Here is a 55,453-nt window from a genome sequence, read left to right on the forward strand (position 1 = left end):
TAGGTGGATAGAGGGGCAGAGAGGGAGGGGAAAGAGAGGAGAGTGGGGGAAAGAAGGGGAGAGAGGGGGAGAGGGGGGAGAGACACGAAAGTGGGAGAGTAAAGGGGAGAGAGGGGAGAGTCGGGGAAGGGGGAAGAGAGGTGGAGAAAGGGGGAGGAGGGGTGGAAAGTGGGGGGAGAGAGAGAGAGAGGGAGAGAAGGGAGAGAGAAAGGTGGGAGAAGGGGGAGTGAGAGGGGAAGAGAGAGGGGGAGAAAGGGGAGAAGGGGAGAGAGAGGGAGAGAGGGGGAGTGAGGGTGGAGAGTGTGTAGAGATGTGAGTGGTGAGTAGGAGGGGTGTGTGAGGTGGAGTGAGGGGAGAGGGGGGAGAGAAGGGAGATAGGTGGATAGAGGGGAGAGAGTGGGGAAAGAGAGGAGTGAGGGGGATAGAGGGGGGTCAAGAGAGGGTAGAGAGGGGGGAAAGAGGGAAGAGAGGGGAGGGAGGCGATAGAGGGGAGAGTGAGGGGGAGAGAGGGGAGAAGGGGAAAGATTGGGGAGAGAGGAGTGGGAGAGAAGGGGGAGAAAATGAGGAGAGAAGGGGAGGGGGAGAGACAAAAGAGGGGCAGTAAAGGGGAGATAGGGGAGAGAGGGGGAAGGGGAAAAGAGGGGGAGAAAGGGGGAGAAAGGGGGAGGAAGGGGGAGAAAGGGGGAGGTGGAGAGTGGGGAGAGAGGGGAGAGAGAGGGAGAGAAGGGAGAGAGAAAGGGGGAGAAGGGTGAGTAAGGGGAGAGGGCATAAGCGGGAGGGAGAGGGGGCGAGAGGGGAGAGAGAGTGAGAGAGAGGGGGAGTGAGAGTGGAGAGGATGTAGAGATGCAAGAGAGAGGGAGAGAAGGATAGAGGTGGAGAGGGGAGAGAGAGGGGTGAAAAGGAGAGAGAGAGGTGTAGAGAGAGGGGGTATAAGGGAGGGGAAGGGAGAGGGGGGAAGATTAACAGGGGATCGAGAATGGAGAGAGAGATCGGGGAGATAGTGGTGAGTAGGAGGGCGAGAGTGGAGAGAAGGGGGATAGAGGTGGATAGAGGGGGGGGAGAGAGGGGATAGAGAGGAGAGGGGGAAAGAAGGGGAGAGAGGGGAAGAGGGGGGAGAGACGAAAGAGGGGGAGTAAAGGGGAGAGAGGGGAGAGAGGGGGAAAAGGGGAAGAGAGGGGGAGAAAGGGGGAGGAGGGGTGGAGAGTGGGGGGAGAGAGAGGAAGAGAAGGGAGAGAGAAAGGGTGGTGAAGGGGGAGTGAGAGGGTAAGAGAGAGGGGGAGAAAGGGGAGAGGGGGTAAGCAGGAGAGAGAGGGGGAGAGAGAGGGAGAGAGGGGGAGTGAGGGTGGTTAGTGTGTAGAGATGCGAGTGGTGAGTAGGAGGGGTGTGTGAGGTGGAGTGAGGGCGAGAGGAGGAGAGAAGGGAGATAGGTGGATAGAGGGGAGAGAGAGGGGAAAGAGAGGAGTGAGGGGGAGAGAGGGGGTCAAGAGAGGGTAGAGAGGGGGAAAGAGGGGAGTGAGAGGTGAGAGGCGATAGAGGGGAGAGTGAGGGGGAGAGAGGGGAAAGATTGGGGAGAGAGAGGAGAGGGAGAGAAGGGTGTAGAGAGGAGAGAGTGAGGGAGATGGAGAGAGAGGGGAGAAGGGGAAAGATGGGGAGAGGGAAGAGTGGGAGAGAAGGGGAGAAAATGGGGAGAGAGGGGAAAAGGGGGAGAGACACAAAAGAGGGGGAGTAAAGGGGAGAGAGGGGAGAGGGGGAAAGGGGAAGAGAGGGGGAGAAAGGGGGGAAGAGGGGGAAGAGGGGGGGAGAAAGGGTGAGAAAGGGTGAAGAGGGGTAGAGAGTGGGGAGGAGAGAGGGGAGAGAGAGGGAGAGGAGAGAGAAAGGGGGGAAGGGGAGAGGGGGTAAGCGGGAGAGAGAGGGGGAGAGAGGGGAGAGAGAGTGAGAGAGAGGGGGAGTGAGGGTGGAGAGGGTGTAGAGATGCAAGAGAGGGGGAGAGAAGGATAGAGGTGGAGAGGGGAGAGAGAGGGGTGAAAAAGAGAGAGAGAGGTGTAGAGAGAGGGGTATAAGGGAGGGGAAGGCAGAGGCGGAAGATTAACGGGATCGAAAAAGGAGAGAGAGCGGGGAGATAGAGCAGGGAGGGGGAGAGATAGAGTGGTGAGTAGAAGGGGAGTGTGAGGTGGAGAGAGGGGCAAGGGAGGGGAGAGAAGGGAGAGAGGTGGATAGAGGGGGGAGAGAGGGGAAAGGGAAGAGAGATGGGAAAGAAGGGAGAGAGGGGGAGAAGGGGAAGAGACACGAAAGAGGGGGAGTGAAGGGGAGAGAGAGGGGGAGAGAGAGGGGGAGGGGGAGAGAGGAGGAAAAAGGGAGAGAGGGGGAGGGGGGTAGATAGAGTGGAAGGGGAGAATGAGTGGGGAAAGGAGGAGAGAGATAGGGGAGAGAGAGGGGAGGAAGGGGAGGGAGAGGGGAGGAAGGGGAGGGAGAGGGGAGAGAAGGGGAGAGAGAGGGGAGAGAGAGGGGAGAGAATTGGGGAGAGAGGGGAGAGAATGGGGAGAGCGAGGTGAGAGAGAGAGGGGGGAGATTAACAGGGGATCGAGAAAGGAGAGAGAGCGGGGAGATAGAGCAGGGAGGGGGGAGATAGAGTGGTGAGTAGGAGTGGAGTGTGAGGTGGAGAGAGGGAGAGAAGGGGATAGAGGGGGAGAGAAGGGGATAGAGGGGGAGAGAGAGGGGAAAGAGAGGAAAGAGAAGGGGAGAGAGGGGGAGAGGGGGAGAGACACGAAAGAGGGGGAGTGAAGGGGAGAGTGAGGGGGAAAGGGGAGTGAGAGAGGGGGAGGGAGAAGGGGAAGGGAGAGGGGGAAGAAGGGGTGAATGATGGGGATGAGGAGAGTGAGAGGCGAAAAGTGAGGGAGAGAGAGGGGGAGAGAGAAGGGGGTGGGAGAGAGGGGAGAAAGGGGGAGACATGGGGAGAAAGGGGGAGAGAAAGAGGGCGGAGACAGAGGAAAAAGAGGGGGAGAGAGGAGAGGGGGAAAGAAGGGGAGAGTGAGGGGCGAAAAGGGAGGGAGAAGAGAGAGGGAGAGAGAAGGGAGAGAAGGGGGGGAGGGAGAGGGGAGAGAAGGGGAGAAGGGGAGAGAGAGGGAGAGAGGGGGAGTGAGGGTGGAGAGTGTGTAGAGATGTGAGTGGTGAGTAGGAGGGGTGTGTGAGGTGGAGTGAGGGGGAGAGGGGGAGAGAAGGGAGATAGGTGGATAGAGGGGAGAGAGTGGGGGAAAGAGAGGAGTGAGGGGGATAGAGGGGGGTCAAGAGAGGGTAGAGAGGGGGGAAAGAGGGAAGAGAGGGGAGGGAGGCGAAAGAGGGGAGAGTGAGGGGAAGAGAGGGGAGAAGGGGAAAGATTGGGGAGAGAGGAGTGGGAGAGAAGGGGGAGAAAATGAGGAGAGAAGGGGAGGGGGAGAGACAAAAGAGGGGCAGTAAAGGGGAGATAGGGGAGAGAGGGGGAAGGGGAAAAGAGGGGGAGAAAGGGGGAGAAAGGGGGAGGAAGGGGGAGAAAGGGGGAGGTGGAGAGTGGGGAGAGAGGGGAGAGAGAGGGAGAGAAGGGAGAGAGAAAGGGGAGAAGGGTGAGTAAGGGGAGAGGGCGTAAGCGGGAGGGAGAGGGGGCGAGAGGGGAGAGAGAGTGAGAGAGAGGGGGAGTGAGAGTGGAGAGGATGTAGAGATGCAAGAGAGAGGGAGAGAAGGATAGAGGTGGAGAGGGGAGAGAGAGGGGTGAAAAGGAGAGAGAGAGGTGTAGAGAGAGGGGGTATAAGGGAGGGGAAGGGAGAGGGGGGAAGATTAACAGGGGATCGAGAATGGAGAGAGAGAACGGGGAGATAGTGGTGAGTAGGAGGGCGAGAGTGGAGAGAAGGGGGATAGAGGTGGATAGAGGGGGGGGAGAGAGGGGATAGAGAGGAGAGGGGGAAAGAAGGGGAGAGAGGGGAAGAGGGGGGAGAGACGAAAGAGGGGGAGTAAAGGGGAGAGAGGGGAGAGAGGGGGAAAAGGGGAAGAGAGGGGGAGAAAGGGGGAGGAGGGGTGGAGAGTGGGGGGAGAGAGAGGAAGAGAAGGGAGAGAGAAAGGGTGGTGAAGGGGGAGTGAGAGGGTAAGAGAGAGGGGGAGAAAGGGGAGAGGGGGTAAGCAGGAGAGAGAGGGGGAGAGAGAGGGAGAGAGGGGGAGTGAGGGTGGTTAGTGTGTAGAGATGCGAGTGGTGAGTAGGAGGGGTGTGTGAGGTGGAGTGAGGGCGAGAGGGGGAGAGAAGGGAGATAGGTGGATAGAGGGGAGAGAGAGGGGAAAGAGAGGAGTGAGGGGGAGAGAGGGGGTCAAGAGAGGGTAGAGAGGGGGAAAGAGGGGAGTGAGAGGTGAGAGGCGATAGAGGGGAGAGTGAGGGGGAGAGAGGGGAAAGATTGGGGAGAGAGAGGAGAGGGAGAGAAGGGTGTAGAGAGGAGAGAGTGAGGGAGATGGAGAGAGAGGGGAGAAGGGGAAAGATGGGGAGAGGGAAGAGTGGGAGAGAAGGGGAGAAAATGGGGAGAGAGGGGAAAAGGGGGAGAGACACAAAAGAGGGGGAGTAAAGGGGAGAGAGGGGAGAGGGGGAAACGGGGAAGAGAGGGGGAGAAAGGGGGGAAGAGGGGAAGAGGGGGGGAGAAAGGGTGAGAAAGGGTGAAGAGGGGTAGAGAGTGGGGAGGAGAGAGGGGAGAGAGAGGGAGAGGAGAGAGAAAGGGGGGAGGGGGAGAGGGGGTAAGCGGGAGAGAGAGGGGGAGAGAGGGGAGAGAGAGTGAGAGAGAGGGGGAGTGAGGGTGGAGAGGGTGTAGAGATGCAAGAGAGGGGGAGAGAAGGATAGAGGTGGAGAGGGGAGAGAGAGGGGTGAAAAAGAGAGAGAGAGGTGTAGAGAGAGGGGGTATAAGGGAGGGGAAGGCAGAGGCGGAAGATTAACGGGATCGAAAAAGGAGAGAGAGCGGGGAGATAGAGCAGGGAGGGGGAGAGATAGAGTGGTGAGTAGAAGGGGAGTGTGAGGTGGAGAGAGGGGCAAGGGAGGGGAGAGAAGGGAGAGAGGTGGATAGAGGGGGGAGAGAGGGGAAAGGGAGGAGAGATGGGAAAGAAGGGAGAGAGGGGGAGAAGGGGAAGAGACACGAAAGAGGGGAGTGAAGGGGAGAGAGAGGGGGAGAGAGAGGGGGAGGGGGAGAGAGGAGGAAAAAGGGAGAGAGGGGGAGGGGGGTAGATAGAGTGGAAGGGGAGAATGAGTGGGGAAAGGAGGAGAGAGATAGGGGAGAGAGAGGGGAGGAAGGGGAGGGAGAGGGGAGGAAGGGGAGGGAGAGGGGAGAGAAGGGGAGAGAGAGGGGAGAGAGAGGGGAGAGAATTGGGGAGAGAGGGGAGAGAATGGGGAGAGCGAGGTGAGAGAGAGAGGGGGGAGATTAACAGGGGATCGAGAAAGGAGAGAGAGCGGGGAGATAGAGCAGGGAGGGGGGAGATAGAGTGGTGAGTAGGAGTGGAGTGTGAGGTGGAGAGAGGGGAGAGAAGGGGATAGAGGGGGAGAGAAGGGGATAGAGGGGGAGAGAGAGGGGAAAGAGAGGAAAGAGAAGGGGAGAGAGGGGGAGAGGAGGAGAGACACGAAAGAGGGGGAGTGAAGGGGAGAGTGAGGGGGAAAGGGGAGAGAGAGAGGGGGAGGGAGAAGGGGAAGGGAGAGGGGAAGAAGGGGTGAATGATGGGGATGAGGAGAGTGAGAGGCGAAAAGTGAGGGAGAGAGAGGGGGAGAGAGAAGGGGGTGGGAGAGAGGGGAGAAAGGGGGAGACATGGGGAGAAAGGGGGAGAGAAAGAGGCGGAGACAGAGGAAAAAGAGGGGGAGAGAGGAGAGGGGGAAAGAAGGGGAGAGTGAGGGGCGAAAAGGGAGGGAGAAGAGAGAGGGAGAGAGAAGGGAGAGAAGGGGAGGGAGAGGGGAGAGAAGGGGAGGGAGATGGGAGAGGAAGGGGAGAGATGGGGAGTGATAGGGGTGAGACAGAGGGCGAGACAGAGGGGCGAGACAGGGGGAGGGGGCGAGACAGAGGGGCGAGACAGAGGGGCGAGACAGAGGGGCGAGACAGAGGGGCTGAGACAGAGAGAGGGAGGAGAGGGTGAGGACAGGGGAGAGAGGGTGGGGGAGAGAGTGGGGAGAGAGAGAGGGGGGAGAGAGAGGGGGGAGAGGAGGAGGGGGAGAGGGGGAGGAGAGGGGGGAGAAGGAGAGAGAGAGGGGGAGGAGAGAAGGGGGAGAGAGGACGGAGGGGAACGAGGGGGAGGGGGGAGGTGGGGGAGAGAGAGGGGGAGAGGGGAGAGAGAGGGGGAGAAGGAGAAAAGGGGAGAGAAAGGGGAAGAGAGGACGGGGAACGAGGGGAGTGAGGAGAGAGTGGGAGAGAAGGAGAGAAAAGCTGAAAGAGAGGGGTGAGTGAGGGTGGAGAGGGTGTAGAGAGGCGAGAGAGAAGGATAGGGAGAGAGATGGAAAGAAGGGGAGAGAGGGGGAGCAGGAGATATGGGGAGAAAGAGAGAGCAATGAGAGTGGGAGAGAAGGGGGAGAGAGGGGGAGAGAAGTGGATAGGGGGAGAGAAGGGGAGAGGTGGATAGAGGGGGAGAGAAGTGGATAGAGGGGGGAGATAAGGGGAGAGATAGGGAAGAGAGGGAGGAGAGAGGAGAGATATATGAGAAAGGGGGTGGAAGAGAAGTGGTGAGAGTGGGAGAGAAGGGGAGAGAGAGGGAAGAGTGGGGGAGAGAAAGGAAAGAGAGGGGGAGAGAGGGGAGACGGGGAGAGAGAGGGGAGAGAGGGGGAGAGAGAGGGGAGAGATGGGGGGAGCGAGAGAGCGATGAGAATGGGAGAGAAGTGGAGAGAAGGGGGAGAGAGGGGGGAGAGAAGTGGATAGAGGGGGGAGAGAAGGGGAGAGGTGGATAGAGGGGGAGAGAAGTGGATAGAGGGGGAGAGAAGTGGATAGAGGGGGGGAGAGATAGGGAAGAGAGGAGAGAGCGAGGAGAGATATATGAGAAAGGGGGTGGAAGAGAAGTGGTGAATGGGAGAGAAGGGGAGAGAGGGGGAGAGAAGTGGATAGAGGGGGAGAGAAGTGGATAGAAGGGGAGAGAAGTGGATAGAGGGGGGAGAGAAGGGGAGAGATAGGGAAGAGAGGGGGAGAGAGGAGAGATATATGAGAAAGGGGATGGAAGAGAAGTGGTGAGAGTGGGAGAGGGGGAGAGAGAGGGAAGAGAGGGGGAGAGAAAGGGAAGAGAGGGGGAGAGAGAGGGGAGAGAGTGGTAAGAGAGGGGAGAGAGAGGGGAGAGAGGGAGAGAGAGGGGGGAGAGATAGGGGAGAGAGAGGGGAGAGAGAGGGGAGAGAGGGAGAGAGAGTGGGGAGAGAGAGGGCGAGAGGGGGAGAAAGGGGAAGAGAAAGGGGAGAGAGGGCAGAGACAGAGGGAAAAGGGGGAGTGAGAGAAGAGAGTGGGAGAGAAGGGGAGAGAAAAGGAGAAAGAGGGGGGAGTGAGGGTGGAGAAGGGGAGAGAGGGGGGAGAGGTGGATCGAGGGGGAAGAGAGAGGGAGGAGAAGGGGAGTGCGAGGGGGAGAATAGAGAGAGAGGGGAGAGAGAGAGGGAAGGGGAGGAGAGAGAAGGGGAGAGAGGGGAGATAAGGGGAGTGAGAGGGGAGGGAGAGGGGAGATAGGGGGAAAGAGAGGGGGAAAGAGAGGGGGAAAGAGAGGGGGGGAAAGAGAGGGGGGAAAGAGAGGGGGGAAAGGGGGGGGAAGAGGGGGGGAAGAGAGGGGGAGAGAGGGGAGAGAGAGGGGAGAGAAGGGGAGAGAGATGGGAGAAGGGGAGAGAGGGGGAGAAGGGGGAGAGTGAGGGGGGAAAGGAGAGAGAGAGGGGGGGGAGAGAGAAGGGGACAGAAGAGGGAGACAGGGGAGAGGAGGGGAAAGATGGGGAGAGGGGAGAGAGGGGAGAGAAGGGGAATAGAGGTGAATAAAGGTGGAGAGAGAGGGGAGCAAGAAGGGAGAAAGAGAGGGGGAGATAGAGCAGGGAGGGGGGAGATAGAGGAGTGAGTAGGAGGGGGAGAGTGAGGTGGAGAGAGGGGTAGAGAGAGGGCAGAAAAAGGGTATGGAGGGGAAGAGTGAGGTGGAGAGAGGGGTGAGAGAAGGAGATAGAGGGGAGAGAAGAGGGATAGAGGGGAGAGAAGGGGGATAGAGGGGAGAGAGAGGGGTGAGAGAGGAGAGAGAGGGGAGAGAGGGAGGAGGGAGGGTGGGGAGGGGCAAAGGAGGGGCAAGGGAGGGGCGAGAGAGGGGTGAGAGAGGGGCGAGAGAGGGGCGAGAGAGGGGCGAGATAGGGGGAGAGAGGGGGAGAGAGGGAGAGCAAAGAGAGACGGGGAGAGAGAGAGGGGAGAGGGGCAAAGAATGGGAGAAGGTGAAGAGTGGGGGGAGAGAATGGGGTGAGGGGGAGAGATGTGGAGATAGAGGGGAGAGAGAGGGAGAAGGGAGAGAATGGGAAAGATGGGGAGAGAGAGAATGTGAGCAGGCAAGAAGGGGAGAGATAGGAGTGAGGGGGAGAGATAGGGACGGGGAGAGAGAGGGAGAGAGAAGGGGAGAGTGAAAGAGAGGGAGAGAAGAGGAAGAGAAGGGGAGAGAGACGGGGAAGAGAAGGGGAGAGAGACGGGAAGAGAAGGGGAGAGAGACGGGGAAGAGAAGGGGGAGAGAGGAGAGGGGGAAAAGAGAGAGGGGGAGAGAAGGGTTGAGTGTGAGAGAGGGAGAGAGAGGGGTTGAGTGTGAGAGAGAGCAGGGAGAGAATGCAGGAGGAGAGAGAGAGGGGGAGAGAGGGGAAGAGTCATGAGTGACAATGATCTCTGTCCTTCCAACCTCCCCTCTTCATTCCTCCCCTGTTACTTGCCCTTTCTCTCCCCTCTCAGGGTCTCAGGGGTCGGCAAGATGGTCAGCGCAGGTGTCAGTGGTCGGCATAGTTGGTCTGGGGCTAGTGGGAGAGGTCAGGGGTCGGCAGATGTGGTGATGGGTCATTGGGGAGGTGAAGAGTTGGCTGGTGAGGTCAGGCAGATACCAGGGAAGGTCGGGGGTTGTTGGGAGAGGTCAGGGGTAAGTGGGAGAGGACAGAGTCGGTGAGAGGGATCAGGGTCAGTGAGAGATATTGGGGTCCATGGGACAGGTCGGAATCGGTGGGAGAGGACTGGGGTCAGTAGGAAAGCTGGGAAACGGTGGGAGAGGTTGGGGATCGGTGCGAGAGGTCGGGGGTCACCAGGTGGTTGGGGAGATGTGGTCCCTCACCCAGTACAGCACGTCGGTCCAGCCCTCCATGGTGACGCACTGGAAGACGGTAAGCATGGCGAAAAAGAAGTTGTCGAAATTGGTGATGCCACCGTTCGGCCCGTCCCACCGGCCCCGGCACTCTGTCCCGTTCATCGTGCACTGCCGGCCATTACCGGCGAAGGCACAGGGCAGGGGTTCCTCTTCTGCAATCATGTCTGTAACCAGCAAGGATCAACGGGAAATCGGCAAACCCTCCTGACTCTCTCCCCTCTTCTCACGCCCTCCCCCTCCTCACCCCCTCCCCTCACCTCACCCCCTACCTCCTCACCCCCTCCCCTCCACACCCCTCTCCTCACACCCTCCCCTCTCCTCACCCCCTCCCCCCTCACCCCCTCCCCCCTCACCTCCTCCCTTCTCACCCTCCCTATTCTCCCTCCCTCTACTCACCTTCTCCTCAACCCCTCACTCCCTCATCCCTCCTCACCCTCCCCACCCCCCCTCCCTCACACTCTCCCCTCCTTGCCCCTCCCTCCCCTCCCCCCCTCCCCTCCCCCCTCCCCTCCCCATCCCCTCCCCCCTACCCTGGCCAATATAGAAGCAGGTTTTGTGAAGCCGCCCAAGGAAGAGTTCGAGGCCGATCACCGCATAGATGATGATGACAAAGAGGACCAGGAGGGCGATGTGCAGCAGGGGCACCAGGGCCTTCATGATGGAGTTCAGCACGATCTGCAAACCTGAGGGGGAAGTCCACTCAGCCTATCTGGATGCTAGCCCCTTCAGTCCGTCCAGGATTCTAGTCCTTCCAGCCCTACTAGGAGATGCGAGCCCCTCCAGCCTGCCAAGGGGAACGATGGCCCGTCCAGGAGATGCTAGCCCCTCCAGCACATCACAAACTCACACACACACAGACAGGCACACACACACACACACACACACACACACACACACACACACACACACACACACACACACACACACACACACACACACACACACAGAGTATGAACGGTGGTGTGAGGGTCCAACAGGGACTTACTTGGGACCCCTGAAACGAGGCGCAGGGGTCGCAGGACTCGGAAAGCTCGCAGCGCCTTGACGTCGAAGCCTCCGGCCTTCCCCGTCTGTTGGTGGTTCTGTCCAGGGACCTGGGTCATCGTCTCCAGGGTCACGCTGAACAGTCTGGGTTTGGGCAGGGGTGAAGAAGGGGGTGAGGATGTGGGAGGGGATGGGGAGGGGGAGAAGGAGGGGAGGGGGTTGGAGTTAACGGGAGGAAAGGTGTAGGAGGGAGTGGAACAGAGTGGAGCGGGAGAGATGGAGGGAGGAGAGAGGGAGGGAGGGAAAGGGAGAGATGGAGGGAGGGAAAGGGAGAGGGAGGGAGGAGGGAGGAGAAGGAGAGAGGAGAGAGAGAAAGGGAGAGAGGGAGGTGGGAGGCAGAGGGAGGGAGGGAAAGAACAGAGGGAGGAGAAAGTGAAAGGGAGAGATGGAGGGAGGGAAAGGGAGAGAGAGGAAGGGAGGGAGAGGACGGAGGGAGGGAGAGGAGGGAGGGAGGAGGAAGTAGAGGTATGGTGGGGATTGGTATTGAGAGGAAAGGTGGGGAATTGAGGGGGGAGGAGGGGAAGAGGGAGCGACAGGAGAAAGAGGAGAATGAGGTGTGAGAGAGGGAGGAAGGGACAGGTGGGGGCAGGAGGAGTGGGTGAGAGGGTTGTAGCAGAGAGGAGGAGGAGAGGGGAGGCAGAGGAGGGAGATGAGAAGGAGTGAGGAAGGCAGTGGAGGTGAGGTAGGGTTGCAGGAGGAGAGGAGAGGGAAAGGGAGAGGTGCAAGAGGGAAATGGAAGTCAAAGGGCAAGAAAAACAGAAATTAGGCTATTCATCCTAATGCCTTTCCTAGCCCATGAAATGGCTGTCAATCCCCCTTCACTTCCAGATTCCCAGCATTAGGTGGGGGGAGGTGGGAATAGACAGAAGATTCTACACACTGACCACCCATAGGTTCCGGTTCAACCTCCCTCCAACCGCTCCCGACACCAAGACTCTGGTTACCGATTCTCCGGCATCAGGCAAAAGACTTGCCCAATCTATCACCCAGATCCCTCTGCCCCACAACACTCCCCCAGAACCCTCTACTCTACAACACTCCTCCAGATCCCTCTGTCCCACAACATTGCCCCAGATCCTTCTGCCCCACAACACTCCCCCAGAACCCTCTACTCTACAACACTCCTCCAGATCCCTCTGTCCCACAACACACCCCCAGATCCCTCTGCCCCACAACATTCCCCCCAGTCCATCTGCTCTCAAACACTCCCCCAGATCCCTCTGTCTCACAACACTCCCCCAGACCCTGCTGTTCCAAAACACTCCCCCAGATCCCTCTGCCCCACAACACTCCCCCAGACCCTTCTGCTCTACAACACTTCCCAGATCCCCCAAGAGGGTGAGAGGAGGGGATGGAATCTCGGGGAGGATATATGAAGCAGACCACAGGGTAGGTGAGTCCAGTAAAGCGGTAGGTTGTATAGAGAGGCCAGGAACGGTGACATGGCCCGTACCCCACAATCACGATAATAAAGTCCAGTAGATTCCAGCCATTGCGGACGTAGGAGCTGGGGTGCATGACGAGGCCGTAGGCGATGATCTTCAACATGGTCTCCACGGTGAAGACAATGAGGAATATGTACTCCACCTTCTCCTGGAGATGGGATCATACAGCTGATGAAGATCCTCCCTCCTCACCGTCCCCTTCCTCCTCACCGTCTCCTCCCTCCCTCCTCACCATCCCCTCCCTCCTCACTGACCCCTCCCTCCTCACTGACCCCTCCCTCCTCACTGACCCCTTCCTCCTCACTGATCCCTCTCTCCTCACTGACCCCTCCCTCCTCACTGACCCCTCCCTCCCTCCTAACCGTCCCCTCCCTCCCTTCTCACTGTCCCCTCCCTCCTTCCCTCCTCACCTTCTCTCCCTCCTTGCTGTCCACTCCCCCCCTCCTCACTGTCCCCTCCCTCAGTGAGTCCAGGCCCCTGACATAGTGGGGAGGGGGGAGGGGGGAAAACTGTATGGATCTGGGTCAGGGATGGGAGGTTCAGCTGAAGATCTGCCTCTTCATCCTGGGACAGATGGTTAATCCGACTGACCCACTTACAGGCACCGGCTCCTCAAGCCAGCCTCCCCCCTCCCCATGACAGCTCACCGAGGAAGGTGACAGTAAGGAAGGGAGGGGTCAGTGAGGAGGGAGGGGACAGTAAGGGTGGGAGGGGCCAGTGAGGCAGGAGGGGATTGTGAGGAGGGAGGGAAAGGACTGGAGGGAGGGGATGGAGGAAGGAGGGGACAGTAAGCGAGAGAGTGGACAGTGAGGTGGGAGGGGATAGTGAGGAGGGAGGGAAGGGATGGTGAGGAAGGAGGGGACAGTGAGGAAGGAGGAGACTGAGGAGGGAGGGAGGGGATGGTGAGGAGGGAGGATGAGGATGATGAGATTAGGAGAGGTGATGAGAAGGGAGGGAGGGGACAGTGAGGAGGGTGGGATGTGTGAACCATGATGTTCAAGGTTGAGCAGAGGTGACCAGAGGGTTAAAGGTCAATGAAGAAGAGACCCTGGGGTGAGAGGTCGAGGATTGGGGGTCACTGGGGTAAGAGGTCGTATTGGGAACTCACCAGGATGTGGTTTATGTTGTTGGAATCGTCTTCAGGGAAGGGAATGTGAACAGCCAAGGCAACGCAGTTGGCAAAGATGGTCAGCAGGATGAGGACATCGAAGGGTCTGTAGGCCGTCAAGGAGAAGATCCAACCAATCCCCTTCTCTCGGGGAGTTAGTGATTGGACAGTGCAGAGGGAGCTTCACTCTGTGTCCCACCCCCCCACCGGGGGTGTGTGACGGGACAGTGCGGAGGGAGCTTCACTAATTGTCCCACCCCCCACCGGGGGAGTGTGTGACAGGACGGTGCGGAGGGAGCTTCACTGATTGTCCCACCCCCCACCAGGGGAGTGTGTGATGGGACGGTACAGAGGGAGCTTCACTCTGTGTCCCACCCACCGGGGGAGTGTGTGATGGGACGGTGCAGAGGGAGCTTCACTCTGTGTCCCACCCACCGGGGGAGTGTGTGACAGGATGGTGTAGAGGGAGCTTCACTTATTGTCCCACCCCCCACAAGGGGATTGTGTGACGGGATGGTGCAGAGGGAGCTTCGTTCTGTGTCCCATCCATCGGGAGAATGTGTGATGGGACGGTGCAGAGGGAGCTTCATTCTGTGTCCCACCCACTGGGGGAGTGTGTGACGGGACGGTGCAGAGGGAGCTTCACTGATTGTCCCACCCCACACCGGGAGAGTGTGTGACAGGATGGTCCCATCTCTGTGAGGAAGGATACTTCCACTCGACGAAACTGATGCAGGCTTGGCGAAAGGGGTTGTTGAGGGTCAGGCAGTAGAGAGCCCGCGGTGCACGGATACCCCCCGAGCCCCCCTGCACCTTGCTGCGGGCATGCTGTTGGCGCCTCCGGTGAGTGGCGGCACTGACGGGTGACCCCAGGGGATCCGACATCCCCTCTCTCATTGGCCAGTCCTCGATGGGGTCAGGGCACGGAGACTGTCTTTCTGCAGGGAGACGCGGGAGAGAGATGGCAGAGACAGACAGTAAGTAAATCTCGATCCCCCTCCTCGTCTCTGTAACCCCCTCAGGTCTCCTCCACCCCTCCCTGTCTCTGTAAACCCCTCCTGTCCCTTAAACCCCGCCCTGTCTCTGTAAACACCTCCAGTCCCCTCCACCCCTCCCTAAGCCCCCCTCCGGTCCCCTACACCTGCCCATCTGTAACCCCCCCACCCCCACCAGTCCTCTCCACCCCTCCCTGTCTCTGTAACCCCCTCCAGTCCCCAACACCCATCCCTGTCTCTGTAACCCCCTCCGGTCCCCTCCACCCCTCCACATCTCTGTAACCCCCTCCGGTCCCCTTCACCCCCCTGTCTCTGTAACGCACCCCCCCCCCCCACACCTTGGGTCCCCGACACCCCTGAACCTGGTCTAGTTTGGACTGTGTCCGATCCCTGGCGTTGTTCTCCGTGAGTGACCGGTTCATCTCTACTGATCCTGGGCTAATTCCTGCAGCTCCTGCACATTTCAGGGGGGAGGGCGTTGGGGACAGCGATGGGGGAAACTCTTTACCTCACCAGATGGGAGGAACGGTGGTTCTGGAGGAGGGAAGGGAGAGTAGGGATTGGAGGGAGGGAGGTAGGGAGGGGTGGGGAGAGTGGGAAGGAGTGGTGGAAAATGGGGAGAGAAAGAGAAGGTCCGAAGGAGAGATGGAGGGAGGGAGGGAGGAGGGAGGTGTGGGGAGATGTTCTCAATGGTGGGAAGTGCTTTGCCCTTGATGTCCTGGGCTGCGTCCACTACCTTTTGGAGGTGTTTACATTAAGGGGGATTGATGTCCTCTCCTCTTCCTTATCTCCCACCCCAACACCCCTCCCTCCCTCCCTCTCTCCCCACCCTCTCTGTCTCCACACCCCTACCTCTCCCCACCCCTCCCTTCTCTCTCTCTCTCCCTCTCTCCACACTCCTCTCTCTTCCTCTCTCCACACCCCTCACTCCACACCCCTCCCTCCCTTCACACCCCTCCTCACCCCCTCCCTCCCCCCACCCCTCCCCTCCCTCCCTCTCTCCCACACCCTCTCTCCCTCTCTCTCGCACTCTCCCTCCCTCTCTCCTCTCCCCTCCCTCTCTCTCCTCTCCCCTCCCTCTCTCTCCCCATCCCTCCCTCCCTCCCTCCAATCCCCACTCTCCCCACCCCTCCCTCTGTCCCCCTACATTCCACCTACCCGGACACCTTCTCTGTCCCCACTTTCCCAGCCCCTCAAACCCGCATCTTCTGGTGGCCACCATTTCAGCCCCCAGAGGCGGGGGAGTGGGGGGGATGAGGAGATCAGAGCCGAGTTTGCTCACCCTGTTTTCATGAGGCCTGCTGACTCTACCAGGCCACACCCTAGTCAATCTCCTCTCTGTTGCCTCCATGTCCGTCTGAGGGCAGCTAGACCGGAACCAGAGTCTGGACCAGAGACCTGCAGCTTGACCTCCCGGTTTCTGAATCATTCCACGGTGAATGAAGGTCCATCCATCGTGCAGCCTCTCAATCGTGGAGACATAGCCCTTTCTTTACCTGTTTGCGCATGAACGTGGGGGCCTGTTGTGATTTTTAGCCCCGTCAATAAGTGATCACTTTACCGCAGCCAGCCGCAGCGGGAGGAACCGCGGGGTCCAACGAGGAAGTGTACAGGAGCGAGGTCGACCAGGTCGCTGTCCATGACCTGGCGCTCAGCAGAACTAAGGAGATGAGCGTGGACTTCAGGAGGGGTATCCCAGTCCTCCTCCACCCGCATACAAGGTCCAGATCGCCAAAGTCCCAGGTAGTCAACATTGCCTGGGCATCCGTCCTGGATCCTCTGCGTTCAAGCCTGAAGCCAGCATGAAGCGGGCTTGGCTTTGCAAGGAACCAGAGGAGATTTGGCCTGTCACCGAAGGCTCTCGTAATAGGCGGAGAGCATTCTGGCCAATTCCAACCCTTTCACCAGAGTATATACAGCGACGGTTGGCACAGCGGTCAGCACCGTGCCTCTGAGTAATTGGACAGACCAGGGCCGTCAGCATGGCTTTGTGCATGGGAGGACATGTTTAACGTATCTTGTAGAGTTTTTCAAGGAGGTTACCTGGAACGTTGATGAAGGAAAGGCCATAGATGTTGTCGACATGGACTTTAGTCAGGCCTTTGACAAGGTCCCACATGGGAGGTTAGTTCAGCAGGTTCTAACACCAGGTATCCATGGAGAGGTTGTAAACTGGATTTAATATTGATTGTATGGGAGAAGCCAGAGAGTAGTGGTGGACTGTCGCTTCTCAGACTGGAGGCCTGTGTCTAGTGGTGGTGCCTCAGGGATTGGTGTTTGTCATCTAGATCATACAGCTGATGAAGATCTGGATGATCATGTGGTAAATTGGATCAGCACTTTTGCAGATGACACTAAGATTGGGGGCACTGTGGACAGTGAGGGAGGTTTTCGAAGCTTACAGAGGGATCTGGACCACCTGGGAAAATGGGCCAGAAAATGGCAGATGGAATTTAATGCATACAAGGGTGAGGTGTTGGATTTTGGAAGGACAAACCAAGAAAGGACGAACATGGTAAATGATTGCGCACTGAGGAGTGTGGTAGAACAGAAGGATCCGGGAATAAGGAATCATAATTCCCTGAAAGTGGCATCACAGGTGGACAGGGCTGTAAAGAACTTTTGGCATATTGGCCTTCAGAAATCAAAGTATTAAGTCCAGGAGTTGGGATGTGATGGTAAAGTTGTACAAGACATTGGTGAGGCCAAATTTGGAGAATTGTGTGTAGTGTTGGTCACCGAACTACAGGAGAGGTATCAATAAGATAGAAAGAGTGCAGAGAAGATTTACTGGGATGTTGCTCAGACTTCAGGAACTGAGTTACACTGAAAGGTTAAATAGGTTCGAACTTTATTCCCTGGAGTGCAGAAGAATGAGGGGAGATTTGATTGAAGTGTTTAAAATTATGAGGGGTGACAGAGGAGACTTTTTCCACAGATCGGGGGAGATCAATACAAGGGGTTGTAGTTTTAAGATGAAGGGGGAAAGGTTTAGGAGGAAGTTCTTCACTCAGAGGGCGGTAGGAGTGTGGAACGAGGGTGGTGAACATAGGCTCAATCATGTGGATCGATACATGGATGGGAGAGGCCTGGAGGGTGATGGAGTGGGAGCAGGTCAGTGGAACGTGCAGTATAATGTTTTCGGAAGATTAGAGGGGCGAATGATTTATGATTGTAGGTTAATTGGGTGGCATGAGGATGGGGCTGAATGGCCTGTTACTGTGCTGTACATCTAAATGTAAACTTAATTTAAAGGACACTGTTTGACCTGCTGAGTTTTTACTTCAACCCCTGGTGCCTTCAGACGTCCTCTGGTGTTTGCTGCTCCAGCCGTGGGAAACAGGCGATCGGTGCCTCTCAGAATCTTGCAGACCTGTATTGAAGTCTCTGCTCACCCAACCTGATCAGCCTCGATGACCCCCTCTAGCACTAACTCCTACGGGGATAAAATGCTTCAAGAGGCTGTGCGTGGTCAGAATGACCTCAGCAGTCTGGACCCGTTGCAGTTTGCCAATCGTCGCCATCAGTCCATAGCGGATGCAATATAATCGGCTCTCCTCTCAGCTCTGGATCACCTTGCATGCAGCAGCTTGTGCACATGGCTGCTCTTCATCAACTACAGCTCGGCCTTCGACACCAGGGCTGGTCGAGAACCTACAGACTCTTGGCCTCTGCACCCCCCTCTGCAACGGGACCCTTGACTTTCTCATCGGAAGAGCCCATGGTCAGTATGGATGGGAAACAACGTCTCCTCTTCACTGATCATCCACACAGGCGCTCCCCAAGGATGCGTGCTCAGCCCATTGCCCTACTCATTATACTCCCTCGACTGTGTGGCCAGGTACAGTTCCAATACCATCCACACAGTTTCCCACCGCGGTCATCGGCAGAATCCCAGACGGCAACGAGGAGGAATCCAGGAGGGAGATCGATCAGCTCTTTGAATGGTGTAAGGACAACAAACTTGTGCTCAATGTCAGCAAAACCAAAGAGATGATTGTGGACTTCAGGAGAGAGTCGGGGGAACATGACCCAGCCCTCATTGAGGGCTCAGTAGTGGAGAGGGTCAGGAACTTCAAATTCCTGCGGGGGAGTTGACATCTCAGAGCATCGGTCTTGGAGCCTCCACGTCAATGCCATCATGGAGAAGGCTCGCCAGCGGCTAGACTTTGTGAGGAGATTCGATACGACACCGAAAACTCCTGTAAACTTCTACAGGTGGGGACGAGGGAGTGTTCCTACTGGTTGGAACGGAGGTGCCAACTCTCAGGTCAAGAATAAACTCCAGAGGGTTGTTCACTCATCCTGTGACATGACGGGCCCCAGACTCCACCCCATTTAGAACAGCAACATGAGGCGGGGTCTTAAAAAAGCAGCCTCTCTCCTTGTAATGGTATGGATTGTATGTACTTATTGGTCGGTAAAGGCTCAGACTGGCCCGCCCCCTGATGACACTCTCCCCCGGACTCCTCCCCTGCGACCCAGGCCATAAAGGTCGAGCCACCACTCCCTTCCCTAGCTTGGATCCAGGCCAGCTCAAGTCTTCTGTACAATAAAGCTTATCATTCCCCTCAATCTTTGCCCTTGTAATTATTGGGGCAACTGGAAGTGCCCAACAATTTATTGTACAGAAATTTTAACGTCTCCAATAATGGAGAAGTTGCTGCGCCCCAATCGGCTAAAGGTGGATCTCAAGTCCCGGGAGCATGGGAACTCTTCGAGCAGTGGGTCAACTGCTTCAACAACTTCCTGGAGGCTGCTGCTGGAGTGGTCGACTTGGATGAGAAGAGGTTGAAGGTCCTACAGGCAAGAGTCGGCCAGAGGGCTTTCCAGGCCATCTGAAGCTGCACAATGGCTGAGCTACGGGCGCTATACAAGCCCAAGATCAATGAGGTCTACTCCCTCATGGCATCCAGAAAGCAGCAGGCTGGTGAATCGGTGGAAGAGTTCGTTCGAGCCCTGATCACACTGGGAAAACACTGTTTGGGGAACCCCACGGTCCCTGTGCTGGGGGAACAGCGCGTGGAGGAACTAGTCTGGGATGCTTGCGTGTCGGGGTTGAGGTCAGATTATATCCGAAAATGTCTCCTTGAGGAGGATCAACTCCCACTGAAACGGGTGATCCAACTGGCCAGAACCTTAGGCTCGGCCCAGCACCACAGAGTCGATCGTGGGCACAAGTGGGCCTACCCAGTACGTATCGCCACAAGGGCCGCCATCCTGGGTGTCAGCATTAGGGATGACCGACCTGCAGTGGCGCTGGGATAATCGAGGTGTAACTTCTATGGGCAGGCAAGACATCTGCGATGTTTCTGCCCCGCGAAAGGAGCTAACTGCTCGGGGTGCGGGAAAAAGGGCCACTATCAACGTGTTTGCAGGTCCAGAGCCCCATCTCAGAGCAGTGTATCTGTCTTATGGCCCCTCCAGTGCTGGCCGCATGCAAGGTAAGGTGAGCGCCATTTTACCCACTCCCGGTGCCATACTCTACGCAGCGGCAACTCTCACCAACGACGTCACTTCAGCCCTTGACAATGTCACTTCCACCTTCTTCATCAATGTTGGCAGTGTGGTCAACCTGGAGGCCACCATCTTGGACATTGGGCCTCCCCACTGACAATGAAGACAACGCACCTATCCTGTCATCGATCACCTTCAATCAAGTCAGCTCTCACCCAATCACAAACTCCATGATGCAGATCGAGGTGAATGGGCACAAATTGAACTGCCTCTTTGATTGTGGCAGTACCGAAAGTTTTATCCACCCTGAGGTGGCCCGTAGATTCTCTTTGTCTTTTATTTTTATCCCTTTTATATTATTTTCTGTTCTTATCAATTCTGCTAGTGGTTCGATAGCTAACGCAAACAATAAAGGTGATAGTGAGCATTCCTGTCGTGTTGACCTACTTAAGTTAAATTGCTTTGATACATGTCCATTTACTGTCACTTTCGCTAATGGTCCCTTATATAATGCTTTAATCCAATTAATATACTTCTCCGGTAAACTGAATTTTTGCAATACTTTGAACAAATAATTCCATTCTACTCTGTCAAAGGCCTTCTCTGCGTCTAAAGCAACTGCTACTGTTGGTGCTTTATTCCCTTCTACTGCATGAATTAAGTTAATAAATTTACAAATATTGTCTGTTGTGCGTCTTTTTTTGATAAATCCAGTTTGGTCTAGATTTACCATTTTCGATACATACTCTGCTAATCTGTTTGCTAATAATTTAGCTATTATATTATAATCTGTGTTAAGTAAAGATATTGGTCTATATGACGCTGGTGTGAGTGGATCTTTCCCTTGCTTTAGTATTACTGTAATTATTGCTGTTTTACATGAATCTGGTAAGCTTTGCGTTTTATCAATCTGGTTGATTACTTCCAGGAGGGGCGGAATTAATAAGTCTTTAAATGTTTTATAGAATTCTATTGGGAATCCATCCTCTCCTGGTGTCTTATTATTTGGTAATTTTTTTATTATCTCTTGTATTTCTACTATTCCAAATGGCTCTGTTAATTTATTTTGTTCCTCTATTTGTAGTTTTGGTAGTTCAATTTTAGTTAGAAATTCATCTATTTTCCCTTCTTTCCCTTCGTTTTCAGTTCGGTATAATTGTTCATAGAATTCTCTAAAGTTTTCCTTAATTTCTTTTGGATTATATGTAATTTGTTTGTCTTTTTTCCTTGATGCCAATACCATTTTCTGAGCTTGTTCTGTCTTAAGCTGCCATGCTAGGATTTTGTGCGTTTTTTCACCTAGTTCATAATATTTATGTTTTGTCTTCATTATATTTTTCTCCACCTTATATGTTTGTAGTGTTTCATATTTTATTTTTTTATCCACCAATTCTCTTCTTATAGTGATATCTTCCTTCATTACTAATTCTTTTTCTATATTTACTATTTCCCTTTCCAACTGCTCTGTTTCCTGATTATAGTCCTTCTTCATCTTGGTTACATAACTTATTATTTGCCCTCTAATGAATGCTTTCATTGCATCCCATAATATAAACTTATCTTCCACTGATTCCGTATTTATTTCAAAATTCATTTTAATTTGTTTTTCAATAAATTCTCTAAAATCCTGCCTTTTAAGTAACATGGGGTTTAATCTCCATCTATACATTCTTGGAGGGATGTCCTCTAGCTTTACTGTCAATATTAAGGGTGAATGGTCCGATAGTATTCTAGCTTTATATTCTGTTTTTCTTACTCTATCTTGCATACGAGCTGATAACAAAAATAGGTCTATTCTTGAGTATGTTTTATGTCTAGCCGAGTAATATGAATATTCCTTTTCCTTTGGGTGTTGTTTCCTCCATATATCCAAAAGTTGCATTTCTTCCATCGATTTAATTATAAATTTGGTTACTTTGTTCTTTCTGTTAATTTTTTTCCCAGTTTTGTCCATATTTGAATCCAAATTCAGGTTGAAATCCCCTCCTATTAATATGTTCCCTTGCGTATCTGCTATCTTCAAAAAGATATCTTGCATAAACTTTTGATCTTCTTCGATGGGTGAATATACATTGAGTAGATTCCAAAACTCCGAATATATCTGACATTTTATCATTACATATCTCCCTGATGGATCTATTATTTCCTCTTCTATTTTAAATGGCACATTTTTACTAATTAATATAGCTACTCCTCTTGCTTTTGAATTATACGATGCTGCTGTTACATGTCCTACCCAATCTCTCTTTAATTTCTTATGCTCCAATTCAGTTAAATGTGTTTCTTGCACAAATGCTATATTAATTTTTTCTTTTTTCAGTAAATTTAGCAGTTTCTTCCTTTTAATTTGGTTATGTATTCCGTTAATATTTAAAGTCATATAGTTCTACGTAGCCATTTCATACTTTGTTTATCTTCCCTTTCCGTTTCTTCATCATCACCTTTCCTTCTTATCCATTTCTGTTTTCTTGTTTTGAATCCTTTATAAGACAACATTTCTAAAACATCAAACATTTTCCTTATTCTCCTATTTAAAACTTCTTTAGCCCCAATCCCCCCTTCCCCTCCTGAGTTGTCCTTTATCCCTTATCGGACAACCACATCTCCCCTCTCCATTTGGATTTGCGAATTCACTCGCAAGCGTCAGCTGATTTTGCAGTGACCGTAACACCCCCCCACCCAGCCCCCCCCAGAAAAGATTTCACTTTTCATATGTGACAAAGGTCACTCTTTTAATTCCCTCCTTATTCCCTCTATTCCTTTTCCTTCCCTTATTAATTCTTGTCTATACTATCTATATTTTCCTCTAAATATGTGCACATTGTACATATACACACATATACCTCTTTACCCACATACATATAAATCGTGGTCATTTTTACTCTTATTACATGTCTTCATCTCTGTTTGTTTTGTAGTTGTTCTGCAAATTTCCTTGCTTCCTCTGGATCCGAGAATAGTTTTTTTCCATAAGATCGTTTTCAATGTTTTGAACTCCTTCCTCTTCTTCAGGAGTTCAAAACTTATGTCTTTTTAGTTCACAGTCTTTTGTACTCTCGTTACACGTCTTCATCTCTCAGTCTATTTTGTAATTGTTCTGCAAATTTTTGTGCTTCCTCTGGATCCGAGAATAGTCTATTTTGTTGTCCTGGAATAAATATTTTCAATACCGCTGGATGCTTTAGTATAAATTTATACCCTTTTTTCCATAAAATCGCCTTTGCTGTATTGAACTCCTTTCTCTTCTTCAGGAGTTCAAAACTTATATCTGGATAAATGAAGATTTTTTGCCCTTTGTACTCCAGTGGCTTATTGTCCATTGTTTTCTCCAGTACCTTTTCTCTTGTAGTATATCTTAGGAATTTTACTAAAACAGATCTTGGCTTTTGTTGTGATTGTGGTTTAAAGGCCAATGCTCTATGTGCCCTTTCTATTTCCATTTCTTGCTGTAGTTCTGGACATCCTAGGATCCTAGGGATCCAATCTTTTATAAACTCTCTCATATTCTTGCCTTCTTCATCTTCCTTAAGGCCCACTATCTTTATGTTATTTCTTCTGTTATAATTTTCCATTATATCTATTTTCTGAGCTAACAGTTCTTGTGTCTCTATAACTTTTTTATTAGATTCCTCTAATTTCTTTTTTAAGTCCTCTACCTCCATTTCTACTGCTGCTTCTCATTCTTGCACCTTGTCCATTCTTTTTCCCATTTCTGATAAGGTCATATCTATTTTATTCATTTTCTCTTCTGTATTGTTTATTCTTCTTCTTAAATCATTAAATTCTTGCGCTTGCCATTCTTTAAATGACTCCATGTATTCTTTAATAAGAGAAAGTATATCCTTTATCTTGCCTTTCCCTTCTTCTTCTATTTCACTGTACTCTTCCTCTTCCTCTTCTTCCTCTGGGTTGGCCATCTGTTGTTTCTTTGTTGCCCTTTTCTTCTCTTCTTTCTTGTTTTCGTTGTCTTCTATGTTTTCCTGTTGCTGCAGGTGTTCTGCAGCTGTCATTGCCGGCTGTGGAGATCGACTCCCCAGCTGGTCACCCCTCCCGTCGGTGTGTTTTTTTTCATGCGCGGTTGCACACTTTTACTCAGCTCAGCGAGCCATTTTTGTAGTCCACTTTCTACCGACCTGAGGGAGCGGGTTTCTCTCTCCACCGCAGGCCTCTTTGAACAGGTAAGGCCTTTTCCTTCATCTTCCGTTGTCTTCTCTTCCTCTCTTCTTACCGTTGGTTTCGACTTTTCTTTTTTCGTTGCCATCTTCTTTCCACCTTTATATTCACTTTACTTTGATTTTTATTTTTGTGTTTTGCTTTGTTTTTTCTGACTTTTCTGGAGAGGGCTGGAGTTCACCGTCCGGCCACTACTCCATCACTTGACTCCCTTCGTGGCCCGTAGATTCTCGATCCCCATTTGGCTGATGACCGGGTTCATGTCGATGGTGGCGAAAGACCAGCGGATTTGTATCCGGGGGTAATGTGTGGTGTCTCTGACTGTGGGGGGGGGGGAAATATTATAATAATTTCTTGTTGTTGGTCGTTCCCCAGCTCTGCATGCCGACCTCCTGGGCCTCGACTTCCGGAGTAAGTTCAGGAGTGTGACAATGGTGTTTGGTGGGCCCCTATCTCCGCTCACCATTTACAACCTGCAGCTTACGGGACCCACCCCCCCCACCAATCAAGCATCCAGCCTCCGGCACCGACCTGCAGCCTCGCCACCCTGCGGGTGGCTCCTCCATCACTATTCACGAACCTCACCCCGGACTGTAAACCAATCACCACTAAGAGCAGACACTACAGCACTGAGGATGTGGACTTCATTGGGGCTGAGGTTCAGCAGTTCTTGGCGGAGGGGATCATAGCCCCTAGCTCCAGCCCCTGGAGGCCACAGGTCCTCATGGTCAGAGGAGCGGGCAAGCCCCGGATGGTGACTGATTATAGTCAAACCATCAACCACCACCCAGTTGGATGCGTACCCTCTACCCCGGATAGCCGACTTGGTCAATAAGGTTGCACAATACAGTCTTCTCGACCACTGACCTCAAGTCGGCTTGTCATCAACTCCCCCTTCATCCGTGCGATCGGCTCTACACAGGTTTTGAGGCCGATGGCAGACTTTTTCACTTCCTGCAGGTGCATTTCGGTGTTACTAACGGTATCTCTGCTTTTCAGAGGGTTATAGATCGGATGGTGGAAGAGCACAAGCTGATGGCAACATTCCCATATCTTGATAATGTCACCATCTGCAGCCACGACCAGCAGGATCACGATGCAAACCTCGCAAAGTTCTTATGTATGGCCAAGTCTCTCAACTTGACGTACAATAAGGACAAGTGCATGTTCAACACAGACCACGTGGCCCTTCTCAGAAGCGTTGTGGCACATAGTGTCATTGCCCCAAACCCCGACCACATGCAACCTCTTATAGCGCTCTCAATCCCAAACACCCTAAAGGCGCTGAAGAGGTGCCTGGGGCTATAATGTTCAATAGGTGCCCAATTACGCCGATAAAGCCCACCCCGATTAAGTTCACAACCTTCCCGTTATCGGCAGAAGCCCAGGCTGCATTTTACCAGATCCGAGGAGACATTGCAAAGGCCATGATGCTTGCTGTGGACGTCCATCCCCTTCCAGGTGGAGAGTGATACCTCCGATTTTGCAATGGCCACCACTCTTAACCAGGCAGGCAGACCAGTAGCATTTTTCTCCCACACCCTGCATGGTCCCGAGTACGTCACTCCTCAGTCGAGAAGGAGTCCCAAGCGATCGTTGAGGCGGTGTGCCACTGGTGACATTACCTGGCTGGTAAACGGGTTACCTTGCTGACAGACCAGAGGGCCATGGCCTTCATGTTTAATACTAAACAGTGGGGTAAAATCAAGAATGACAAGATTTTTAGGTGGAGGATCATGCTCTCCACCTATAATTACAACATCTTGTACCGACCAGGTAAACTCAGTGATCCCCAGATGGCCTATCCTGGGGCACGTGCACCAGCGTGCATCTTAACCATCTCCAGACCCTCCACGACAGTCTGTGCCAACCCGGAGTCACAAGGTTGTACCACTTCATCAAGACTCAGAACCTTACATACTCCATTGAGGATGTGTGGTCCACAACCAGATGCTGCCAGATCTGTACTGAATGTAAGCTGCAGTTCTACCGGTCCGAGAAGGCACACTTCATCAAGGCCACACACCCCTTTGAACTGCTCAATGTCGATTTCAAGGGCCGTCTACCCACTACAAATAGGAACGCCTACATCCTGATGGTGGTGAATGAGTTCTCCAGGTTCCCCTTTGCAATTCCCTGCTCGGATATGACCTTGACGATGGTAATCAAGGCACTGTGCAGTATCTTCACCCTGTTTGCGTACCCTGAGTACATCCACAGCGATTGGAGGACCTCATTCATGGGTGACGAACTGTGACAGTATTTCCTGGACAGAGGCATAGCCACCAGCAGGACCACCAGCTATAACCCAGGGGTAATGGTCAGGTGGAAAGGGAGAACGCCACCGTCTGGAAGGTAGTGCTCCTGGCCCTTAGGTCTAAAAACATGCCAGTCTCCCGCTGGCAAGACGTTTTGCCCAAAGCGCTTCACACCATCTGATCGCTCCTGTGTACCGCGACTAACACCACTCCTCATGAACGCTTGTTTGCTTTCTCTAGATGATCGGCGAACGGTTCCTCCATCCCCCAGGCAACCCCAGGGCCAGTCCTGCTACGGAGACACGCGAGGGCCAATAAGACAGATACACTGGTGGAAGCAGTACACCTCATACACGCCAACCTGCAACTTGTGAGGTACCCCGATGCCCTATCCGAGACCTGGCGAGGGTTGGGGATCCCGCAAATACTTTGCTTGCCATCATCCATCCCACGGAGCAGACCACCCCACACGGGAGTGCAATAGTGGAGGCTGAGCCGCCCAGCTCTCCTCTCCAGGTGTCGGTCCTCCAGGAGACATCAAACCCCCCCCCCTTTCCTTCCAGAAGCCCTCAAGCATCACCCTGTGAGAGATGAGTAAAACTAAAATGAAAATATGAGAGATGAAGAAAGCTAGTATGAATATATGTGTAATGAATAAAGCCAGTATGAATAGGATAAGGATAGATGATACAATGTAGGAAGTAAAGTTAGTCTGAATAAGATAAGGGTCTTCTAGCCTTAGACAGAATTAGCAAGTTCTGCATATAAGAAGTTAGTAAGCCCTGAGGGTTGGGAAGGTGTGAATAAGGACAATAAGGACAATGACATGATGGGACACCGACAGGATACCCCCCCCCCCCCCACTCATCCAGGAGGCAGAAGAATGGTAGGGGGAGGGTACCTCTACACTGAAATGAACTGTATAAAAGTTGGGTGAGCCCCAGTATGTGTGTGTATTCCCAGGGTAAGGGGAAGCACCCAACTTTGAATTGTTGTATAATAAATGTTCTTTGTTCTCAATTTTTGTCTTGAGCAAATTCTGTGAAGGTACTTCTGTTTCTAACAAATGGGGGCTTGTCCGGGATCCCACTCCCTCCACTGACAGTGCCCGACAACGAGGGTAGGTGCACCCCAGCTGATTCAGCTGGACTCACGGACGACGGGTGACTGGTCAGTGGATGAAGCGAGTGATATCCGAAAAGAGGCATTGAGAACAAACGACGGGAGGACATTAAGGAAGAGCGTTAGGAATAGCTACTGGATCCCGGTAAGAGGAATTTTACTTACCTGTTAGTATGAGAGGTGTGAGTAGCAAGGGAAATAGTCCTAACGAAGGACGGGACGATTAGATAACTAAGTAAAGTCCGTTAGGATTAATACCATCTGATTGGGTTGCGGGGAGAACCCGCGGAAAAGACAAACAGACCATGGTCAGGCATTGCTGACTGGAATGGGTTAAAAACCCGATAAAAGGGAATTCGGTATATTGGCCAAAGTTCGGATCCGATGAGGACTAGATGCGTCAGGCATTGAACACCAATTGTTCACCCGCTGGGGATTCTATATCCAGACCCCCATATTGCTGTATGGCCGTATGCAATCTATTCAGAAATGCAGAGGGGGTCTCCTCGGGACCTTGGGGAACCTCAAATGCTTTCTTAAGGGACATTTTAAGAGAGAATGCCCAATGCGAGCCAGGGAGACGCGATCTTACGCACTGATGGAAGCAGATTATGAATAGGGGGGTCACGGTTCTCAGTCAATACACACCGTGGGGCTGCACGGAGAACCATTGGTAATATTATCTCAAAGAGATAATATTGCGAGCAGAGAATATGCAGCCTGCTGGCTCAGTGGATCGGTTGATCAAGTGGTTTTGAATGAAAAGGAATGTAAGGACAAGAAGGATGAGGAACCTTTTGTCCCTGAAACACAAGGATGGGATGTGTTACATTCCCTTCCTCCACCTTATGCTCCTCCTATGCCGACTCCTATCTTTCCCCTCTCTCCTATGCTCTACCCTTCTTCACCTTCCCCTCCTCCCCCACAGCTAAAGAAAGGAGAAGAAAGTAGGGGTGGTATGATGATCCGTTCACAAAGTACTAGATTACCACCTCAATTGACAACAGAGGGAGGAGACTTTGATTCAGAACAGTGTGAGACCCTCTGGGAGGGAAGGGCAGAACCCTTTGATTCATTTCCCGGAGAGCAGGAACCTAGACATTATAAAGGAGAGGATAAGCCAGAAATTAACTGGATGAGACCTTTACGGGAAGTTCCCATGGGAGGGGGGTCTCGGTTTCGTAAATGTGCCCCTGACTAGTACGGAGGTGCATAACTTTAAGAGAGAAATGACCTCCCTGATAGAGGATCCTCAGGGATGTGTCGAAAAATTAGATCAATTTTTGCGACCAAATATATATACATGGGATGAGTTAACATCGATCTTTAGGGCTCTGTTCACTTTGGATGAACGTGGAATGATTCGCCAGGCAGGAATTAGAGTCTGGGATAGGGAACACCAAGGGGGACCAGAGGCGATATCTGGGGAACAAATTCCCCCTGGCAAAATCAAATTGGGATAAGAATACTAATGATGGTTGCACATTAATGGAGGAATATAGGGTTAATCTCATAAAAGGAATCAAGGAATCTGTTCAAAATGGACAGAATTTTAAGAAAGCATTTGAGGTTCCCCAAGGTCCCGAGGAGACCCCCTCTGCATTTCTGAATAGATTGCGTACGGCCATACAGCAATATGGGGGTCTGGATATAGAATCCCCAGCGGTGTGAACAATTGGTATTAACGGGCTTCGTTACAAATTCAGCCCCAGACATTAGAAGGAAATTGCAGAAAACTGAGAATTGGCATGAACAGGGAATAACACAACTTTTACAGATCGCACAAAGGGCATACGTCCAGAGGTCCGAGGATAAACAGAAAGGAAAGGCTAAGATTTTGATGCAGGCAGTCAAGGAAGTCGTGGAGGGACAGCAAGGAAAGGGTAGGGGCTGTGTGCCAGCTCCTGGACATTGGGAGGAGCTCCGGGAGTGGGAGAGTAGAGACCAGAGCAGGGGCAAGGGTAGAGGGGAATTCCGGAGACGACGACCGTTCCCGGGACCTCGTGGTAATCCCGGTAGGAATTGGGAAACAGGAACATTAGTTTGCTACCATTGTAAAAAGGAGGGACATTTTAAGAGAGAATGCCCAATGCGAGCCAGGGAGATGCGATCTTACGCACTGATGGAAGCAGATTATGAATAGGGGGGTCACGGTTCTCAGTCAATATACACCGTGGAGCTTCACGGAGAACCATTGGTAAATTTAAGCATAGGACCCCACAGTGACAAGATGACCTTTTTAGTAGATTCTGGGGCAGCCCTGTCTAGTATTTTACAACCACCCGAGGGTGTTAAGATAGAGGGGACAGTGATGATTTCGGGATTAGGAGGAAGAGATTTTATGGTCCCTGTATTAAGGGATGTAAGAATACAAGTGGGAGAGAAGATAGTAACGGAGGACATTCTACTAGTTCCCCAAGCTGGAGTTTGTTTGTTAGGATGAGATTTACAGGACCAATTGGCTATCGGCACCAAACCACAGGAATCAGGTATCGGGTTCAATTGTATGTATTAACTGAGGAGGATCAGGAACTAATAAATCCTGAAGTATGGGCAAAAAGAGGCAATAGAGGAGTGTTAGATATTCCTCCCTTGCAAGTTACTTTAAAAGATCCTGAGCAAGTAATTAGACGAAAGCAGTATCTAATTCCGATGGCTGGCTGAAAGGGGCTGCAGCCAGTAATTGACCAGTTGGTGAAAGATGGTATACTCGAACCTTGTATGTCACCTTTTAATACCCCAATTTTGCCTGTCCAGAAGCCAGACAGTGTGGCCACCGGAGTACTAACACAAGAGAGGGCAGGCTGTAGACAGCCAGCTGCTTTTCTGTCAAAAGTTTTAGACCCTGTTTGTCGTGATTGGCCAGAATGTGTGCAAGCCATCGCAGTTACTGCTACTTTAGTTGAGGAAGGACGAAAGATTACGTTTGGTGCCCCGATGATAGTTCACATCCCTCACACAGTCCGCAATATTCTCTTACAACGTGCTGGAAGGTGGCTTACTGACTCTAGAATTTTAAAATATGAAGTGATCCTAATGGATAGGGATGATTTGACCCTGATTACAAATAAAGAACACAATCCAGCAGCTTTCTTAGTTTCTCCAAATTCTGACAATACCATAAATGATTTAGAGCATGTATGTTTAGAGGTAATTGATTTACAGACCAAAATTAGAGAGGATTTAAGCGATGAGCCTTTACTGGAGGGTGAAAGGTGGTTTATTGATGGATCTTCCCGTTGCATTGATTGCACTCATTATAGCGGGTATAGTGTAGTGGATGGGAAGGAAGGAGTAGTGATTGAAGCCAGTCGCCTTCCCGGTCATTGGTCAGCACAATCTTGTGAATTATATGCTCTCTGTAGAGCTCTCCAGGGTCTAGAGAACAAGGTAGGCACGATCTACACAGACTCAAAGTACGCTTTTGGTGTAGTGCACACCTTTGGAAGATCTGGAAAGAGCAGGGAATGAAAACTGGGAAAGGACAAAAGTTGATCCATGAAAACTTAATTGTCCAATCTCTAGATGCTCTTACATTACCTGAGGAAATAGCTGTAGTTCATGTACGGAGCCATCAAAGTGGTGACAGTCCTGAAGCACAGGGGAACAGACAGGCAGATGCAGCTGCCAAACAGGCTGCGCTCACGGAGAAAATAGACATGCAGCTGTTACTGCCCACCCCATATGAGGTTCAAAAGGCTCCCATTTTTTCACGGGAAGAGGAGGTTTACATGAAGGACCAGGGAATGCGTCAAACTGCTGATGGGTTGTGGTGGACGGCGGAAGGACACCAAGTGCTGAACAAAGCCTTGGCTCGGCAAATTATTGATCAGCTCCACCGGCAGACACACTGGCACTTGTGGATACTTTTGTACGGTATTTTCATTGCTCGGGAATATACACTATAGCCAAGCAAAGTACTCAGGGTTGTCCAATCTGTCAGAGAGTAAATAAGAAAGTTATGCGCCAGGTAATGCCTGGCGGTCGCGATATAGCTGTACGCCCATTTCAACAGATACAAATTGACTTTACGGAATTACCTAAGATAGGGGTTTACAAATACCTCCTGGTGATGGTAGATCATTTCACACGATGGGTTGAGGCTTTCCCGACCCCTAATGATCGTGCCAGCACCGTTATCAGGATACTACTGGAGTCCGTGATTCCACGATATGGTATGATTCAAACCATTGACTCAGATCGAGGTACACATTTTACCTCTCAGGTACTCCAGGGTGTGTGTAAAATACTGGGAATAGATTGGCAGCAATATACCCCATGGTACCCCCAGAGCTCAGGCCATGTTGAACGAATGAATCAGACCTTGAAAAATCAGCTCACTCGACTTCATGAGGAAACTGGTCTCTCCTGGATTAAATGCTTACCCTTAGCATTAATCAGGACTCGCACAGCCCCTCGTAAGGATCTTGCTGTCTCAGCATTTGAGATGTTTGGTCTTCCTTACATGGGATTCCACATTAATACCCCTACCCCTGAGGCTAACGACCAGTACATATCCAAATATTTAAAGGGACTTTCTGCCTCTCTATACGAATTAAAACGGAAGGGTTTATTAGCTCAGAAACCCACCCCTGGAGTATCCTATTCATTCTATTAAACCGGGTGATTGGGTATACGTAAAAGCATGGCAAGATCACCAACTAAAACCTGTCTGGGATGGCCCCTATTGTGTACTTTTGATTACAGACACTGTCGTGTGAACGAAAGGGATGGAGCCACATCCAACGAATTAAACAAGCTGCTGATCCACGGACTAATGACATTGATAATCTACCCTCCACCTGGCGTGCAGTCCCTCATCCTTCTGATCTAAAAGTTACACTACGCGGGGGAAAAAGTGCTGTAATGCTGTTTTTACGATTTGTTGTTATGTTTACTTGTTGGTTCCCAATTTTTGGGAAATCACCAAATTGCTCACAATGTATTAAGTCCTCCTGGAATAGGGGCAGCAGAGGTGACAATTGTTTACCTTTAGAATGCAGACAGGGTGCAGGTATAGAGTATAGTCATAGTGGGGTATGGGTTAATATAGGATCCCAACATGGACCAGGGGAACAGAACGGCCCTAGGGGAGTAGTCTTGGTTTGTATTCTGGCCTTAACAGGTATTAAAAAGAGGAGTTTTAAAGAGATAGCACAAAGAAGATGGTGGGACAATGACAGACAGAAATGTTAGTCAGGATTGTACATGTAGCAGAGATAGAGTGAATACATATGCTAATGTCACAGACAGGCTGCAACTCACAGGTTCAGTGATACTTATGCTAATGTTCGCAGACAAGCTGTCACAGGTTAAGTGACAAGAAACACCCCTCCCCAACTTAGTCTCCTGTAAATCATCCTTTGGGTCACACAGACATTCAGAATGTTAAGAACCACCACTGTCAGGGGAGTTCCAGTTGTAAACGATGTAAGCTGCTCCAGAACACCATAGCTGCTTGGCATTTAAATCGTTTAATCAGACTCCAGCCTTGGAGATCATCACCGAACAGACAGTGATGGCCCTGAATTTATGGGCTGAAGAAAGACGACAGATACGAGCCACAGTTCAACAAAACCGCCTGGCTCTCGATTACTCGTTGGCTGCTGAAGGCAGCGTTTGTGAAAGACTGGTTAATGACAATGTTCACAACGGTCAGGTGGTTAAAGACACTTCTTCAGGAGTTCGAAAATCATCCCATGCCCAGGTTCAGACTTGGCAACCTTGGTCTGGTCTGGGATGGACTAGACTTTTTATTGGTAACTGAAGTCTGATACCCACAGCCCTTATAGCAGCTGGACTCGCTATTCTGGCCATTATGGTGCTCCCCTGCCAAAAGACGTGTGCAGTATTTAATTCAAAGGACCCCTCGTCAGATCACTATAACCCAAAGGATGTATGTTTCCCAAATTCTGTCTGATGATGCTGAGACTGCAGTTCGTTTACTGACTCGCTGGGAAAAAGACCAAGTTACATTCCAGTTGAGAATTCACGAAGCGTAGCTAAAAGAAAAGTGAGGATTGTGAGAGATGAGTAAAACTAATATGAAAATATGAGAGATGAAGAAAGCTAGTATGGATATATGTGTAATGAATAAAGCCAGTATGAATAGGATAAGGATAGATAATAGAATGTAGGAAGTAAAGTTAGTCTGAATAAGATAAGGGTCTTCTAGCCTTTTAGAGAGAGTCAGCAAGTTCCGCATATATAATTAGTAAGCCTTAGACAGAATTAGCAAGTTCTGCATATAAGAAATTTAGTAAGCCCTAAGCGTTGGGAAGGTGTGAATAAGGACATAGGCAGGTTTGTGAATAAGGACAATAAGGACAATGACATGATGGGACACCGACAGGATACTTCCTGGTCCTCCAAGTTCACAGAAACAGCACGTAGGCAGACAGGATTGCCTAATGCCAAACTTATCCAGGAGGCAGAAGAATGTAAGGGGGAGGGTACTTCTATACTGAAAAAAACTGAATAAAAGTTGGGTGAGCCCCAGTGTGTGTGTGTATTCCCAGGGTAAGGGGAAGTACCCAACTTTGCATTGTTGTATAATAAATGTTCTTTGTTCTCAATTTTTGTCTCAAGCAATTTCTGTGAAGGTACTTCTGTTTCTCACAACCCCGACCAAGACTGTTCCCTCCCCTGCCCCTCCCCAGAACCGCTACCCCTCCCAAACAGCAGAGCATGAATACACCTGCCCCCCAGCGGTTCCACAGAAGGAGTAAGTCGCCAGTGCAGCTAAACCTCTAGTTAGATTTTTTTTTTAATTCTCTTGTGTCGAAAAGAGGTGGTGAATGTAATGATATGGATTGTATGTACTCATTGGCCGGTAAAGGCTTTCCCCTGCAACCCAGGCCATAAAGGTCGGGCCACCACTCCCTTCCCTGCATTTCCTTAGTTTGGATCCGGGCCAACTCAAGTCTTCTGTACAATAAAACCTGTCATTCCCCTCAGTCTTTGTCCTTGTGGTTGTTTGGGCAACTGGCAGAGAGGAGAGGACCCCCCCCCATCCCCCTCTTCACTCTGCTCCCATTGGTGAAAAAGTCCAGGAGCCTGAAGACGAGCACAAGGACAGCTTCTTCCCCTCAACCGTAAGATTCCAGAATGATCCGTGAACCCCAGACATGGCCTGACTTTCCAAGCCTTTTTTTTAACAGTAACGTTGTGAGATGGTTATAATATGAATGTTTGCCCCGCGAAGCTGCCGCAAAAACCCGACTTGTTCAGGATGGTCAATGCCGATTCTCATTCCTTTAGAGACCATTTTCCCTTCCTCTCCACATCCCCCACCTCCACCAAGCCAAAGATTTCCCAAGAATCACACGACCTTACCGGATTCTCCCTCCGTTGGATCCATGCCTCTCCCACAATGGTGATCCGCCAACGATCGGCTCCTGCCCACCTTTGCTGTGCTCTTCCTGGGATCTGCTCCCTGACCACTAATCTTGGCTGGTGTAATTCTCTCTCCACCCCCTCTCCAGATGGGAGAGGGCTCTGCACCCGTCTAATTCAGGGACGGGGAGGGAAAGGGGGTTAATCTGTGATTATCCTGTGATGTTTCATTCAGGGAGGTAGGATGATGTCTGTTCTCTCCTCTCCTCTGTTGTCTCCTTCCCACTCTTCCTCTCTCTCCCCTCTCACACTTTCCTCCCCGTGCTCCCTCATCTCCTCACCTGCTTTCCCTCTCCCACTTCCATCTCTACCCTACCCTCTCCCTTCTCCCCTTCTCTCTACCCTCTGCCCCTTCCCTCCCATTCCCTCCCTCACTTATCTCTCCCCGTCCCATTCCCCACTCTCCTCTTCCCTTTTTCTCTTCACTCTCCCCTTCACTCTCCCCTTCCACCTCCCCTCTTCCCTCTCCCCTTCCCACTCTCACCTTTCCCCCTCTCCCCTTCCCTCTCCCCCTCTCCCCTTTCCTCGCTCACCTTCCCACTCTCCCCTTGCTTCGCTCTCCTTCACGCTCTCCACTTCCCTCTCTTTTCACTCTTCCCCCTCTCTCCTTCCCTGTCTTCACTCTCCCCTTCCCCTTCCCACACTCCCCTTTCCCTCTCCCCTCTCCCCTTCCCTTTCTCTCTCTCGTCACTCTCCCCCTTCCCATTTTCCTCTCTTCCCTCTCTCCCCATTCCCCCTCTCCCCTCACCTCCTCTCTTTCACTCTCCCCTTCCCTCATTCCCCTTCCCTCATTTCACTTCCCACTCTTCCCTTCCCTTTTCACTCTCCCCTCTCTCCCCTTCCCTCTCTGAACTTCCCTTGCTCCCCTTCCCCCTCTCCCCTTCCCTTGCTCCCATTCTCACTATCCCCTTACTTCACTGTCCCACTTCCCCTTCCCCATTCCCTCTCTTCCCCCTCTCCCCCTTCCCCCTCTCCCCCTTCCCCCTCTCCCCATCCCTCTCCCCTTCCCTCTCTCTTCACACCCCCTTCACACTCTCCCACTTCCCTCTCCCCTTCTCTCGTCAGTCCCCCATTCCCTCTCCCTTCATTCCTTTCTCCCCATTCCCTCTTCCACTTCCCCCTCTCCCCTTCCCCCCTTCACTCTCCCCATTCCCTCACTCTTCACTCTCCTCTCTGCCTTCCCTCAACTCCTTTCCACCTCTACCCTTCAGCTCCCCCTTCCCCTCTCCCCTTTTCTCTCTTCACTCTCCCCCTTCCCACACTCCCCTTCCCACTCTCCCCTTCCCTCTCTCTTCACTGTCCCCCCTTCCCCTTCCCCCTCTCCCCCTTCCCTTCCTCCCTTCCCTCTCTTCACTCTCCCCATTCCCTCTCCCCCTTCCCCCTTCACACCCCCTTCCCACTCTTCCCTTTCCCCTTCTCTCTTCACTGTCCCTTCTTCCTCCTCTCCCCTCTTTCCTCTCTCCCCATTTCCTCCCTTCCCCTTCTCCCCTCTCCCTTCCCCCTCTTCACTCTCCCCTCTCTCCCCATTCCCTCACCCCTCTTCCCTCACTCTTCACTCTCGCCATTCCCACTCTCCCCTTCCCTCTCCTCCCTCTCCCCTTCCCTCAACCCCCTCCTCCTCTCCCCTTCCCTCACTCACCTTCCCACTCTCCCCTTGCCTCGCTCTCCTTCACGCTCTCCACTTTCCTCTCTTTTCACTCTCCCCTTCCCCTTCTCCCTTCACTCTCTCCCCTTCCCACTGTCCCTTCCCCCTTTCCCTTGCTCCACTTCACTCTCTCCTTCCCACACCCCCTTCCCTCCCCTTCACTCTCCTGCCTTCCCCCCTCTCCCCCACTCTCCCCTTTCACCTCTGCTCTTCCCTCTCTTCACTCTCCCCTCCCCTTCTCCCCTCTCCCATTCCCACTCTCCCCCTTCCCGCACCACTTTCCCCCTTCCCCCTGTCCCCTTCCCCCTGTACCCTTCCCTCTCTCCCCTTCCCTCTCTCTTCCCCCTCCCCTTCCCACTCTCCCCTTCCATTTCTCTCTTCTCTCTCTCCCCATCCCACTCTCCTCTCTCCCTCACTCCCTATTCAATTTCTCTCCCCTCTCTCCCCTTCCCTCTCACTTCACGCTTCCCCTTCCCTTATCCACTCTCCCTTCTCTCTTCACTCTGCCCCTTCCCACTCTCCCCTTCCCCTCTCCCCTTCCCCCTCTCCCGTTCCCCCTATCCCCTTCCCTCGCTCCCCTCTTTTCTCACTCCCCATTCCCTCTTTCCCCTCTCCCCTTCCTCCCTTTCTCTCTTCACTCTCACGCTTCCCAGTCTCCCCTCTTCCCTCTCCCCCTTATCCCCTTCTCACAGTCCCCTTCCCCCTCTCCCCCATCCCTCTTATCTCTCTCCCCTTCTCTCTCCCTTCATTCTCCCCTTCCCCCTCCCCTTTCCTCTCGTCTCCCCCTTTCCCCTTTCCCTTGCTCCCCTTCACTCTCCCCCTTCCCTCTCTCTTCACACTCCCGCCTTCCCCCCTCCCCTTTCCTCTCACCGCTTCCCCCTCTCCCCTTCCCTCTCTCTTCACTATCCCCTTCCCCCTTCTCCCTCTTCAATCTCCCCTTCCCACTCTCCCCCTTCCCTCTCTCTTCACTCTCCCGCCTTCCCTCTCTCCCCCTTCCCTCTCCCCTTCCCTCTCTTCACTCTCCCGCCTTCCCTCTCTCCCCCTTCCCTCTCCCCTTCCCTCTCTTCACTCTCCCCTTCTGTGATAGTACAGACCTATCACCAATGTATATAGTGTATATAGTTACAGATTCTAGACTGTGTTTACAGCGATTGGCTGAGAGCTTAGCCACGCCTACTGTCTGGGCCTTAAAGGGTTGTGTCCCTAGCTAGGTCGGATCATTCCGGACTGGTCGGCCACCTGTGAAGAGCTCCTGTCTTTTGCTAATAAAAGCCTTGGTTTGGATCAACAAGTCTTTGATTCTTTCGACGAGCTCTACACCTTCCACCTCTCCCCTCTCCGCCTTCCCACTCTCCACTTCCCATTCTCTTCACTCTCCCCCTTCCCACTCTCCCCTTCTCTCTTTCACTCTCCCCACTTCCCCCACTCCCTTTCCCTCTCCCCTCTCACCTCTCCCCTTCACTCTCCCCTTCCCCTTCCCTCTTCCCTCTCCACTTCCCATTCTCCCTTTCCCCCTCTCCCCTTCCGTCCTTCCCTCTCCCCTCCTCCCTCTCCTGTTCCCCCTCCCCCCTTATCCCCTTCTCACTGTCCCCTTCCCCCTCTCCCCTTCCCTCTTATCTCTCTCCCCTTCCCTCTCCCTTCCCCCTCCCCTTTCCTCTCGTCTCCGCCTTTCCCCTTTCCCTTGCTCCCCTTCACTCTCCCCCTTCCGTCTCCCCTTCCCTCTCTCTTCACTCTCCCGCTTTCCCCCTCCCCTTCCCTCTCCCCTTCCCTACTCTTCACTCTCCCATTCCCCCTCTTCCCATTCCCCCTCTTCCCCCTCTCCCCTTCCCCTCACCCCTTTCCGCTCCCCTCCCCCCTCCACTTCCCCCTCCCCCCCTCCCCTTCCCCCCTCCCCTCCACCCCTCCCCCCTCCCCTTCCCCCTCCCCTCCCCCCGTTCCCCTGCCCCCGTTCCCCTCCCCCCGTTCCCCTCCCCCGTTCCCCTCGCCCCGTTCCCCTCCCCCCGTTCCCCTCCCCCCGTTCCCCTTCCCACTCTTCCCTTCACTCTCCCCTTCCCCCTCTGAACTTCCCTTGCTCCCCTTCCCCCTCTCCCGTTCCCTTGATCCCTTTCTCACTATCCCCTTACTTCTCTTCACTGTCCCACTCCCCTTTCCCCTTTCCTCTCTCAACATACCCTACCTCCCCTTCCCCCTCTCCCCCTTCCCCCTCTCCCCCTTCCCCCTCTCCCCACTCCCCCTCCCCCCACTCCCCCTCCCCCCACTCCCCCTCCCCCCCACTCCCCCCCTCCCCCCACTCCCCCTCTCCCCCTTCCCCCTCTCCCCCTTCCCCCCTCTCCCCCTTCCCCCTCTCCCCCTTCCCCCTCTCCCCTTCCCCCTCCTCCCCCTTCCCCCTCTCCCCCTTCCCCCCTCTCCCCCTTCCCCCTCTCCCCCTCCCCCCTCTTCATACTCCCATTTCCTACTCTCCCCTCTCTCCGATTCCCTTTCCCCCTTCCCTCTCTCCACTTCCCTCTCTCTTCACTCACCCCCTTCACACTCTCCCACTTCCCTCTCCCCTTCCTTCTCTCTTCACTGTTCCCAGTCCCCCTCTCCCTTCATTCCTTTCTCCCCATTCCCTCTCTTCCCCTTCCTCCTCTCCCCTTCCCCCTCTTCACTCTCCCCATTCTCTCCCCCCTTCCCTCACTCTTCACTCTCCCCCTTCCCACTCTCCCCTCTCCTCTCTCTCCCCTTCCCACAACCCCCTTCTGCCTTTCCCCTTCAGCTGCCCCTTCTCCCTCTCCCCTTCCCTCTCTTCACTCTTCCCCTTCCCGCTCTCCCCCTTCCCTCCCTCCCCTTCCCTAACTCCCCTTCCCTCCCTCCCCTCTCCCCCAACTCTCTCACCTTCACCCGTCCCCTCTCCCCCCTCTCCTCCCCCCTCTACTCTCCTCCCCTCTCCCCAACTCTCTCCACTCACCCCTCCCCTCTCACCCAACTCTCACACCTTCCCCCAACTCTCTCCCATCACCCTCCCCTCTTACCCAACACTCACCCCTCCCCTCCCCCTCGCTCCCCCTCTCTCCCACTCACCCCTCCACCCCTTCCCCCTCTCCTTTCCTCTCAATAACACTGCCCTTCCCCCACTCTCGCCTTCCCCTTCCCTCCCCCTCCCCAACGCTCACCCCTCCCCCTCTCTCCCCTCACCCCCTCCTCCAACTCTCCCCTCAACTCTCTCACCCTCACCTCTCCCCTCAACTCACTCTTCCTCACCCCTACCCTCTCCCCAACTCTTACCCCCAATGCTCTCCCCCTCACCCCCCCAACTCTATCCCCCTCAACCCCCAACTCTCTCCCCCTCACCCCCCAACTCTCTCCCCCTCACCCCCCAACTCTCTCCCCCTCACCGCCCAACTCTCTCCCCCTCACCGCCCAACTCTCTCCCCCTCACCGCCCAACTCTCTCCCCCTCACCCCCCAACTCTCTCCCCCTCACCCCCCAACTCTCTCCCCCTCACCGCCCAACTCTCTCCCCCTCACCGCCCAACTCTCTCCCCCTCACCGCCCAACTCTCTCCCCCTCACCGCGCAACTCTCTCCCCCTCACCCCCCAACTCTCTCCCCCCTCACCCCCAACTCTCTCCCCCTCACCCCCCAACTCTCTCCCCCTCACCCCCCAACTCTCTCCCCCTCACCCCCCAACTCTCTGCCCCTCACCCCCAACTCTCTGCCCCTCACCCCCAACTCTCTTCCCCTCACCCCCAACTCTCTGCCCCTCACCCCCAACTCTCTGCCCCTCACCCCCAACTCTCTGCCCCTCACCCCCCAACTCTCTGCCCCTCACCCCCCAACACTCTCCCCCCTCACCCCCCCAACTCTCTCCCCCTCACCCCCAACTCTCTCCCCTTCACCCCCCAACCTCTCCCCCTCACCCCCCAACTCTCTCCCCCTCACCCCCCAACTCTCTCCCACCCTCACCCCCCAACTCTCTCCCCCTCACCCCCCAACTCTCTCCCCCTCACCCCCCAACTCTCTCCCCCTCACCCCCCAACTCTCTCCCCCTCACCCCCCAACTCTCTCCCCCTCACCCCCCAACTCTCACCCCTCACCCCCCAACTCCTCTCCGCTCACCCCCAACTCTCTCCCACTCACCCCCCAACTCTCTCCCCCTCACCCCCAACTCTCTCCCCCTCACCCCCCAACTCTCTCCCCCTCACCCCCCAACTCTCTCCCCCTCACACCCCCAACTCTCTCCCCCTCACCCCCCAACTCTCTCCCCTCACCCCCAACTCTCTCCCCCTCACCCCCCAACTCTCTCCCCCTCACCCCCCCAACTCTCTCCCCTCACCCCCCACACTCTCCCCCCTCACCCCCCCACTCTCTCCCCCTCACCCCCCCCACTCTCTCCCCCTCACCCCCCCACTCTCTCCCCCTCACCCCCCACTCTCTCCCCTCACCCCCCGACTCTCCCCCTCACCCCCGACTCTCTCCCCCTCACCCCCCGACTCTCTCCCCCTCACCCCCCGACTCTCTCCCCCTCACCCCCCGACTCTCTCCCCCTCACCCCCCGACTCTCTCCCCTCACCCCCGACTCTCTCTCCCCTCACCTCCCAACTCTCTCCCCCCTTCCTCCCTCCTCCCCCTCCCCCAACTCTCACCCTCCTCCTCACCTCTCCCCTCCACCTCCCCCTTCCTCCCTCCTCCCCTTCCCTCTCCTCTCCCCAACTCTCCTCCTCTCCCCCACCCCTCACCTCCGCCCTCTGCGCTCAACTCTCTCCCCCTCACTCCTCTCCTTCCCCTCCCCAAACTGTCTCCCCATCACACCTCTCCTGTCCCCAACTCTCACCCTCCCCTCCACCTCTCTCCCCTCCCCCCTATGCCCTGCCCCTCCCCATCCCCTCACCCTATCCCCCCCTCCACCTTCCCCTCCCCCTATCCCCTCCCCCTATCCCCACCCCCTATCCCCTCCCCCTATCCTCTCACCCCTATCCCCTCCCCCTATCCCCTCCCCCAATCCCCTCCCCCTATCCCCTCCCCCATCCCCTCCCCCTCCCCCCTATCCCCTCCCCCTCCCCCCTATCCCTCCACCTCACCCCTATCCACTCCCCCTCACCCCCTATCCTCATGCCCTCCCCTCTCCTCTCCCCAACTCTCCCCCCCCCCCTCCCCCAACTCTCTCCCCATCACCCCCCAACTCTCTCCCCCTCACCCCCAACTCTCTCCCCCTCACCCCCCAACTCTCTCCCCCTCATCCCCCAACTCTCTCCCCTCACCCCCCAACTCTCTCCCCTCACCCCCCCAACTCTCTCCCCTCACCCCCCAACTCTCTTCCCCTCACCGCCCAACTCTCTCCCCCTCACCGCCCAACTCTCTCCCCCTCACCCCCCAACTCTCTCCCCCCTCACCCCCAACTCTCCCCCTCACCCCCCAACTCTCTCCCCCTCACCCCCCAACTCTCTCCCCCTCACCCCCCAACACTCTCCCCCTCACCCCCCAACTCTCTCCCCCTCACCCCCCAACTCTCCCCCCTCACCCCCCAACTCCCTCCCCCTCACCCCCCAACTCTCTCCCCCTCACCCCCCAACTCTCTCCCCCTCACCCCCAACTCTCTCACCCCTCACCCCCAACTCTCTCCCCTCACCCCTCCCCTCTCTCCCCCTCACACCCCCAACTCTCTCCCCCTCTCCCCCAACTCTCTCCCCCTCTCCCCCAACTCTCTCCCCCTCACCCCCCCAACTCTCTCCCCCTCACCCCCCAACTCTCTCCCCCTCTCCCCCAACTCTCTCCCCCTCTCCCCCAACTCTCTCCCCCTCACCCCCCAACTCTCTCCCCCTCACCCCCCAACTCTCTCCCCCTCACCCCCCAACTCTCTCCCCCTCACCCCCAACTCTCTCCCCTCACCCCCCAACTCTCTCCCCCTCACCCCCCAACTCTCTCCCCCTTCCTCCTCCTCCCCCTCCCCAACTCTCACCCTCCCCCTCACCTCTCCTCTCCACCTCCCCCCTTCCTCCCTCCTCCCCTTCCCTGTCCTCTCCCCAACTCTCCACCTCTCCCCCCACCCCTCACCTCCGCCCTCTGCGCTCAACTCTCTCCCCCCTCACTCCTCTCCTTCCCCTCCCCAAACTGTCTCCCCATCACCCCTCTCCTGTCCCCAACTCTCACCCTCCCCTCCACCTCTCTTCCCTCCCCCTCCCCCTATCCCCTCCCCCTCCCCCTATCCCCTCCCCCCTCCCCCCTCTCTCCCCTCCCCCCTCTCCCCTCCCCCTCCCCCTATCCCCCCCTCCCCCTATCCCCTCCCCCTCACCCCTATCCTCATGCCCTCTCCCCAACTCTCCTCCTCCCCTCCTCTCCCCCTCCCCCAACTCTATCCCCCTCACCCCTCCACTCTCCGCCCTGCCCACTTCCCCAACACTCTCCCCTAACACTCTCCCCTCACTTCTCCCCTCAACACTCTCTCCCTCACCCATCCCCTCCCTCCCCCAACTCTCTCCCCATCACCCCTCCCCCAACTCTCTCCCCATCACCCCTCCCCCAACTCTCTCCCCATCACCCCTCCCCTCAACTCTCTCCCCATCCTCCCTCCCCTCTCCCCATCCTCCCTCCCCTCTCCCCATCCTCCCTCCCCTCTCCCCATCCTCCCTCCCCTCTCCCCATCCTCCCTCCCCTCTCCCCATCCTCCCTCCCCTCTCCCCATCCTCCCTCCCCTCTCCCCATCCTCCCTCCCCTCTCCCCATCCTCCCTCCCCTCTCCCCATCCTCCCTCCCCTCTCCCCATCATCCTTCCCCTCTCCCCCTCACCCCTCCCCTCTCCCCTCAACTCTCTCCCCCTCACCGCCCAACTCTCTCCCCCTCACCCCCCAACTACTCTCCCCCTCACCCCCAACTCTCTGCCCCTCACCCCCAACTCTCTGCCCCTCACCCCCAACTCTCTGCCCCTCACCCCCAACTCTCTGCCCCTCACCCCCAACTCTCTGCCCCTCACCCCAACTCTCTGCCCCTCACCCCCAACTCTCTGCCCCTCACCCCCAACTCTCTGCCCCTCACCCCCAACTCTCTGCCCCTCACCCCCAACTCTCTGCCCCTCACCCCCCAACTCTCTGCCCCTCACCCCCCAACACTCTCCCCCTCACCCCCCCAACTCTCTCCCCCTCACCCCCCCAACTCTCTCCCCTCACCCCCCCAACTCTCTCCACCTCACCCCCCCAACTCTCTCCCCCTCACCCCTGCCCTCTCCCCTCAACTCTCTGCCCCTCACCCCCAACTCTCTGCCCCTCACCCCCAACTCTCTGCCCCTCACCCCCAACTCTCTGCCCCTCACCCCCAACTCTCAGCCCCTCACCCCCAACTCTCTGCCCCTCACCCCCAACTCTCTCCCCTTCACCCCCCAACTCTCTGCCCCTCACCCCAACTCTCTGCCCCTCACCCCCAACTCTCTGCCCCTCACCCCCAACTCTCTGCCCCTCACCCCCCAACTCTCTGCCCCTCACCCCCCAACACTCTCCCCCTCACCCCCCCAACTCTCTCCCCCTCACCCCCCAACTCTCTCCCCCTCACCCCCCCAACTCTCTCCACCTCACCCCCCCAACTCTCTCCCCCTCACCCCTGCCCTCTCCCCTCAACTCTCTCCCCATCCTCCCTCCCCTCTCCCCATCCTCCCTCCCCTCTCCCCATCCTCCCTCCCCTCTCCCATCCATCTCCCTCCCCTCTCCCCATCCTCCCTCCCCTCTCCCCATCCTCCTCCCCTCTCCCCATCCTCCCTCCCCTCTCCCCATCCTCCCTCCCCTCTCCCCATCCTCCCTCCCCTCTCCCCATCATCCTTCCCCTCTCCCCCTCACCCCTCCCCTCTCCCCTCAACTCTCTCCCCCTCACCGCCCAACTCTCTCCCCCTCACCCCCCAACTCTCTCCCCCTCACCCCCAACCTCCCCTCTCCCTCAACTCTCTCCCCCTCACCGCCCAACTCTCTCCCCCTCACCCCCCAACTCTCTCCCCCTCACCCCCCAACTCTCTCCCCCTCACCCCCCAACTCTCTGCCCCTCACCCCCAACTTTCTGCCCCTCACCCCCCAACTCTCTGCCCCTCACCCCCAACTCTCTGCCCCTCACCCCCAACTCTCTGCCCCTCACCCCAACTCTCTGCCCCTCACCCCCAACTCTCTGCCCCTCACCCCCAACTCTCTGCCCCTCACCCCAACTCTCTGCCCCTCACCCCCAACTCTCTGCCCCTCACCCCCCAACTCTCTGCCCCTCACCCCCCAACACTCTCCCCCTCACCCCCCCAACTCTCTCCCCCTCACCCCCCCAACTCTCTCCCCCTCACCCCCCCAACTCTCTCCACCTCACCCCCCCAACTCTCTCCCCCTCACCCCTGCCCTCTCCCTCAACTCTCTGCCCCTCACCCCCAACTCTCTGCCCCTCACCCCCAACTCTCTGCCCCTCACCCCCAACTCTCTGCCCCTCACCCCCCAACTCTCTGCCCCTCACCCCCCAACTCTCTTGCCCCTCACCCCCCAACTCTCTGCCCCTCACCCCCCAACACTCTCCCCCTCACCCCCCAACTCTCTCCCCCTCACCCCCCCAACTCTCTCCCCCTCACCCCCCCAACTCTCTCCCCCTCACCCCCCCAACTCTCTCCCCCTCACCCCCCCAACTCTCTCCCCCTCACCCCCCGACTCTCTCCCCCTCACCTCCCCAACTCTCTCCCCCCCTTCCTCCCTCCTCCCCCTCCCCCAACTCTCACCCTCCCCCTCACCTCTCCCCTCCACCTCCCCCCTTCCTCCCTCCTCCCCTTCCTCTCCTCTCCCCAACTCTCCTCCTCTCCCCCCACCCCTCACCTCCGCCCTCTGCGCTCAACTCTCTCCCACTCACTCCTCTCCTTGCCCTCCCCAAACTGTCTCCCCATCACACCTCTCCTGTCCCCAACTCTCTGCCCCTCACCCCCAACTCTCTGCCCCTCACCCCCAACTCTCTGCCCCTCACCCCCAACTCTCTGCCCCTCAACTCCCAACTCTCTGCCCCTCACCCCCCAACTCTCTGCCCCTCACCCCCCCAACACTCACCCCCTCACCCCCCCCAACTCTCTCCCCCCACACCCCCCAACACTCTCCCCCTCACACCCCCAACTCTCTCCCCCACAACCCCCCAACACTCTCCCCCTCACCCCCAACCTCTCCCCCTTCACCCCCCAACACTCTCCCCCTCACCCCCCAACTCTCTCCCCCTCACCCCCCAACTCTCCCCCCACACCCCCCAACTCCTCCCCTCACCCCCCAACTCTCTCCCCCTCACCCCCAACTCCTCCCCCTCACCCCCCAACTCTCTCCCCCTCACCCCCAACTCCTCCCCCCACACCCCCCAACTCTCTCCCCCACACCCCCCAACTCTCTCCCCCTCACCCCCCAACTCTCCCACCCTCACCCCCCAACCTCTCTCCCCCTCACCCCCCAACTCTCTCCCCCTCACACCCCCAACCCTCTCCCCCCTCACCCCCCAACCTCTCCCCCTCACCCCCCAACTCTCTGCCCCTCACCCCCCAACTCACTCCCCACTCACCCCCCAACTCTCCCCCCACACCCCCCAACTCTCTCCCCCTCACCCCCCAACTCCTCCCCCTCACCCCCCAACTCACTCCCCCACACACCCCCCAACTCTCACCCCCCTCACCCCCCCAACTCTCTCCCCCTCACCCCCCAACTCTCCCCCCACACCCCCCAACTATCTCCCCCTCACCCCCCCAACACTCTCCCCCTCACCCCCCAACTCTCCCCCCCTCACCCCCAACTCTCTCCCCCTCACCCCCCAACTCTCTCCCCCTCACCCCCCAACTCTCTCCCCCTCACCCCCCAACTCTCTCCCCCTCACCCCCCAACTCTCTCACCCTCACACCCCAACTCTCTCCCCCTCACCCCCCCAACTCTCTCCCCTCACCCCCCAACTCACTCCCCCTCACCCCCCAACTCTCTCCCCTCACCCCTCCCACTCTCCCCCCTCACCCCCTAACTCTCTCCCCCTCACCCCCAACTCTCTCCCCCTCACCCCCCAACTCTCTCCCCCTCACCCCCCCAACTCTCTCCCCCACACCCCCCAACTCTCTCCCCCTCACCCCCCAACTCTCTCCCCCTCACCCCCCCAACTCTCTCCCCCTCACCCCCCAACTCTCTCCCCCTCACCCCCCAACCTCTCCCCCCTCACCCCCCAACTCTCTCCCCCTCACCCCCAACTCTCTCCCCCTCACCCCCCAACTCTCTCCCCCTCACCCCCCAACTCTCTCCCCCTCACCCCCAACTCTCTCCCCCACACCCCCCCAACACTCACCCCCTCACCCCCCAACTCTCCCCCTCACCCCCCCCTCTCTCCCCTCACCCCCCAACTCTCTGCCCCTCACCCCCCAACTCTCTGCCCCTCACCCCCCAACTCTCTCCCCTCACCCCTCCCCTCTCTCCCCTCACCCCCCAACTCTCTCCCCCTCTCCCCCAACTCTCTCCCCCTCACCCCCAACTCTCTCCCCCTCACCCCCCAACTCTCTCCCCCTCACCCCCCAACTCTCTCCCCCTCACCCCCAAACTCTCTCCCCCTCACCCCCCAACTCTCTCCCCCCTCACCCCCCAACTCTCTCCCCCTCACCCCCCAACTCTCTCCCCCTCACCCCCCAACTCTCTCCCCCTCACCCCCCAACTCTCTCCCCCTCACCCCCCAACTCTCTCCCCCTCACCCCCAACTCTCTCCCCTCACCCCCAACTCTCTCCCCCTCACCCCCCAACTCTCTCCCCCACACCCCCAACTCTCTCCCCCTCACCCCCAACTCTCTCCCCCTCACCCCCCAACTCTCTCCCCCTCACCCCCCAACCTCTCCCCCCACACCCCCCAACTCTCTCCCCCTCACCCCCCAACTCTCTCCCCCTCACCCCCCAACTCTCTCCCCCACACCCCCAACCTCTCCCCCTCACCCCCCAACTCTCACCCCCTCACCCCCCAACTCTCCCCCTCACCCCTCCCCTCTCTCCCCCTCACCCCCCCAACTCTCTGCCCCTCACCCCCCAACTCTCTGCCCCTCACCCCCCAACTCTCTCCCCTCACCCCTCCCACTCTCCCCCCACACCCCCCAACTCTCTCCCCCCACTCCCCCAACTCTCTCCCCTCTCCCCCAACTCTCTCCCCCTCTCCCCCAACTCTCTCCCCCTCACCCCCCAACTCTCTCCCCCTCACCACCCCCCAACTCTCTCCCCCTCACCCCCCCAACTCTCTCCCCCTCACCCCCCCAACTCTCTCCCCCCTCACCCCCCAACTCTCTCCCCCTCACCCCCCAACTCTCTCCCCCTCACCCCCCAACTCTCTCCCCCTCACCCCCCAACTCTCTCCCCCTCACCCCCCAACTCTCTCCCCCTCACCCCCCAACTCTCTCCCCCTCACCCCCCAACTCTCTCCCCCACACCCCCCAACTCTCTCCCCCTCACCCCCCAACTCTCTCCCCTCACCCCCCAACTCTCTCCCCACACCCCCAACTCTCTCCCCTCACCCCTCCCCTCTCTCCCCCTCACCCCCCAACTCTCCCCCCTCTCCCCCAACCCTCTCCCCCCTCACCCCCCAACTCTCTCCCCCTCACCCCCCAACTCTCTCCCCCTCACCCCCAACTCTCTCCCCCTCACCCCCCAACTCTCTCCCCCTCACCCCCCCAACTCTCTCCCCCTCACCCCCCAACCCTCTCCCCCTCACCCCCAACTCTCTCCCCCTCACCCCCCAACTCTCTCCCCCTCACCCCCCAACTCTCTCCCCCCACACCCCCCAACTCTCTCCCCCTCACCCCCCAACTCTCTCCCCCTCACCCCCCAACTCTCTCCCCCTCACCCCCAACTCTCTCCCCCTCACCCCCCAACTCTCTCCCCAACCCCCTCACCCCCCAACCTCTCCCCCCTCACCCCCAACTCTCTCCCCCTCACCCCCCAACTCTCTCCCCCTCACCCCCCAACTCTCTCCCCCTCACCCCCCAACTCTCTCCCCCTCACCCCCCAACTCTCTCCCCCTCACCCCCCAACTCTCTCCCCCTCACCCCCCAACTCTCTCCCCTCACCCCCAACTCTCTCCCCCTCACCCCCCAACTCTCTCCCCCCCACCCCCCAACTCTCTCCCCCTCACCCCCCAACTCTCTCCCCCTCACCCCCCAACTCTCTCCCCCCTCACCCCCCAACTCTCTCCCCCTCACCCCCCAACTCTCTCCCCCCTCACCCCCCAACTCTCTCCCCCTCACCCCCCAACTCTCTCCCCCTCACCCCCAACTCTCTCCCCTCACCCCCCAACTCTCTCCCCCTCACCCCCAACTCTCTCCCCCTCACCCCCAACTCTCTCCCCCTCACCCCCCAACTCTCTCCCCCTCACCCCCAACTCTCTCCCCCACACCCCCCAACTCCCCCCTCACCCCAACTCTCCCCCTCACCCCCCAACTCTCCCCCTCACCCCCCAACTCTCACCCCCTCACCCCCCAACCTCTCCCCTCACCCCCCCCTCTCTCCCCCTCACCCCCCAACTCTCTGCCCCTCACCCCCCAACTCTCAGCCCCTCACCCCCCAACCTCTCCCCTCACCCCTCCCCACTCTCCCCCTCACCCCCCAACCTCTCCCCCCTCTCCCCCAACTCTCTCCCCCTCTCCCCCAACTCTCTCCCCCTCACCCCCCACACTCTCTCCCCCTCACCCCCAACTCTCTCCCCCTCACCCCCCAACTCCTCCCCCCACACCCCCAACTCTCTCCCCCTCACCCCCCAACTCTCTCCCCCTCACCCCCCAACTCTCTCCCCCTCACCCCCCCAACTCTCTCCCCCTCACCCCCCAACTCTCTCCCCCCTCACCCCCCAACTCTCTCCCCCTCACCCCCCAACTCTCTCCCCCTCACCCCCAACTCTCTCCCCCTCACCCCCCAACTCCTCCCCCTCACCCCCCAACTCTCACCCCCCTCACCCCCCAACTCTCTCCCCCTCACCCCTCCCCACTCTCCCCCCTCACCCCCCAACTCTCTGCCCCTCACCCCCCCAACTCTCTCCACCTCACCCCCCAACTCTCTCCCCCTCACCCCTCCCCTCTCTCCCCCCTCACCCCCAACTCTCTCCCCCTCTCCCCCCAACCTCTCCCCCTCTCCCCCAACTCTCTCCCCCCACCCCCCAACTCTCTCCCCCTCACCCCCCAACTCTCTCCCCCTCACCCCCCAACTCTCTCCCCCTCACCCCCCCAACTCTCTCCCCCTCACCCCCCAACTCTCTCCCCCTCACCCCCAACTCTCTCCCCTTCACCCCCCAACTCTCTCCCCCTCACCCCCCAACTCTCTCCACCCCTCACCCCCCAACTCTCTCCCCCTCACCCCCCCAACTCTCTCCCCTCACCCCCCAACTCTCTCCCCTCACCCCCCAACTCTCTCCCCCTCACCCCCAACTCTCTCCCCCTCACCCCCCAACTCTCTCCCCCTCACCCCCCAACTCTCTCCCCCTCACCCCCCAACTCTCTCCCCCTCACCCCCCAACTCTCTCCCCCTCACCCCCCAACTCTCTCCCCCTCACCCCCCAACTATCTCCCCCTCACCCCTCAACTCTCTCCCCCTCACCCCCCAACTCTCTCCCCCTCACCCCCCAACTCTCTCCCCCTCACCCCCCCAACTCTCTCCCCCTCACCCCCAACTCTCTCCCCCTCACCCCCCAACTCTCTCCCCCTCACCCCCCAACTCTCTCCCCCTCACCCCCCAACTCTCTCACCCTCACCCCCAACTCTCTCCCCCTCACCCCCCAACTCTCTCCCCTCACCCCCCAACTCTCTCCCCTCACCCCCCAACTCTCTCCCCTCACCCACCTCCCCCTCTCTCCCCCTCACCCCCCAACTCTCTCCCCCTCCCCCCAACTCTCTCCCCCTCACCCCCAACTCTCTCCCCCTCACCCCCCAACTCTCTCCCCCTCACCCCCCAACTCTCTCCCCCTCACCCCCCAACTCTCTCCCCCTCACCCCCCAACCTCTCTCCCCTCACCCCCCAACTCTCTCCCCCTCACCCCCCAACTCTCTCCCCCTCACCCCCCAACTCTCTCCCCTCACCCCCCAACTCTCTCCCCCTCACCCCCAACTCTCTCCCCCTCACCCCCCAACTCTCTCCCCCTCACCCCCCAACTCTCTCCCCCTCACCCCCCAACTCTCTCCCCCTCACCCCCCAACTCTCTCCCCCTCACCCCCAACTCTCTCCCCCTCACCCCCAACTCTCTCCCCCTCACCCCCCAACTCTCTCCCCCTCACCCCCCAACTCTCTCCCCCTCACCCCCCAACTCTCTCCCCCTCACCCCCCAACTCTCTCCCCCTCTCCCCCTCACCCCCAACTCTCTCCCCCACACCCCCAACTCTCTCCCCCTCACCCCCCAACTCTCACCCCCTCACCCCCCAACTCTCTCCCCTCACCCCTCCCCTCTCTCCCCCTCACCCCCCAACTCTCTGCCCCTCACCCCCCAACTCTCTGCCCCTCACCCCCCAACTCTCTCCCCTCACCCCTCCCATCTCTCCCCCTCACCCCCCAACTCTCTCCCCCTCTCCCCCAACTCTCTCCCCTCTCCCCCAACTCTCTCCCCCTCTCCCCCAACTCTCTCCCCCTCACCCCCCAACTCTCTCCCCCTCACCCCCCAACTCTCTCCCCCTCACCCCCCAACTCTCTCCCCCTCACCCCCCAACTCTCTCCCCCTCACCCCCAACTCTCTCCCCCTCACCCCCCAACTCTCTCCCCCTCACCCCCCAACTCTCTCCCCCTCACCCCCCAACTCTCTCCCCCTCACCCCCCAACTCTCTCCCCCTCACCCCCCAACTCTCTCCCCCACACACCCCCCAACTCTCTGCCCCTCACCCCCAACTCTCTGCCCCTCACCCCCCCAACTCTCTCCCCTCACCCCCCAACTCTCTCCCTCACCCCTCCCCTCTCTCCCCCTCACCCCCCAACTCTCTCCCCCCTCTCCCCCAACTCTCTCCCCTCACCCCCCAACTCTCTCCCCCTCGCCCCCCAACTCTCTCCCCCTCACCCCCCAACTCTCTCCCCCTCACCCCCCAACTCTCTCCCCCTCACCCCCCAACTCTCTCCCCCTCACCCCCCAACTCTCTCCCCCTCACCCCCAACTCTCTCCCCTTCACCCCCCAACTCTCTCCCCCTCACCCCCCAACTCTCTCCCCCTCACCCCCCAACTCTCTCCCCCTCACCCCCCAACTCTCTCCCCCTCACCCCCCAACTCTCTCCCCCTCACCCCCAACTCTCTCCCCTTCACCCCCCAACTCTCTCCCCCTCACCCCCAACTCTCTCCCCCTCACCCCCCAACTCTCTCCCCCTCACCCCCCAACTCTCTCCCCCTCACCCCCCAACTCTCTCCCCTCTCCCCCAACTCTCTCCCCCTCACCCCCCAACTCTCTCCCCCTCGCCCCCCAACTCTCTCCCCCTCACCCCCCAACTCTCTCCCCCTCACCCCCAACTCTCTCCCCCTCACCCCCCAACTCTCTCCCCCTCACCCCCCAACTCTCTCCCCCTCACCCCCAACTCTCTCCCCTTCACCCCCCAACTCTCTCCCCCTCACCCCCCAACTCTCTCCCCCTCACCCCCCAACTCTCTCCCCCTCACCCCCCCAACTCTCTCCCCCTCACCCCCCAACTCTCTCCCCCTCACCCCCAACTCTCTCCCCTTCACCCCCCAACTCTCTCCCCCTCACCCCCAACTCTCTCCCCCTCACCCCCCAACTCTCTCCCCCTCACCCCCCAACTCTCTCCCCTCACCCCCCAACTCTCTCCCCCTCACCCCCCAACTCTCTCCCCCTCACCCCCAACTCTCTCCCCCTCACCCCCCAACTCTCCTCCCCCTCACCCCCCAACTCTCACCCCCTCACCCCCCAACTCTCTCCCTCACCCCTCCCCTCTCTCCCCCTCACCCCCCAACTCTCTGCCCCTCACCCCCCAACTCTCTGCCCCTCACCCCCAACTCTCTCCCCTCACCCCTCCCCTCTCTCCCCCTCACCCCCCAACTCTCTCCCCCTCTCCCCCAACTCTCTCCCCCTCTCCCCCAACTCTCTCCCCCTCACCCCCCAACTCTCTCCCCCTCACCCCCCAACTCTCTCCCCCTCACCCCCCAACTCTCTCCCCCTCACCCCCCAACTCTCTCCCCCTCACCCCCCAACTCTCTCCCCCTCACCCCCAACTCTCTCCCCTTCACCCCCCAACTCTCTCCCCCTCACCCCCCAACTCTCTCCCCCTCACCCCCCCAACTCTCTCCCCCTCACCCCCCAACTCTCTCCCCCTCACCCCCCAACTCTCTCCCCCTCACCCCCAACTCTCTCCCCCTCACCCCCCAACTCTCTCCCCCTCACCCCCCAACTCTCACCCCCTCACCCCCCAACTCTCTCCCCTCACCCCTCCCCTCTCTCCCCCTCACCCCCCAACTCTCTGCCCCTCACCCCCCAACTCTCTGCCCCTCACCCCCCAACTCTCTCCCCTCACCCCTCCCCTCTCTCCCCCTCACCCCCAACTCTCTCCCCCCTCTCCCCCAACTCTCCCCCTCACCCCCAACTCTCTCCCCCTCACCCCCCAACTCTCTCCCCCTCACCCCCCAACTCTCTCCCCCTCACCCCCCAACTCTCTCCCCCTCACCCCCCAACTCTCTCCCCCTCACCCCCCAACTCTCTCCCCCTCACCCCCAACTCTCTCCCCTTCACCCCCCAACTCTCTCCCCCTCACCCCCCAACTCTCTCCCCCTCACCCCCCCAACTCTCTCCCCCTCACCCCCCAACTCTCTCCCCCTCACCCCCCAACTCTCTGCCCCTCACCCCCCAACTCTCTCCCCTCACCCCCAACTCTCTCCCCCTCACCCCCCAACTCTCTCCCCCTCACCCACCAACTCTCTCCCCCTCACCCCCCAACTCTCTCCCCTCACCCCCCAACTCTCTCCCCCTCACCCCCCAACTCTCTCCCCCTCACCCCCCAACTATCTCCCCCTCACCCCTCAACTCTCTCCCCCTCACCCCCCAACTCTCTCCCCCTCACCCCCCAACTCTCTCCCCCTCACCCCCCAACTCTCTCCCCCTCACCCGCCAACTCTCTCCCCCTCACCCCCCAACTCTCTCCCCCTCACCCCCCAACTCTCTCCCCCTCACCCCCCAACTCTCTCACCCTCACCCCCAACTCTCTCCCCCTCACCCCCCAACTCTCTGCCCCTCACCCCCCAACTCTCTCCCCTCACCCCCCAACTCTCTCCCCTCACCCCTCCCCTCTCTCCCCCTCACCCCCAACTCTCTCCCCCTCTCCCCCAACTCTCTCCCCTCACCCCCAACTCTCTCCCCCTCACCCCCCAACTCTCTCCCCCTCACCCCCCAACTCTCTCCCCCTCACCCCCCAACTCTCTCCCCCTCACCCCCCAACTCTCTCCCCCTCACCCCCCAACTCTCTCCCCCTCACCCCCCAACTCTCTCCCCCTCACCCCCACTCTCTCCCCTTCACCCCCCAACTCTCTCCCCCTCACCCCCAACTCTCTCCCCCTCACCCCCCAACTCTCTCCCCTCACCCCCCAACTCTCTCCCCCTCACCCCCCAACTCTCTCCCCTCACCCCCCAACTCTCTCCCCCTCACCCCCAACTCTCTCCCCTTCACCCCCATCTCTCTCCCCCTCACCCCCAACTCTCTGCCCCTCACCCCCCAACTCTCTCCCCCTCACCCCCCAACTCTCTCCCCCTCACCCCCCAACTCTCTCCCCCACACCCCCAACTCTCTCCCCTTCACCCCCCAACTCTCTCCCCCTCACCCCCCAACTCTCTCCCCCTCACCCCCAACTCTCTCCCCCTCACCCCCAACTCTCTCCCCCTCACCCCCAACTCTCTCCCCCTCACCCCACAACTCTCTCCCCCTCACCCCCCAACTCTCTCCCCCTCACCCCCAACTCTCTCCCCCTCACCCCCAACTCTCACCCCTCACCCCCCAACTCTCTCCCCTCACCCCTCCCCTCTCTGCCCCTCACCCCCCAACTCTCTGCCCCTCACCCCCCAACTCTCTGCCCCTCACCCCTCTACTCTCTCCCCTCACCCCTCCCCTCTCTCCCCCTCACCCCCCAACTCTCTCCCCCTCTCCCCCAACTCTCTCCCCCTCTCCCCCAACTCTCTCCCCTCACCCCCCAACTCTCTCCCCCTCACCCCCCAACTCTCTCCCCCTCACCCCCCAACTCTCTCCCCCTCACCCCCCAACTCTCTCCCCCTCACCCCCCAACTCTCTCCCCCTCACCCCCCAACTCTCTCCCCTCACCCCCCAACTCTCTCCCCCTCACCCCCCAACTCTCTCCCCCTCACCCCCCAACTCTCTCCCCTTCACCCCCCAACTCTCTCCCCCTCACCCCCCAACTCTCTCTCCCCCTCACCCCCAACTCTCTCCCCCTCACCCCCCAACTCTCTCCCCCTCATCCCCCAACTCTCTCCCCCTCACCCCCCAACTCTCTCCCCCTCACCCCCCAACTCTCTCCCCCTCACCCCCCAACTCTCTCCCCCTCACCCCCCAACTCTCTCCCCCACACCCCCAACTCTCTCCCCCTCACCCCCCAACTCTCACCCCCTCACCCCCCAACTCTCTCCCCTCACTCCCTCCCTCTCTCCCCTCACCCCCAACTCTCTGCCCCCTCACCCCCCAACTCTCTGCCCCTCACCCCCCAACTCTCTCCCCTCACACCCCCTCCCCATCTCTCCCCCCATCTACCCCCAACTCTCTCCCCCCTCCCCCCAACTCTCTCCCCCTCTCCCCCAACTCTCTCCCCCTCTCCCCCAACTCTCTCCCCCTCACCCCCCAACTCTCTCCCCTCACCCCCCAACTCTCTCCCCCTCACCCACCAACTCTCTCCCCCTCACCCCCCAACTCTCTCCCCCTCACACCCCCAACTCTCTCCCCCTCACCCCCCAACTCTCTCCCCTCACCCCACCAACTCTCTCCCCTCACCCCCCAACTCTCTCCCCCTCACCCCCAACTCTCTCCCCCTCACCCCCAACTCTCTCCCCCTCACCCCCCAGACTCTCTCCCCCCTCACCCCCCAACTCTCTCCCCTCACACCCCCAACCTCTCTGCCCCTCACCCCCCAACTCTCTGCCCCTCACCCCCCAACTCTCTCCCCTCACCCCCCATCTCTCTCCCCTCACCCCCTTCCCCTCTCTCCCCCTCACCCCCAACTCTCATCCCCCTCTCAAGCATAATAATCTAATGGTTCGCTAATATCACCAATCAGATATAACAACTTTCACCCTATCACCTAACACAAAACTTCTGACATACCAACCTCCTACAAAATAGCCTTACTAAAGCTAAAGACTAAACACAATAAAAAGTAACCAGATACTCATTACAATATAAATCAGACTTCACGTACTCTCTATAAAATCTCAGACAACTAGTCTCGAGAACTAAGCACTCTCTAAACAATCACAGAACAAAAACCTCTTCAGGAATATTAACAAAATAATTATCCTCGACCAAACTCTCTCCCCCTTCACCCCCCAACTCTCTCCCCCTCGCCCCCCAACTCTCTCCCCAA

At 57.2% G+C, this 55,453-nt stretch overlaps 1 protein-coding gene across 1 annotated transcript; it reads right to left on the reverse strand.

Annotated features, from left to right (window-relative positions):
- Positions 1 to 9,037: 9,037 nt before the first annotated feature.
- LOC138750990 (voltage-dependent L-type calcium channel subunit alpha-1D-like) lies at positions 9,038 to 13,788 on the reverse strand. Its single transcript, XM_069913083.1, has 7 exons — positions 13,616 to 13,788; positions 12,904 to 13,009; positions 11,804 to 11,943; positions 10,292 to 10,434; positions 9,837 to 9,989; positions 9,274 to 9,470; positions 9,038 to 9,175 (listed from the first exon to the last, which is right to left on the reverse strand). The coding sequence occupies exons 1-7, from the start codon at positions 13,786 to 13,788 to the stop codon at positions 9,038 to 9,040; spliced, it is 1,050 nt and encodes a 349-aa protein (XP_069769184.1).
- Between the last annotated feature and the right edge of the window lie 41,665 nt (positions 13,789 to 55,453).

The sequence above is a fragment of the Narcine bancroftii genome, unplaced genomic scaffold, assembly GCF_036971445.1.
Source record: "Narcine bancroftii isolate sNarBan1 unplaced genomic scaffold, sNarBan1.hap1 Scaffold_558, whole genome shotgun sequence".
Lineage (NCBI taxonomy): Eukaryota > Metazoa > Chordata > Chondrichthyes > Torpediniformes > Narcinidae > Narcine > Narcine bancroftii.

What these genes read in the sequence shown, in the direction of transcription:
- LOC138750990 (XM_069913083.1), bottom strand. Translation starts at nt 13,788, where the DNA reads ATGTCGGATCCCCTGGGGTCACCCGTCAGTGCCGCCACTCACCGGAGG. An exon ending in ATCAGTTTCGTCGAGTGGAA is followed by an intron (nt 13,010 to 13,615) that starts GTATCCTTCCTC and finishes GACGGCCTACAG; the next exon opens with ACCCTTCGATGTCCTCATCC. An exon ending in CTGCTTCTATATTGGCCAGG is followed by an intron (nt 9,471 to 9,836) that starts GTAGGGGGGAGG and finishes TGCTGGTTACAG; the next exon opens with ACATGATTGCAGAAGAGGAA.